We start from the raw sequence: 72,089 nt of genomic DNA on the forward strand, positions 1-72,089 counted from the left end.
AGCCATAAAAAAGGATGAGTTTGTGTCCTTTGTAGGGACATGGATGCAGCTGGAAACCATCATTCTTAGCAAACTATCACAAGAACAGAAAACCAAACACCGCATGTTCTCACTCATAGATGGGAACTGAACAATGAGATCACTTGGACTCGGGAAGGGGAACATCACACACCGGGGCCTATCATGGGGAGGGGGGAGGGGGGAGGGATTGCATTGGGAGTTATACCTGATGTAAATGACGAGTTGATGGGTGCTGACGAGTTGATGGGTGCAGCACAGCAACATGGCACAAGTATACATATGTAAAAAACCTGCATGTTATGCACATGTACCCTAGAACTTAAAGTATAATAATAATAAAAAATAAATAAAAATTAAAAAAAACCACACAGACTCAAAACTCATTACTTTCTAATTATTTTTTATATGTTACCATTAGCTATGTCTTAAGATTCTTTTTGTCTGTTGTATCTGCATGGTGGAAAAAATGGCTGTATAATGCTACTGGGGTGCAACTTCACATTCTGTGACGTCACATTAGTAGCTTGAAATGAGCCAGGTAAGAGTACTTAGCCCATGGAATTGACAAATACTATAAATCAGACCTTGATTTGTTTTTTTGTTTTGTTTTGTTTTTACTATTGCTACTTTTTAATTGTCTAAATGAGGGATTAGCAAACTGTGGTCTAACACAGCTTGCCACTTATTTTTGTAGAATCCACAAGCTGAAATTAATTTTTAGTTTTTAATGGTTAGGGGAGAAAAAGAATGATATTTAATGACATGTGAAAGTTATGTTAATTGTAAATTTTACTGTTTACAGATGAGGTTTTATTGGTACACAGCCATGTTTACTACTATCTATGACTAATCTGTGCTATAATGGCAAAGTTAAGTAATTGCAACAGAGACCACATGGCCTGCAAAGATAAAATATGGTGTGGTTCTTTACAAAAATAGTTTTTCTGATCTGGGCTAGATTGAAGAAAATCAGAAGAAAATGTGAAGTATTCAGATTCTTAAATGTTAAAATTAAGAGTGTTGTGTCTCTTAGTGTTACATTATAATTAGCACAAAAAAATTAAGAAAATATCCTTTTGGAATTTAAAAACTGTTATCCAACTCCACAAAGATATCCCTCCAATCACTGACAAACAAATGAAGTTCTGACATCTTTCTTGATTGCTTCACTTTCTTCTAAATGAAAATATTAACCAACATTCATGAAGTTATTTATTTGCTGAATCAGACAATAATCAAACATTTATTCATAAGTTGATATTGTGACATGATTGCTGGCAATAGTATTAAAAACACTAATAGTAAAGGAATGACATTAGGGAAGACGGCAGAGTAGGCAGTGGCAGGAGTTCATCTCTCCACCAAACAGCAATTGTGTTGGCAGGATTTCTCTGATGTAAGTATTTCGGAAAACTGTAGTCTGTTTGAAAGCTTGCAGCTTCCAAGGGAAGTCTTTTCCTATAAATCATGGTTAATTTCAGTCAATTTCAGCAGTTATCATGGTAGCAGCTACCCAGCCACAGCTGCCAAATCTGAGCCCTGTGCCAGTCAGCTGTGCCAACATTCCTAGAGGAACTTATAGCAACTAGGATAGCTAGAAAACACATTGTCCTTTGAAAAACCCTGGGATCAGTTCTAACGTCTGGTGGCTGCTTCTGATTGTGGAGGTATAGACACAGAGGTCAGCTGCCATTGTTGCAAGTCCCACCCAGCAGCTGAAGTGGCTTCCTGGGAATGTAAAGAAACAAAGTTTGTTTTCACCCTTCATTTCTGCCCCCGTTTTTTTCTTTTGCTGAGCTAGATATTTAAGGATTAGGACATTGTAAAGCAACTGCACATGTGGAGGAATTTAGAAAGTCACTGCCCATGCCCAGGGAAAGACACCAGCTCAGAATACTACCCTAAGTTTACACCTCAAGCTGATCCCAGCATAGAGACACCTTATAACAGTTTAAAAACCAAACCAGACAAAAACAAAAACAGAAAAACAGCAAATCCTGGGGAAGGGGTTGAATCTGATTTCCATAGTTGCCACACGATAAGATTCAAATGTCCAGTTTTAAACACTATAAGATTCAAATGTCCAGTTTTAAACAACCACCAAAAGAACCACAAGTCACATAAAGAAATAGGAAAGTATGGTTTACTCAAAGGAAAAAAATAAATCAGAAGAAAATACGGTGTCTTTACTAGACAAAGACATGAAGACAACTGTCTTAAAGACTCTCAAAGGACTAAAGTAAGATATAGATAAACTCAAGACAATAAGATATGAACAAAATATAAATATCATTAAAAAGATAACATAAAAAACAAAACATAAAATTCTGGAGTTTGGAATTACAATAACTGAAATTTTAAAAATTCACTAGAAACATTTAAAAGCAGATTTGAGCAGGCAGAAGAATCAATCAACTTAAAGACAGATAATTAAAATTTTGAGTCTAAGAAACACACACACAAAAAAAATTGAAGAAAAGTAAATAGAGCCCAAGGACAGTGGAACGTCATCAAGAATACCAACCTATGCATTGCGGGAACCTTAAAAAAATAAATAAATAAAGGATCAGGGCAGAGAGATTATTTGAAGAAATAATGTGCAAAAACTTTCCAAACATGATGGGAGATATGAATCTACAAACCCAAGAAGCTCAACAAATTCCAGATATAATAAAGAGACCACACCAATACACATTATAATAAACTTATCAAAAGACAGAGAGAATCTTGAAAGCAGGAAGAGATAAGTGACTCATCAGGCACACAGGACCTTTAACAAGATTATTGGCAGATTTCTCTTCAGAAACCTTGAAGGTTTCAAAGTGCAAAAAGTGTGGAAAGTTATTCAAAAGTATATCCAAATTGCTGAAAGAAAAAAAACTGTCAAATGGGAATTCTATATCTAGAAAAACTATCCTACAAAAATAAGGTAGAAATTGAAACATTCCTAGATAAACAAAAGCTGAGGGCATTTATTACCACTAGATCTCAAAAGATCTTCAGATTGAAATAAAGGGACATTAAATAGTAAATCAAGGTCATATGAAGAATAAAGCTCTCCAGTAAAGGCAAATACATGGACAATTTAAAAATCTAGTTTTATTGTAACTTTTGTAACATGATTAAAAAGACAAATGTGTTTTAAAAACCAATTATTACTCTATGTTTTGAGGCTCACAATGTATAAAGATATAATTTATGATATTAATAACTGAAACCAGATGGGGACAGAGCTGTATCGAAGCAGAATTTTTGTATGCTATTGAAGTTAAGCTACTGTAAATTCAAATTAGTGTTATAACTTTAGGATGTTAAGTGTAATACCCATAGTAACGATAAACAAAATAACTATAGAATGTACTACACTAAGGAAAATGAGAAAGGAATTAAAACCTTTTCCTACAAAAATCAATGAAACACACAAAAAGAGCAATGCAGGAAATGAGGAACAAAAAAACTATAAGGAATATAGAAAATAAATGCAAAATGTAGGAGTAAACCCTCCTCATTAGTAATTACTTTAACTATAAATGAATTAAAATCTCCAGTCAAAAGACAGAGATTCAAAGAATGAATTTAAAAAAAAAAAAGTGATCCAACCATTTGCTGTCTACAAGATACTCACTTTAGCTCCAACACCACAGATAGATTAAAAGTGAAAGGATGAGAAAATATATTCCACAAAACTAGTAACCAACAGAACTCTGGGGTGGTTATGCCAACATCAGACAAAATATACTTTAAATTTAAGAAAGTTGCAAAAGACAAAGAAGACATTAAGTTTACAAAAGACAAAGAAGACTTTACAAGAGACATTAATATATGATGTTTGCTTTGTCTCTTGTAACCTTTTTAAATGTAAAGTGTATTGATTTTACTATTACATATTAATACAAATTTCAACATAGCAAAAAGACATAATTAGAAACACTTGTACACCTAATAACAGGCTCCCAAAATACATGAAGGAAAAATTGACAAAATTGCTCTTCTTTTGCTTCAGAATACTCTCATGACAAAAATCTTGACTCTAGTTAAATCTAACTCTGTATCTATTTGTCATCTTCACTGGTGCAGTTATTTAGGGGTGAATTTTTTAAAAGCACAACTATGTTCATTGGCTTTAATTCATTATCATGAACTGTGGGAACTTAATGCTCTCTGTTGGTTATATGACATTTTTTTTTTCAATCTCATCACTTTTCCACGCTTCTGGAAAACCGCTTCATGTTTTCTTCCCCATTCTTTCTCTCCTTCCCTCCCAGCTTGTGACCTTGCTTCTTGTTTCACCAAGAAAATGAAAGCAACCAGAAATGTCTTTCACTAGTTCCAACAACCACATCCATCTATAATCTGTCTTTTGTTCCCATATTCTCTACTTTCTCTCCTGTCATAATAATACACCTACCCTTTTTACTAGAGTGTTATATATTACCTTCTCTTGCCTATTAAAAGATATTGTTCCAGTAATTCTTTCCCCTTTGTATTAATTTTCCTCTCTGTTGAATCATTTCTATGTAGCACTTCAATAAGATTTTCATCCTTATACCACTTCACTGAAATTGCTTCTGTCCACACCACTGATGAACTCCTCTTTGCTAAATCCAATGGTCAACTTCATCTTCATTTTACTTGGTTCGTTGGCAAGATTTAACATCAATCATGTCATCCTTCCTGAAGCACTTTCTTCACTGTGCTTCCAGGACAGCCTCTCTCTGGCCACATTTTTCAGTCTGCTTTTCTGGTTCTTTCTCATCTCCCTTATTTCTAAACATTAATGTACCCCAGTTACTTGAGTCTTTTATCCTGTCTATAAACACTCCTTTGGTGATCATAAAATGTCTAATGACTTTAAATATTATCCATGTAATGGTAACTCATTGATCTACTTTGATGGCCCAAACTACTGCCTGAGTTTATCTATACAAGTGCCTACCCAATATCTCCATTTAGAAGTCTTATTAAACTTGGTATGTCCAAAACTGAGTTCCTGATATTTCCATCTAAGCCTGCTCCATCCACAGTCTTCCCTTTCTTAGTTAATAGCAAATTTATCCTACCAAAAACCTAGAACCATCCTTGATTCCTCTATTTCTTTCACATCCTGAATCCAGCTTGTCAGCAAATCACATCAGCTGTTCCTTAAAAATAAGCTAGAATCTGTTTTCTCAACACAACCACAGCTACTACCCTGGTGCAAGCTTCCATCCTCTCTCATCTAGATTACTATAAAGCTTCATAACTTGTCTCCTTGTGTCTTTCCTTGCTTTCAGTCTATTCTCAAAACAGAAGTCAAAGTGATCCTATTAAAATTTAAGTCACATTATGTACCTTCTCTGCACAAATCCTTCCAATGGCTTCCCATCTCACATAAAGTATCATAAAAACCCAAGTCCTCATCTTAACCTACCAGGCTCTGCATGATCTTCCCCGTTCTGCCCATAATCTCTCTGAAATCATTTCCCTAACTCAGTCTTCTCCAATCACTCTGGAAGACACCTTCCTGCCCACCACCTTCTTTAGCTCTTCCCATTATTAAAAACTATATATATATATATATAACTCCACTAGATTGTAAACACCATGACAGCAGGATTTTTTTTTTCAGTCTGTCTTGCTATCCACAGCACTGGAATAGTGTTTGGAGGCAAGGAAAGGGTATATGAGATAGCAAGGACGTGGTATTGAACATTTTCACTGTAGACATGGTGATATGGTTTGTCTATGTCCCCAACAAAATTTCATCTTGAATTGTAGCTCCCATAATTCCCACATGTTGTGGGAGGAACCTGGTGGGAGATAATTGAATCATGGGGGCAGTTTCCCCCCATACTGTTCTCATGGTAGTGAGTAAGTCTCACGAAATTTGATGGTTTTATAAGGGGAAACCCCTTTCACTTGGTTCTCATTCTCTTTTTGCCTGCTGCCATGTAAGACGTGCCTTTTGCCTTCTGTCATGATTGTGAGGTCTCCCCAGCCACAGCCACGTGGAACTGTGAGTCCATTACACTTCTTTTTCTTTATAAATTATCCAGTCTCGGGTATGTCTTTATTAGCAGCATGAGAATCAACTAATACATATGGATTTTGTCATTCAAAGGGATATCATTATGTCTGTGAATAGCCAGTTGATAGGGGGATCCTGAAGTCATTTTGAAAGGAATAATCATTTCCAAACTCATGATTTTTTCCAGAGACTACAAATGAGGACAAAGATGAGGTGACATTGATGGTATTTTAAATTGATATTTTAAAAGATGCATCTGTACCTTATTAGCATTTGAGAAATCAGTGGCAGGCAGTGTGCTGCAGAGAGACAGCCAGTGGACAAGAAATAGGAGATCCTTCCTGCGAGGCAAAAAGATGGGGCAAGGCCAGGAGGGAAGTGAGAGGAAAAGGCCAAGAGTGATACAAGCTTTGGCTCTTATGGTGTAACCGAAATACAACTAGGACCCCCCACCCCCACTCCAGGCCTAGCCTCAGCACATACATTTTAATTCAAAGAACTGCACTCTAAAGGAAAATACACATTAAATCAGTTCCAACTCTTACTTAGGGAGAAAATCGCCAAGAAATGTGGACGGAACTACACTTTTAGTGCACAGTAAATCATGCCGCATCCTCTCTATGGGTCTCCTCCACTCTCAAAACTCACCACAGAAATTGCTACTGACCCCACAAACCTCTTTTTCCCTCCTCTCATCTCCTAATCCAAACCTCTCCATGGCCAAGTCCTGCTACTTCCCATTATCCCTCCATTCATCCTCCCTTTCCTCTCCAGCTTTCTTTCTCATGAATAATCTCGTTCTTTCCAATGTAATCCCTATGTCCCACTTGTCCAGTGGTGTCTCTGGCTCACCATTAACTCAGTTCTGCATTATAAAACCCTGAGCTCTGAGCTGACAAAGCTATAATTATCTCTAGAGAGGCAGAGGGAGGTACGGGAAAGGCTGAGACCACAAAACATTAATAATTTTCTTCCCCGTCACAGTAGAATAAAGTCTCTTTTCCCTCCCTGGATTTCAAGTGTCTGAAAATATCTAATTTCAAAAGGAGGAGGAGGAAGAACCCCTTGGAAAGACAGAAATACTGGTGAAAAGAGAAATCCCTCTCTTTGACTGGGGATTTCAGCCAAGTGAGCTAAAAGGCCAGGATTCTTTCTAACCGTCCATGCCACAAGATGTAAACGAATCTATTTACTCAGCAAAATATTTCCTTATTACATTTTGAGTAATTTCCCATTGAAAACAAACAGTGCATGTCAAAAAGCTCCAGGAGTCCCTCAGGCCCTCGGGACTTAGAATGGGCCCATCTCAGTCATCTTTCCTCTGCTTTCAAGAGAGGAAGCCAGACAAGTTTATTTTTACTTTTGTCTTTCTATTTTGATTTACCAAATGCCACTGCTTAATTGAGTTCTGAAAAAGACAAACAAAAGCAGCAACCATCTCAGTGTAGACTGACTATAGAACATTTGAGCTGATCTTATCAGACAACGAATTCAACCATATTTTATTTACCAATAGAGATACTGGGAGTAGTCAAGATTACCAACCTTGATGTAGGATGCCCAGCTGTCATTAACTCTTCATCAATTAACCATTGAAAAAGAAACAAAATCATTTCACTTTCCTTTTTTTTTTTTTTTAACTGATTATAAACACAATTCATTGGCCAATCCACTCTTTCCCTACTAATGTGAAAGACCACTTTTGTCATTTACTGAAGTATATTTAATTCTATGCTATTATAATAACTTCTGTGTTCTGGCAGTAAAGCCCCAGACGTTCAATTTCTGTGACTGTATGATTAATTTTAACAGCTTGTATGAGATTGGTGCAAAAGTAATTGCAGTTTTTGCTATTAAAAGTCATAAAAGTAGGCCACAGTGGGCGGATCATGAGGTCAGGAGATCGAGACCATCCTGGCTAACAAGGTGAAACCCCATCTCTACTAAAAATACAAAAAATGAGCTGGGCATGGTAGCAGGCGCCTGTAGTTCCAGCTACTCGGGAGGCTGAGGCAGGAGAATGGCATGAACCTGGGAGGCGGAGCTTGCAGTGAGCAGAGATCGTGCCACTGCACTCCAGCCTGGGCGACAGTGTGAGACTCTGTCTCAAAAAAAAAAAAAAAAAGTAATGAAAGTAACACATCTACTTTCATATCTACCAGAATGGGTAAAACTAACGAATAAACATAAAGAATCCATACCAACATAAAGTGGTGGTATGGATTCGGAGCAACTAGAGCTCTCAAATACTGCTGGTGGGAATGTAAATTAGAACAGATGTTTCTAAACTGTTTGGCAGTGTCTATTAAAGCTAAACATATGTACTGTATACTCTTTTTTTTTTTTTTTTTTTAATTTATTTTTTTTAATTATTATTATTATACTTTAAGTTGTAGGGTACATGTGCATAACGTGCAGGTTTGTTACATATGTATACTTGTGCCTTGTTGGTGTGCTGCACCCATCAACTCGTCATTTACATCAGGTATAACTCCCAATGCAATCCCTCCCCCCTCCCCCCTCCCCCCTCCCCCCTCCCCATGATAGGCCCCGGTGTGTGATGTTCCCCTTCCTGAGTCCGAGTGATCTCATTGTTCAGTTCCCACCTATGAGTGAGAACATGCGGTGTTTGGTTTTCTGTTCTTGTGATAGTTTGCTAAGAATGATGGTTTCCAGCTGCATCCATGTCCCTACAAAGGACACAAACTCATCCTTTTTTATGGCTGCATAGTATTCCATGGTGTATATGTGCCACATTTTCTTAATCCAATCTGTCACTGATGGACATTTGGGTTGATTCCAAGTCTTTGCTATTGTGAATAGTGCCGCAATAAACATACGTGTGCATGTGTCTTTATAGCAGCATAATTTATAATCCTTTGGGTATATACCCAGTAATGGGATGGCTGGGTCATATGGTACATCTAGTTCTAGATCCTTGAGGAATCGCCATACTGTTTTCCATAATGGTTGAACTAGTTTACAATCCCACCAACAGTGTAAAAGTGTTCCTATTTCTCCACATCCTCTCCAGCACCTGTTGTTTCCTGACTTTTTAATGATTGCCATTCTAACTGGTGTGAGATGGTATCTCATTGTGGTTTTGATTTGCATTTCTCTGATGGCCAGTGATGATGAGCATTTTTTCATGTGTCTGTTGGCTGTATGAATGTCTTCTTTTGAGAAATGTCTGTTCATATCCTTTGCCCACTTTTTGATGGGGTTGTTTGTTTTTTTCTTGTAAATTTGTTTGAGTTCTTTGTAGGTTGTACTGTATACTCTATGACCCAACATTAACCCTCCTGGCTTTCCCTCTAGTAACAATGAATATTTACTTTCACCAAAAGACATGCGCATGAGTATGATAGCTAAAAATCAGAAAACAACCCGAATGTTTACCACTAGTGAAGAATTTATTTTTTAAAATGTTGGTATATTCATGAAATGGAGCACTGGGAAGCAATGAAAATAATAAACTACTGCTACATGCTGCAATACCAATGAATCTTACAGGCATAATGTTGAATAAAAGCCACACACAAAAGATTAAAAGGTTAATCTTATTAATGTTATCAGTTGTATTAATTGATTACATTAACAAGAAATTCAAAATAAACAAAACCAATCTATGGTAATAGAGGTCAGGAGATAGTTGCCTTTTGTTGGATTTACTGACTGAGAGGGGTGCAAGGAAGCCTTCTGGAATGTTGGAAATGTTCTATAACTGGATCTGGATTGTGGTTGTATAGGTTTATACATATGAAAATACTTATTGAGCTGTACACCCAAGATTTGTGCATTTCACTACATTTAGTTATACCTCAATAGTTTTTAAAAATATTGCCTTTTATTTTTATTATTTGGGGTAAAATTTAACATCATTTGACTGATTTTGATAAAAATCTCTATGAGGATTTACATATAAAATCAGAGTGCATTTAACATCATTGTAATTTTATTGATTTTAAAAATATTCCTCTTTTAAAATGTTGCTGTTTTCTTCATGTAGGTATAACCCAGATGTCAATTGCACTCAGCAAATATTTTGACATTCTAATTAAATTGCCTTGAGCACTCTCCCAAATACAGTGAGAAACCCAGAGGAGGTGAAGCCATGAGGAGAGGTTGAGGTATAGTTTATAAGCTCCCCAGGCAATGTGCAGAATGTCGAGAACCAATAGCCTGGTTGACTTGACTCACTTGGGTCCTGCTGAAAGTCAATAGCTTGAGTGCCAAAAACACAGCACTATTTTGCAGTCAGAAATAAAGAATGAGACCTTTTCATTTGGGCTGGTCAGTTCCCTTAAAAAGAAATCAATGAATCTTCTGCTAGAGAATAACACTGACTGGGTATTCTGAGACCCCAGTGAAGGGAGAGGACTAGAGGTCTCACTATTGAAGATGTTAACTTTCATTTGATCTGCCTATTTTCAATATGGCACTATATTAGGCTATTTTTTCATTACTATACATAAATACCTGAGACTGGGCAACTTCTAAGAAAAGAGGTTTAATTGGCTTGCAGTTGGGCAGGCTATACAGGAAGAATTGTGCCAGCATCTGCTCATCTTCTGGGGAGGCCTCAAGAAGCTTACAAGGAGGGACGAAGGTGAAGCAGGAGAAGACAGGTCACATGGCAAAAGCAGGAGCAAGGGATGGGGAGGTGCCACACTTGATAACAACCAGACCTCATGAGAACTTACTCACCATTGCAGGGACAGCACCAAGCCATGAGGGATCCGCCCCTATGACCCAAACAGCTTCTACCAGGCCCCTCCTAAATCTCATGACCTTCTTATATTGCAAAATGCAATCATACCTTCCCAGTAATCTCCCAAAGTCTTAAATCATTCTAGCATTAACTCAAAAGTTCAAAGTCTCATCTGAGACAAGGCAAGTTCCTTCTATCTATGAGCCTGTAAAATAAATAAAAAACAAGTTACTTACTTCCAAGTTACAATGTGGGTATAGCCTTTGGGTAAACATTCCTGTTCCAAAAGGGAGAAATTGGCCAAAAGAAAGGGGCTGTAGTCTCCACTCAAGTCCAAAACCCAGCAGGGCAGTCATTAAATCTTAAAACTCCAAAATAGTCTCCTTTGACCCCACGTCCCACATTCAGGGCACACTGGTGCAAAAGATGGGCTCCCAAGGGCTTGGGCAGGCACCTCACACTCACTTTTCTGCTTCTGCTGTGTACCAAGTTCAGGCTGCTAAAATTGGGGAGAAGTCGTGACACAGCAGTATGGGGTCAAGGAAGGATTCAGGAGACTAACTGCTTGGTGTAAGGCCTTTCAACCAACCTTTCCAACTCCAGCCACATCTACACTCTTGTCTTCATAACCTGACACCTAGAATCGGTGAGCTTTTCTGGGGCTATGCGTAGAAACTGGCTTACTCCTTATTGGTTTCTTTGCTCATAGGCTTAGATTTTGACTTTCTCTCTAGAGTTAGTCAGCATTTACCTGCTTCCAAAATGTTGGTAATATATCTTGTTTGCTACATCTTCTAGGTGTGTCTTTTTAAAAAGACCATATAGTCATTTAAAATCTCAATTTGAGTCTTTGCCATTTTTTTCTTTTTTCTTCAGTACAATTTACATAAGGTGAACAAATCTTAAATGTATAATTAAATGGAGTTTTACATATTCATACACTTGTGTATCCACCTTTCAAGTCAAATTATAGAACATTTCCAGCACCCAAGCAGGATCCCATCTAACACCATATTTTAGATTGGGTTCTCTTGGAAGCAGACTCTGAGACTGTTTTGTGTCCAGAATATTTGTTATTGAATAATCATGATCAATACCTGTTGATCATGAGGGAAGGAAGCAGTCCTGGGTAGAAAATGTCAAGGTATCATGCAGGACCCTCAGCCTCAGCCAAACCCACAGAAAGCTCTGGAGCTGAAAGCGTCCGATGAATTGTCCTGTCCAATGGACAGGTGACTGTCCAAAATGGCCAGTCCTTTGTCTTTATACCCCCACCTGGATCTGTTGTTAGCTGTAAACTGCCTCTGGAAGAGTGCGTCACCCTGGTCAAGGCATGTCTCTGTTGCTGACGCAATCCCTAGGTCAATGACTGCTGATGGCTGTTGGTTGACAGCACTCCTTGCAGCTGAAGGAAGAATCAGGCCTCTTCATGTGTACCACACCCTCCTTGTCAAAAACCCTCCAAGAAAAACATCATTCTAACTCCTGTTACCTTAGGTTAGTTTTGATTGATTTTACATTTCTTTTAAATTGAATTACACAGTATGGACTAATTTCATTCTAGTTTATTTTTTTCAGCATTACATATGTGAATTTCATCATGTTGTTGCATGTAGCAGAAATCATTCCTTTTCATTGCTATATAATATTTCACAGTAAGAACAAACTGCAGTTTATATATCCTTTCTTCCACTGATCAACATTTGAATTGTTTCCATTTGGGGCTATTAGGAATAATCTTCGCTTTCTCTTTCATGGGTTTCTGCTTTAGCTTTATTTTTCCTTCTTCCTATTTGGTTTTAATTTGCTCTTCACTTTCTAGTTTCTCAGAAAGGAGACTGAAATCATTGATTTTCGACTTTTCTTTTTCTACCCTATTCAATCAAAAGTATAAATTTCCCTTTGGTCAGAAACTGCATTCCATAAGTTTTGAAAATATTTTATAACTGCTGTTATGACTTCTTTTCTAATACATGTATTATTGAAGTTGTGGATTTTCTACTTATTTTTCTATTATTGATTTCAAGTTTAATTCTACTGTAGTCAAAGAACATTTTCTTTATGTTCTGAGTCTTTGAAATTTTGGGAGGCTTACACTCTGATCTAGTATAGGCTCTATTTTGGTGAATGTTCCATGTAGGCCGGGCGCAGTGGCTCACGCCTGCAATCCCAGCACTCTGGGAAGCTGAGGTCGGTGGATCACAAGGTCAAGAGATCAAGACCATCCTGGCTAACATGGTGAAACCTCGTCTCTACTAAAAATAAAAAAAAATTAGCCAGACGTAGTGATGGGTGCCTGTAGCCCCAGCTACTTGGGAGGCTGAGGCAGGAGAATGGCATGAACCCAGGAGGCAGAACTTGCAGTGAGCCGAGACCACACCACTGTACTCCAGCCTGCATGACAGAGCAAGACTCTGTCTCAAAAAAAAAGTTTCATATAAACTTGAAAAAAAAAAATGTTCTGCAGTTATTGAGTGTGATGCTCTATACTTGTGAATCAGATTCAGATCTTCCATGTTTTTATTAATATTTTTTCTTTATTATTATCAATTGCTGAGAATGATGTATTAAAATCTCTGACTATAATTGTGGATTACCAATTTCTACTTCTGGATCTATGAACTTTTGCTGTATATATTTTAACTACGTTAGGTGCATACAAATTTAAAATTATCATGTTTCCTTGATGAATTACCTCTGTTATTATGAAAACTCTGTCTCTATTAAGATTTCTTTCCATAAGTCCCATCATGTGATATTAATAGAGCTGTATCAACTAACTTTTGTTTAGTGTTTGCATGACATATCTTTTCTCATCCTTTTATTTTTCCATTTTCCTGTGTCCTTATCAATAAGTCTCTCATAAACAGTATTGTATTTAAAGTATGTCTCTTGTAAACAGCATATAGTAGTCTCTTTTTTAACCAAATTGGCCCATTCATCTAGCAAAGGAAAGGGCTAGTAATTGCAAGTTCACTTCACAATTTTCACTTCACAATTAGAATTTCAACTCATCTAGTCTCTTTGTTTCCACAATTCTCCTATGTCTTTAAAAATATAATTTTGGAAAATCTTGGGATTCTTCTTTAGTTATTGCAGCCTGAGCATTGGGCTATTATGACCTATTACATCCTTCCATGAAGCGCAAGCCTCTGTCTTGTCATTTAATAGCAAGGGTTTTTGTTTGTTTTGTTTGTTTTTGTTGTTGGTTTTTGTTTTTAGAGACAGGGTCTCATTCTATCATTCAGGCTGGAGTGCAGTGGAGCAATTATAGCTCGGTGTAACCTCAAGCTCCTGGCCAGAACCTATCCTCTGCCTCCCAAGTAGCTAGGATTATAGGAATGTGCCACGATGCCCAGATTTTTATTTATTTATTTATTTGTTTTAGAGACAGGGTCTTGCGATTTTGCCCAGGCTGGTCTGGAACTCCTGGCCTCATGTGACTCTCCCTCTTTGGCCTCCCAAAACACTGAGATTACAGATGTGAGTCATTTTGCCTGACCTAATAGCAAGTTTAACTATATACATTCAATGTGATAACTGCTTTATTTGATCTAAATTCTATTATCTTATTTAATGGTTTGTGGCTATTTTTCATATTACTTTTTGATAGATTTATCTTTTTAACTCTAATAATACAGATATTCTATTGTATACCCCCAGAAGTCACATGGCCCCTCGATACCTAAACACAAAATGAACAAAACTATTGACTCTCTCAACTGTATTCAATAAGAAATTGAACGCCCTCTCCGAGATTGCAGGGGCTTACATTTTCATGGAGAATTTTGCTTCTGAATGTTTGTGTCTTCCATTCTGAACATCTCTAGCATTGATTCCCATAGCATGATCCCTGCAGCTTCATTCTGGCCCAGATGTGTTCCCTATTCCCTTTTCTCATACCGCCCCCCCAACCTCCTAATCACTCTAAGCCTGTTTTTTTATTTGCTTATTATTATTTTTTAAGACAGAGTCTCACTGTCTCCCAGGAGTGCAGTGGCACCATCATAGCTCACTGTAGCCTCTAACTCCTGGGCTCAACTGATCCTCCCACCTCAGCCTCCCTAGTAGCTTGAAATACAGACACACACCACCACCCCTGGCTAATCTTTTTTTCTTTTTTTCAATTTTTTTTTTTTTTTTAGAGATGGGATCTTGCTATGTTGCCCAGGCCAGACTTGAACTCCTGGCTTCAAGCAATCTTCCTGCCTCAACTTCCCAAAGCACTAGGATTATAGGCATGAGCTACCATACCTAACCTCAAACCTTATACTAAGCTTTTTTTTTTTTAACCTCCAAACCTTCTGTAAAGTCTTTTCTGAAGACTTGAGGTAATGAATAATGAATTATAGCCAAGCAATCAATGTATTATCAAATGAGGTGAATCTCCTCCTAAAAGTTCTTTGATCATCCTGGCCTTACAGATCACTCAGAAGTCACCTTTTTCCACAGGGAACTGTTCTCTTAACTTGCTAAGTTGACCTCTTTCTCTCAACAGACCTCAAATTTTGTGTAGGCAGCCTTTTAGCTCTTCACTTCTATTCAATTGTACCCACCTCTGTAGATCCAAAACCTGATTGGCACGTTAAGCTAGAAAAGGGACATGTATCTCTTCACTTCTATTCAATTCTACCCACCCCTGTAGATCCAAAAACTGATTGGCACATTAAGCTAGCAAAGGGACATGTAGCTCTGTGTTGTATGCTTACCAGCCCCAAGGTATTTGCTTGTGATTTTCAGTTTCAGTCTTTCCTCCCAAATTATCTCTGTATTAATAGAAACAATCAATAGAAAGACTGCTTTTTCCCACTGACTTGATTTATGCTGTAATTCTTTTCTCTCTCTCTCTTCCTTTGTTTGTTCTATAAAAAGTTGCCTTTCAATAAAAGTCAAGCCTAAATTCTTGATCATAATTAAGCAAGAAATTATATCTATTCACTGTTCTCCCCTCCCATTATGTAAAACAAGACATTTAACAGTCTTTTATCTCGCATCTCCCAACTCCCAATTACTGTTAACATAATCTAAGCTTTTAGATCCAAATGACAAATGTAAATTATTTTATTTTATTTATGTTACCTTTCAAGTACACTTGTCAGTCTTCCCGGGAATACCAGCCTGAAGCCATCAGGGTCAACTCTGTCTCCACTTTTTGCTCTTTTCTAATTGACATACTTGCTTTTGTAGAAACCAGGTAAATATTGATGCAGACCTCTGTGTTGCATATTTATTCATTTGTTTCAGTGGGAATTAGGAAGGAGAAAGGAAATTACCTGCCAGCTTAAATGCAAGGATCATCTTGACCTAGAAAACTTTTTTTTTTTTTTCCTGAGACAGAGTCTTGCTCTGTTACCCAGGCTGGAATGCAATGGTGTGATCTCAGCTCACTGCAACCTCCACCTCCCAGGTTCAAACAATTCTCCTGCCCCAGCCTCCTGAATAGCTGGGATTACAGACGTCCACCAGGATGCCTGGTAAATTTTTTGTGTTTTCGATAGAGATAGGGTTTCATCATGTTTACTAGGCTGGTCTCAAACTCCTGACCTCAGGTGATCTGCCTGCCTCAGCCTCCCAAAGTGCTGGGATTACAGGCGTGAACCACCGCACCTGGTCTAGAAATCTTTAAACTTACTTTTACTGAAGCAAGGTTTCATATTATAATTCATTCCTTAGATTATATTATATCCAATTTTTAAGTATAAGTTGGTGCTCTTACCCCAATCCTACCTAATTTACTCCTTCAAGTTTCTCCCCTTACACTGACCCTCCCATCACAATTTTAGGCCCTCATCCTTGCACTTGCCTAGGAAGAGTCTATTAACAAAATGCAACTTTACTTGAATATTCACCCCAGTCTGTTTTTATTTTTAAATGCCTGCAATCTTTCCACTGCTTAACACAGACTTTATTCCAAAACTCTGTTTAAAATTGATTTTTTTGGTAAATTAAATGCACCAGCAGAGCTATTATTTAAGAGAAGCTTTCAGTGAATCATTTTGCAAAATAAAGGATTTTTTTTTTTTTTTGCAATATGTATTAACTCCTATCCCAACCATTTCCACCTCCTCTTCCCACTCACAACAATAACAAAAAAAATCTGTTTTGTAAATTTGGATTTTTGAATAGTAAATGGAACTTACCATATTTCATTTTAAAACCAAATATAAACATTTACAGACTCTGCCCTGTAACTCTCTCATATCCATATAAATAATTATGCCTTTTCTGTACTTGAGAACTTACTATTTCTTTTCACTGCTTTCACTTTCTTTCTTCTTTTCTTTTTTTTTTTCCAGATCGTATAGATGCTTAAAGGGAGCTGAAACAAGAGATGAGAAAGATCAAGAGAAATAATTGTTTTTCTTTGTAAATGTTACAAACCTTTTAATTTTTCCTCCTAGGCTCAAAGCTCCTTTAACTTTGTTCTGTCATTATTATTGGCCTCTCAGAGATAAAGCAAACGTGCTAAATAGCATGTCCACACTGGCAGAGTTTTATACTTGCTGCACTTTCAGGCAATGAAATCGGCAGCCTAGAAAATTCAATTCATTGCTAGAGTTCAATTTCTGGCAAAAACCACTGCTCCAACATGAATGTCCATTCCCATTTCAGGTATTTCTTGGCATGGTACTTTTCCCAGCACTGAACCCTTGATGTCGTTAGTAATGATGACTATTATGGGGATAAAGGATCCAAAAATGAGAAAAACTTTCAGTGAAAGATAAGCTTTTGCAGTTATCCAAGAAATACAATGAAGAGGTGTTATTGAGCCAAGGTGCTCACTAATAGGACCTGCTTCTGATGATTAAGGGCGAGTGTTCAGTAGGCTTCATGCTGAAGTAATTAGCGGAATTTTTTATTATATTCTGACAAGTTCAATACAGAGTTGTTTGGTTACTCTCTACACTTGGAACGCACATGGAAAACACATGTGGCATTGACTGGAGTTTGTTCCACTCTAGAAGTGTTGATAAAATACTTTTTAAAATGTAACTCACAAGCCTGTAACATTCCTCAGCGCTACAGGATGCAAACCCACCTCCTAGTCAAAGGGTGAGATCTTTGGGGAGAACGCCATTGCTACCACGCTGTCTCTAACACTCCAAACCAGTACTACCCCGCCCCAGCCATGACCTTGGACTCAACCCGAGCCATTTTCTGGGAGTCTACTCAGCACAGGAAAGCTTTCCAGACAGGGAAGACACCGCACTGGAGCTTGCTCTCATTCCCTTCTTCTTCCAGCTCTTGCAAGGGTTCTGTGTTCCTGGAATCTGAGCACCAGGCTACCAGCAGAATCTAGATCTAAATCTTAGAAGGCAGTAACATATATAAACAGCTAATGAACATAGAGTAAGTGAAATCACCAAGTCTTTGTGATTCCTCTCTCTCAATAGTTATCATTTATCTTGAATCTATCCATTATCACTGTGAGTATTTTAATCCTGACTACCATCATCTCTACCTCAGATGAATACAATAATCTCCTAAAACATCTCTTGCCTCCAGCATTATTTTCTTCCATTGTGGCCAAAATAATCTTCCTAAAATGCAAATGTTGATCATATTTCTTTCCTTCTGGAAACATTTCACTGGCTCCTTGGACCTATCTTCAGGATTAAGTTTAAATACCTTGGCATGGATTAACTGGGGTGACAGATCATTAGTTGTCTAAACCAATCACTTTTTTTTAAGAGATGGGTCTTGTTCTGTCACCCACGTTGGAGTGCAGTGGTGTGATCATAGCTCACTGCAGCCTCAGATTTCTGAGCTCAATCAGTTCTCCTGCCTCAGCCTCCCAAATGCTGAGATTACAGGCGTGAGCCACTGCACCCAGCCAAACCAATCTTTACTGAATGTCAAGGAGGGAAGACGATAATAGTTATGCTGAGACCACGGGTGCAAATAGAGTCTCTCCTAGGGCAAACTGATATGCATAGTCACCCAGAGCACAAATGGACATATCTTCATGATCTAATCCCAGCTAATCTCTCCAACTTCACCTCCCAGTCTTTTCCTCTTTTTGCATATGTTATTCACACTGCCTTGAATTCTATTCTCCTTATCACTGGCCGCTTCACCTAGACAGCTCTGAATTAGAACCTCATCCCTGCTGAGGCTCCTCTCATTTTCGGAAGCAGCCCTAACATCTTTTTCTTTTTCTTTTTCTTTTTTTTTTTTTTTTTTTTATTTTGAGACAGAATCTCTCACTCCATCGCCCAGGCTGGAGTGCAGTGATATGATCTCGGCTCACTGCAACCTCCACCTTCTGGGTTCAAGAAATTCTTGTGCCTCAGCCTCCTGAGTAGGTGGGATTATAGGGGCCCGCCTATAATCCCAGGTGGCTAATTTTCGTGTTTTTAGTAGAGATGGCTTTTCACCGTGTTGGCCAGGCTGGTCTTAAGCCCTAACCTCTTGAGACCGAGAGAAGTGCTCCACTTTGGATGCCCTCTCACTTTCTGTACTTTCCAGTCCTGGCAGTGATGATAGCATGTTATTTGTCTTTTTGCCCAGTGCATCATCACCATTTGTGTATCTCCCCATAGATGGTGCTAAATTCTTTGAGAGTAAACATTCTGGAATTGGTTGACTCTCAATACATATGAGTGAATGAACGAACTCCAAGTGCCACTGGAATTGGGAGGGAAGAGATCTGGAGAGCTTGCAGGGAGATGGTATTTGAGTCTGTCCCTGAAGACTGGGTAACATCTGGGAGCCTTGGGAGGCTGGAGGCACAGTCAGGGAAGTGAAGCCGAGACTGCTGCTGAGGATAGCATGGGCCTGGCACGTCACAGCACTGGGGACTTGAGTTGGCTTTGCCCTGAAGTTCTGGCACAAGATAAATCACCCTCATCTTCAGTAGCTAACAAGAAAAACTACATACCCACCAAAACTAAAAATAAATAAATAAATAAATAAATAAATAAATAAATAAATAAATAATAAAATGTAATGAATAAGAAGGAGAAGGTGATACCTGCAAAAGAAGTTGAGTGAGATTTCCGGGCGCTACTAACATTCTTTTCCATGGCCAAGAGGTTGGTCACACCGATGTGTTCAATTTGAGAAACAAAAAGTTTAAAATTAAAATAAGTCCATTCTCTCTAAATCGCTTTTCCAAACTGGATAACTGGAGACTCATGGGGTGTTAAATATAAAAGGCTGGGCCCAGCATCCTTTGCTGTAGCCGTAGGTAGCATGACTCTGGAAAGCCTGCCTTAGGGCTAAAGGTGTCCCAAAGCCTTTTCGACTTGCACCGCCAGCACCACATCAGGAGGGTGCTACAATGCTCCCCGACAGAACAAATTGAAATAAGCCAGCTTGCCCAGTGCTTAGGTGCAGGTTTAATTCTTCTAAGATATGCCTTCATTTTTGTTAATTGCACATGTGTTTCCAATGAAAATTCCAAATGTGTGTTTGAGCTCCCCACCCTTTCTGGGATAGTCATAAACATGCTACAATATACCCTGTGTATGTGCGTTAGAATTCAATTTGCAATGCGCATCGCCAGACATGCATATTTATGGCTGTGCATCTCTGCTCTGTGGACTCCTGCCCATCTCCTCCCCAGCCCCATGCCCCTCATTTCCATTTTTTGTTTTGCTGGAAGCTGACTTGCCCCAGGAGGCCTGGGATTTTCCCTGGCCCATCCCCATGGTTTTAAAATGACACCAGCTGCTGACATGCAGTGGCAGCTCGGCTTCATTACAGATGTAGATTCTGTCTAGTGATGCTGGCCCCTGTCCCTGTTTGAAGAGAGCCCTGCTCAGACAGAGCTGCATAAGAACAGACAGGGGACAACTGCTGCTCTTTGTTTGAACGTAGATTCTGCGGTGCCTTGATTGTCCCACACTGTCAGACAAGGTGAGCCCAGCCCAGTCAGGAAGGGCTCAGCGTAAGCCAGCCTGGCTCCAGGGCAGAGGAGAGAGAGAGCACAGCGTGTAAAGGGGGCCTTCTCTGCCTTCCTCTGCCCCTCCACCCCCCTCCCTGTCCTCACTGCCTGCCTCACCGCCCCTTCCTCCACCTTGAAGGTCTAATGGGGAATCATTTCCCAACAGAAAAGTCAACTGGAATTGTGAAACAGAAGCCATTTTAAAAGAACCCAGCTCCGCATTTTATTATTTTTCCAGGGAAAACAGGTTTTGCCTTGGCCAGGCCTTGGTGCCACGGTAGGATATGGCTTGTGACAGCTCTGAAAAGCATTCAGAACAGTAAACACGGGCCTGGCCGCAGCACCCTAATTTAAACCGGGGGCATTCTAGGCAGGCAGTGTTTACCACTGCACTCCCAGCACAAGCGGCTTTATTTCAGAGGAAATCATTTCTTTCCAATCAGAGACACAGAGAGAGACCATATAAGAAGGAAAAAAGTTTGGTTTCAATCTGTGAAATTGGTTCCCCTGGGGGAAACTTTAATTCTTGTCAAATGTTTAGGGAGAGTGCAAAAGAGAAATTTTCCACGTTTGCAGACGCGTTCTGTGACTCTGCAGCTCCGGGTCTCTGTGCAAAGCTTCTCACTCCTGTTTTGGGTGTTTCTGGAGTGAACGAGCCCTGGGATGGTCTGAGAAAGAGGAATTCAAGGATGTCTGGCGAGGCGATAGAGTGGCCATCCAGCCACAGTCTGCACGAGTCACCTTGTCTGATTAAGGGGAGGGGTCTGGGGCAGGGACCAGACCCAGAGGAGTGGAAGACTGCACTTAGGATCCGAGCAGCCCCTGCCTAAGCAGATCAAGAGCAAAGACAGACAAATCTGAGAAAAGTCCTCTAGTAAAATTCCTTTTCGCCTTTCTTTCTTCTGTCCTGGGCATCTCCGTGCCAGCGCAGGAGACCTTGACGCCCCCAGTGAGGGGGTTAGAAGCACAGTGCACTCCATTGAGGCTGTCAGGCCATATAAACGAAGCCTTGGTTATGGTCATCAAAAACACATTTCCCAGCTCTCGTTTCTTAAATCCACTGCCCTTGGGATAGAAGTCAGAAAGTCTAATTATAAAAGGTGACTTCAGGGCACTTCTGGGCATCACCGGTGTTTTGAAGAGGAAGGGGAGTTTCGGTGGGGAGATCTGGCAACGGCAGCAAGGAAATGGAAGTGCTACAGACGCTTTCCTCCAAAAAATAAATAAGTCCACAGTTAGGTAAATATTCTGTAGAGAAACAAAAGCTGTGAAGCCCCGGAGTTTAAATTGAGATGGGCTATGAAATGAGACCGTGTTAGATTCCCTCTAAGATGCAGACAAACCCTCAACCCTGGGGGCATTCAGAAGAGTTTGGGGGTCACATCATTCTGGCACCATCCCCAGGGGCAGCTGGCTTCGCTTAGCCTCTGGAACACACTCAGGTGACCACCTTCCTGGGTTACCTTCTGCTCACTGCCCCAGCCTCTCAGCTGAACTATATTCTGCCATCTTTCCCATCACCTCCATCCCACACTGTTGTTTTTAATGTGTGTAATTTCTGTCTTCCTAGCTGGACTGGTAACAACCCGAGGGCAGGGCTTGCCTGCGCTGCTCACCTCTGAATCCTGTGTGCCTACTGTGGACTGGCATATAGTAGGTATATCATGACTCTGCTGAAGGAATGAATGAATGAATGAGCCTTCCTGCTTGCTGCTCATGATGATGGCTCTTGGAAAAGGCAATGAGAAAAAGAAGAGGTGGAGGTTTTGAAAAATCACAACTTTTGGGCATCAGGTATGTCTGTAAACCCAATTACTCAAGAGGCTAAGGTGGAAGGATCACTCAAGCCCAGGAGTTGGAGGTTGCAGTGAGCTGATTGCACCAGTGTACTCCAGCCTTGGCAACAGAATGAGATCCTTAAAACAAAACAAACAAGCAATTAAAAACACCTTAACTGTTCTAACTTAGGTTAGCATCATCTAGAAACTACCTTTGAGGGCAAAAAATCCTTTGAGACTATTTCAATTCTAGCTAAAAGAAGCCTGACCTGGGGAACATTGAAGATTCCCATCGTGCCACAGGCATTCCCATGTTTGCCCACGTTAGAGTGTAGGGTTGGGGAGGTGGTTGTGGGTGGAGAGTAGAGAGGCACAAACAATGTTTAATGTGAAGAGAAGAGTCAACTCTGCAAAATAAGAGCCTCCCAGGCAATGTGATGACACCAAGAACTGGCGTTACTGCAAATTCCCTTTACTCATTCTTTTGGGTTAAGGCACAGAAAGCTACCATTAAATAGAGGTGTCATACTGGAAAGGAATTAGGTAAATTCTTTGATGGCCAATAAAAGGCATCTTGGTACTACTCTGTCATTTAGAAGGAGTTCCAGGCTGGGCACAGTGGCTCACGAACCTGTAATCTCAGTGCTTTGGGAGGCCAAGGGAGGAGGATGACTTGAGCACAGGAGTTCAAGACCAGCCTGGGCAATACAGTGAGACCCCATCTCTACAAAAAACTTAAAACTTAGCCGGGCATGGAGGTGCACACCCGTAGTCACAGCTACTCAGGAGGCTGAGTGGGAGGATGGCTTGAGCCAAGGAGTTTGAGGCTGCAGTGAGCTATGATCATGCCTCAGAACTCCAGCCTGGGTGACAGAGCAAGATCCTGCTTGGAAAAAAAAGCAGGGTGTAGGGGCCAAAGGGAAGCCAAGGAAGATGCCAGCAACAAAGGCAGCTAACCAAATGGGTTTACGAGAAGTTTCTTTTCTACTTAGAAAAGAAAATTTCTATTGGCAGAGCCACCATAGCTTCCTATAGGGAAGTCTCTCTATGCTAGATTTACTCCCGTTTTTGCCAGCATCTCCAGGTTGATGAGAAAACTGTGGTGGGCATGCTATGCAATAATTTCAGCAAAACCTGTGATGAAATATTTAACAATCTTTTTATAGAAAGTATGGTGAAATAGGGGCTGGATTGGAAACTGATGAACAATTGAATCTGAAGACTGATTCTTGGCCTGATACCATCCAGGGAATAGTTTCTAAAACTTCAACTTTTTCATCAGTGACTTTTATGAAGACACAAAATACATTTCATAAAGATAACAAATAACCACAAGGGACTGGTTCCAGGACCTCTCCATACCCAAATCTGAGGATGCGCAAGTCCGTGATAAAAAATAACGTAGTATTTGCACATAACCTACACACACCCTTCCGTATACTTTAAATCATCTGTAGATTACTTATGATACCAAATACAATGGAAATGCTATGTAAATTATTATCATGCTGTATTGTTTTTCTGTTTGTATTACTTTTATTGTTGAATGGTTATTTTTTATTGCTTTTTTTCAAATATTTTCCATCCATGGTTGGTTGAATATAAGAATGTAAAATCTGCAGAGGGGAGGGCCCACTGTGTCAACAATGCAAGTAAAAAAATTCAAGACAGATAGCCAGGACTATAGAATACAGAGTCAAAATTCAAAATGCTGTCAACAATCTCATAACCAGCTAAAACGGATGGAATGAATCTCAACAGAGAAGAGATGTAAAGTCTTCCATTTGTTCTCCAAAAATAAATCACAGAAAAACAGAATGGAGGATACTCAGGTTGGCATAGACTCCTATGAAGAAGATGGAAGGGTTCAGAAGAACTAGAATGAACGCACAGGAAGAAGACTGAACAGAGTATGTTCTGAAAAATATGAGAAATGACTGAAAAAAATGGATGAGCAGCTTGGGATCATCGTTTGATGATATGGGAGCGTTCTCTACAAATATTTAAAGGACTGTCTTATCAAGAGGAAGACATTTTTGCAGAAGAATTCTTCCTTCTTCAGGACAGGCAGGGAGACAGACTCGTTCAATGACAGAATGGCCTTCCTTGCAGTTCCAGCTGTTTAACAGTGAATGATATGGGCTGCCTTGCAAAGCATGAGCTCTCTGTGGTGGCAAAATCAAAGTCATCTGCAGACAGATACTTTGCAGACAGAAATTATAGCACTTAATTATCTATAGAACAAAGAGCTACAATAGACAAGTTTGATGAGAATGCACATTCCTGGGAAATAATGACTAGTGAATAAAACACGAAAGCAAAGACCAAGCGGACAAGATGTTTTGTGCGTGGAATGTTGATGTGGGTGTTTCACTCTGGACAAGGAAAACTGAGTAATGGGTTTGAAGTAACGGGCAGTGGTTGAGGAGGGTCCACTGCTGGGAGTTCTCAAGGGGCACGGTGGCCTGGCATTTTAAGTGACTTCCAAGGTTCGTCTCAGCCTTTTGATTTTGGGTAGTTTTTTTTTTAATCCCTTTCCCTCCTTTGGCTTTGGCAAGAACACACATCATTAGGTCGCTGAGTTTTCTTTGTGAATCACTCATAAGAACAAGAAATTGCTCTGCCATGTCATAAAATATTTTTCCACTGAAAGACACAAAAGAATTTGTTATGAACACAGAGAACCCTGACATGCCCTCCTCTCGTCAGCAGTCCCAGAAATTGTCTGAAAGAAAAAGAGTGGGAGGAGGGAAGACAGAAAGGGGTGTTTCCATACTCTTAAGGCCCAGCGCTCTTCTGGACAGGTCTGATTCAATCTGTCTGGCTGGTCTCATGAAACATTCTATTTTGTACCTTCTGGGGCTGTTGAAGAAGGCAGGAGCGGAGATTTATAACAACAGTTGTTCATTCCAGCCCAACTGGTTTGGCACGGGGAGGAGCTATATTTTTCAGAACAGCTTTTCAACATTCCTGCATGAGTTGAAATGCATGAAAATTTCAGTTTTGAAACAACCAGATGTTTTTGTCAGTGAAGAAAGAGATGACCCAAAGGAGACTGGGACAACAAACTCAGGACTTGGGGGAGGAAAACAGTTCTGCCCAGAGCTCATGTCTTTCTCAGAGCTCCAACCAGCCATTTGCTGTGATTAGCCTACTTGTACCGAAGCCAGACTCCACTTAGCATTTTCCTTCCCAAGGATCCCACTTGGGCTGCAATGCTACGGATGGTTTGGGAGTAAAAGAAGCAGCCTACTGTCTTCACTGGAAACTCAAGGAGAGGGAAGGGTTGATGGCCAGTAACCCCTCATGACAGAACTGGCCCAGATGAAGCAGATAGACAACGGGCTGCAGAATGTAGTGGAAATAATACTACACTTGGCAGTGGGACCCTGGGTTTCCCAGCTACTGATTTTGTCATTTCTTTGAGGTCATTTCTCTGACGAGGGGCTGGGAACAGATGAACCTTAGCATGTGTCCAGGCCCCTGCATCAGTAAACCCCACTCCCTAACTTCTATCTTCCTTACAAATAGGTAATACATTGAAATTGAACATGAGGAAATCACTTTTTTAATGATCAGTTAGCAGATAAAAAATATAATTTTTTTCAATAAAGGTGGCATTTCCTAATTTGAAAATTATAATTACTTCAGTAGATTCAGTGAAGTAAACCTCTATTATTACAGTGACTATAGTCACAGGGGATTTTTCAAAATAGTCCCGATTTTGAATATTCTGACTGGCTCTCAAATGGTGAGTTCTAACATTCAGTTAAGAAAATATGGCTAATTACTTATAAATGCTGGTTGGAAATGGAGAGAGGTAGGAGAGTATAGAGTTTTCATTTCCCATGACTGTTCTTGCTCTTAGTATAAGGTTTTCTTGTCAATTTTTTTGGAGGGGTGACATGGTTTGGATTTGTGTCCCTACCCAAATCTCAGGTTGAATTGTAATCCCCAGTGTTGGAGGCGGGGCCAGGTGGGAGGTGATTGGATCATGGGTGCGGAATTCCTCCTTGCGGTTCTCATGATAATGAGTGAGTTCTCACCAGATCTGTTCGTTTAAACATGTGTAGCATGCCCACCCACCCCCTCTCTCTCTCCTGCTCCAGCCATGTAGGACGTGCCAGCTTCCCCTTCGCCTTCTGCCATGATTGTAAGTTTCCTGAGGCCTCCCCAACCATGCTTCCTATACAGCCCGTGGAACTCTGAACCCATTAAACTTCTCTTCTTTATAAATTGCCCAGTCTCAGAGAGTTCTTTATAGATATGTGACAATGGACTCATACGGGAGGTTCTTAAGCAAGAAGAGCCCAGGAGTCATGCGTCTCCTCTCTCCTGATCTCCAGGCTTCCTGAGTCCCAGTCGGCATGTCCAAGACATTGGGCTGCACTAGGTATCTATCTGCTGTAGCAGGCGAGAGCCAAGAACGCCAGGCATCCTGACTGATGCTTCTTGGTGGTCTGGAACCTGCCACCATTTCCACGCTTGCTACTTCTTTCTTCTGTTTTTCAAAATCCTGCTTTGTTATAAGAAGTAAAAGGACCGGAAAGCAGATGCAACTGAGACTAATTTGGATGGGGGAGCTTTGAAGCTGCCTGTCTTCATTTGTCCCCGCCATAGGCCACATGGGTTTGACTTCCAGAGCCACACGTCAGACTCTGGTGCTGCGTTTTGCCTGACAATCTGTAGTTTCCCAGGCAGCTCCCCCATTGCTTTCCAAGGGCGACCAGCACGGGGTGATTCGTTTAACATTACTCTTGTAAAGTTGCTGCCTCTCCGAGAGCCGCGTCAGCATGCCTCCCTCTTCTTCAGAGGGAGCCAAGAGAAACTATTAAAAATGTGTTTGAAATTACACATTCCCCACTCTCCTTGACAGAGGAACTTTGCAAAGCTCGTTAAGAGAGCTGGAGAAAATTCCACAGCACATTTCTGGGTTTATGGTTATTATTTTGCATGTGCTGCTGAGCTAATAGAATATGACTTTGGACATCCATGATCCAAGGGAAAATGGCCGCCTAAGTCTAGAGGCTTTAAAACCAGAACAGCAGAGATGGCTACCATTTTGGCCATTCACCCCTCTTGCTCTACTTGCAGATTTAGTGAAAGAGATGAGAGCCAAGGGAACAAAGACAAAGAGGAAAGGAATAAATTAAGCAGATTTTGGAACCACTCCTCCTTCTCCCCACTCCTCTTTTCTCCCTGCCTGCCATCTTTTCTTTTTTGCCCTTTCAAATGTTGGATGGGCTGATTTAAGCTTATTTTACAGCTTTTCTCCAACTCCGTAACACTGAGCTCAACCAGAGCTGGACTGAGACTTGTAAATCATCTCCTAGAGGAGCCTCGCTAAGTGGAAGCAACCTGTTCAATTCCATTTTCTCCTCCGGTTACCATCGATGACCTCTAGACATCTCAATTTCTTACATAATCCTCCAGCAAGCAACGCCACTGCTCCATTGCCTCTTTTGGAAAGAATGCTACTCCTGACCTTCTCCCTTGCTGGTGTGCTAGCATGACAATGTGAGAACCAGCCTGGCTCTGATCAGGAACCACCACATCGGACCCCCAGACCACAGAGCTCATGGTTTTATAGTTTCTCCAGGAGATTTGCATGTCTGGTGAATGTATTGCTGAACAGACACATTAGAAGTGAAGTTCACTACCACCTCATTGAAACTGATCCTTTCCTATAAAAACAATGGAGTCGCGTGACATTTCCGTTGAGCGAAATGTGAAACAATACCATTTGACCTTAAAGCCATGTAAATAACTTTAACAAGCAAAAGTTAAAACATACTGGGTACATCTAACAAGAAACATGTATTGAGAAATCTAGCATGTGGGGGAACTTCAGTGGAATTTTAAAAATCCATTAGAAATGGAAACTGAACAGCTCAGAAATACCTGATTTCTAGGGTGTTATAAATTTCTGAAACAAAGATTGGAGGATTTATCCCTGGTGCTATGACTATAACTTCATCTTGATTTGAGATGCCATTGCTAACCAAGCTGGCTGCCCCTTGAAGGATGAACATCATAGTTTGCTTTTCATATTGAATTGAGATTCTCTCAGTTCGAAGAAACATAAAAAGAAAGATAATGTTTCTATTCTATTAGATCAAATATCACATCTTTTGATAAGATAATTGCTGAATTCTTAATAGGACACTATGCAGCCAACACCAAAAAGATTCTTTATTCTGCAAAATTTTAAGCACAAGTTCAGATCAAAGAGTTAAAAGACAATTTCCAAAAAACAATTCCAAAACTGCATTAGTCTAAAAAGACCTTTTTCCAAAACTCTGTTGTAAGCTTTTTGTCTCCCTGAATATGTTTTTCTTTCCATTTCAATTTTTACGTAAAGCAAGGACCAATCTTTACTTGCAAGAATATCTCAGAAAACATTTTCATCCAGAATATGTTTTCTTCTTAGCTTCTAAGCACACTTACCCCCAAAAGTGGGATCTTTTTCTTTGTTATAATTTCTTCCTCTCGGATCCGATCCTTTGACCTGAAACTTTGTGTTTTTCAAATCCACATCAACGTTTTATTTAGGTAATTGTTCAAGATGCACAGGCTGTACACATCTCTGCCTTGGCAGAGTTAGCACTTAGCATGCATCCCCACGGCTCCAAAGAGGGATATAAGAGGGACGTTTGCTCTTTTTGTTTAAGAATCCCTGCCAGGCGCTGTGGCTCACACCTGTAATCCCAGCACTTTGGGAGGCCGAGGCTGGCAGATCACTAGGTCAGGAGATCGAGACCATCCTGGCTAACACGGTGAAACCCCGTCTCTACCAAAAATATAAAACTTAGCCGGGCGAGGTGGCGGGCGCCTGTAGTCCCAGCTACTCGGGAGGCTGAGGCAGGAGAATGGCGTGAACCCGGGAGGCGGAGCTTGCAGTGAGCTGAGATTGCGCCACTGCACTCCAGCTTGGGCTACCAAGCCAGACTCCGTCTCAAAAAAAAAAAAAAAAAAAAAAAAAAAAAGCCCATGGGACACTCGATGACTTGAGAGCTTGGAACGCCTGGCCTATGGCACACAGAGGTTGCCTCATGTGCAGGGCTCCAGTGCTCACACCTCTGCTCAACTATAGGGTGGCAGTTGGTAATTCAGACCTGTGAGAAACAAATAACTTATGCATCTAGTGTGGCAGCTGGACCTTGAGCTATTGGTCCAGAGAACTGGCATTTTCTAACGGGCCATACGGAAGTCTGTCTACGATTCTGGACAAGAAATCCTTTCCTTGAAATGTACAGGTAATCCAGGCATGGAGGGCAGGAATAGTCACCTGGGTGCTTCATTCATTTTAATGTAAAGACAGCTGCACAGAAACCCTCCCCTGCAGTCCCTGAGCCCTACGAGTCAGGTAACAATGGATTTTCCCAGGTGAGAGCATGGGAAACCTGAAGCAGCTCTTAAATTTCCAGGCTCCACTTAATGTTACTGCTTTCCACCAGCTCTGCTTTAAGAAAGGTAAAAAGGTACCTAGGAATTTACGAAGCTTCAAATGGCTCTTGCAGCCACCGTTCTCAGCGGCTGATTTAAATAAAGAGATTTCCTTTGTAGTGCACACAGAATTTAAGGAAAAACAAAAATGTACCTGGCAGAGCCTGGCTCGGCTCTGATTATCGCTGTTTGACAAATAGAAAAGATTAATACGTGTAGGAAAAGATAATGTTTAAAGTATCAATGTTGGAAACAAACCAACTCAGGAGGAAAGAAAAGCAAATGTAGGTCAAAAAAACAGTTTGATGAGGAGAATTCCTTAATGCTTTGCAGACAAACAAAAAGGAGAGAAACGAGGAAATAAAAGGGGGAAAGCGGAAATTCAGTGAATTTAGGTTTTTTTTTTTTTTTTTGAGACAGAGTTTCACTGTGCCTCATGTGCCGCCACACCTGGCTAATTTTTATGTATTTAGTACAAACGGAGTTTCACCATGTTGGCCAGGCTGGTCTCAAACGCCTGACCTCAGGTGATCTGCCCGCCTCAGTCTCCCAAAGTGCTGGGATTACAGGCGTGAGCCACCCCGCCCCGCAAGTCAGTGCATTTAAGTGTAAAAAGATGTGAAACTGAAATCTACCGTGCTGGAACTGAAATCTACCGTGCTGGAACTGAAATCTACCGCGCTGGAACTGAAATCTACCGCGCTGGGAGAGACTAAGCAGGTTTTCTAAGGTGTTGCTAACTCCCATTTGATTTCCTTCTCTCAGTGTGTTATCTTCTTCAAGCTGAGCTAATAACCAAATTAATACCAAACTGCCATCTGGAAAAATTCTCCCTCATATGCCTCAGATATCTGCAAACTTCACTTCCCCGAGGAGCAGCCTGGATACTTCCAACTAGACCAGAGTCTCCTGTTAGAAGCTCTCTTGCTCGACCTGAGATTTTCCTCCGCAGCAGTCACTGTGGACCACCGTGGAGCGTGGACGTTAGATCTTCTGCTTTCTCCACTGGCTTGCAAGTCACAGTAAGGTGGGTGTGTGACAGTTTCTGCTCACTGCTGCTTCTCAGTCACCAGCTCAGTCTGGCTTATGCATTCATTCGCTCATTTGTTCATTCAGCCAGTGCTCACTGTGCTCCTGTATAACAGGAGTTATCCCCGGCATTACAGAGATTGTACAGGATGAGGCAGAAATGGCTTTCTTTGCTCCGATGATGTTTAAATTCTGGGGTTAGAAAAGGAGAAGAGGAAGGGCAATATATAAGTACATACTAAATGAACAAAACTTCAGATACTGTTAAGTTCCATGAAGAAAGCAAAAGAGAGTGATCTGCTTCTGAATGCAGCCCTGGGGGATGGGGTGGGGATAGGTGCGAGCCCTCACCCCATGGAGTTGTCAGAGAAGCATAATTGAGGGGAGGGCATTTGCATAGAGACAGAGGTGACAGGAACAGACCAGCTATGCAGAGAGGGAGGCCACAGAACATTCCACACAATGCACATTCCTTAAGCTAAAGTGAGCGCATTTAGGTTAGAGAAAGAAGCACTGTGACTGTCTTTTAGTGGGATATGGGAGAGAGATAGGAGATGGGATTGGAACGAAGAGTGGAGCAGGTCGTGCCGGTTATGCAGGCCATGGCAAGGAATCCGGGTTTTGTTTCCAGCTCATGGGACATCATCAGAGAGGTGCAAGGAAGCAGGACAGTGGCGTGATTTAATTGGCATTTGAAAGACTTATGGGGACAGGGACTTATGGGACCATGTAATGAAAACTAGGGACATTCTAGTTTATGGTTTGAAAAGTCACCACAGCAAGCTTTCTGGTGTGGTTAGCAGGAGTCTTCAAAAGGGCTCTTCATGGCAACTATTTCATTTGGGGGATTTAGGAACAAGTTATGCAAAATTCTTGGTTAGAGAAATCCTTCAGGAACCTGGAGACCAGGCTTAGGGGCCCTGGCCCAGGCATTTGAGGGTGTCCCCACTGCAGCTTGAGCATCACTTAGGACAGCAAATGTCAGGGGTGAAGGAGGAAGAAGGTGACTTCTTTAGTTGGAGTTGTTTGACTTGCTGTCCTCTCACAAGGATGAATTTACCAAAGAAATTGTGTCATTTTCTCCAGCAAGGAAATTTATTTTAACCCTGTTCAGCTAGCAGGTAGGGGTTGGGGGAACAGCCATAGAAAGTGCTATAGACCATTGCTTCGCAAAGTTATCCACCAAAGTATTCTGACACCTGGAGGTGAGTGACAGTGACCTCTGGGAAGGCAGTCTGTTCACTGCAGGCTTAGACTCTCTGATAAATGTTATGTCTTTTTGTTGTTGTTGTTGTTGTTTTTAGAGACAGAGTCTTGCTCTGTTGCCTAGGCTAGAGTGTATGGCACAATCATAGCTCACTGAAGCCTCGAACTCCTGGGGTCAAGGGATCCTCCCACCTCAGCCTTCTGAGTAGCTGGAACTACAGGCACACATCACTATGACCAATTAACTTCTTTATTTTTTGTAGAGATGGGGTCTTGCTATGTTGCACAGGCTGGTCTTGACCTCCTGATCCAAGTAATTCTCCTGTCTTGGCCTCCCAAAGTGCTGGAATTACAGGCATGAGCCACCACACCTTGCCCTTAAACATTATGTCTATTTAATCTCCTATTCCATAATATACATCGGTTTGGTTTAAAATTTAGAATTATGTTTAATTCTTAATTTAATAATTAAATTTATAATTATGTTTGATTCTAAATTTTATAATTAAATTTACACTTAAATTATTTATTTTCTCTTACAATTTTTCTGTCAAAAAAAAATATTAAAAATATTCCACCTGCTCTCCAGTGAAAAAGGCCAGGTTCTAGGTCCATCACTACCACCACCATCCTGAACCCCAAGAATCTGGTCCACACACCAAAAATGCAGTAAATGGAGATTGGCCTGAGAAAGGGAGGCAGAAATGGAGGAGTCAATAATCCGGCCCATGTTCCAGTATATGCCTGGATTTCTAGATGATGCTCAAGTTCCTCATGTCACCCCTCTCTGCAGGGCAAACTCCTATGCTACCTGCAGGACACTCAGGGCTTAGGCCAATGCCAAGTTCTACCATTACTCTTCCCATCAGACTGACTTCTCTCCTTGCCTAATTTTGAAGACATGGTCAAGTGCAGGGTCTATCTCATCATAACCACATGTGGGAAAATAGGTCTGTTCTCATGCTATTAGTCTGTTCTCATGCTGCTGATAAAGACATACCCAAGACTGAGTAATTTACACAGAAAAAGAAATTTATTGGACTCACAGTTCCACGTGGCTGGGGAGGCCTCACAATCACGGTGGAGGGCAAGCGGGAGCAAGTCATGTCTCACATGGTTGGCGGCAGGCAAAGAGAGAGAGCTTGTGCAGGGCAACTCCAGCTTATAAAACCATCAGATCCTGTGAGACTTATTCACTATCACGACAACAGCACAGGAAAGATCTGCCACCATGATTCAATTACCTCCTACTGGGTCCCTCCCATGACAAGTGGAAATTCAAGATGAGATTTGGGTGGGGACACAGCCAAACCATGTCAGACGGGTAAGGAAGAGGCGTGGCCAAGAAGCAGCAGTAGTGTGTTAGCAGAAGAATACACAAGGGTCTCATATCTTCCCATGTCTGTTTGGATGAGTTGTTCGTGAAAGTCACGTCAGTTTTTCTGTTTTGCAAAATCAATGCAATTTCACACTTGCTGAGCCAATACCACGATCCCAGCCAGATCAGCCATCAAGTGTTATCTTTTTAAACTCCAAATAATGAAGTGCTCTTGTTTTCCTGAAATGTCTTGAAAAGGTTATTTCCAGGCTGACACTCTGCTTGCCAGCTTTTATTTAGAAACACATTTTTATATATTCACTTGAATTCTCTGGATAGGCCCAAAAAAGAGTAAATAAAGCCGTGGCCAAGGTTACTATCCATCCATCAATCCCCAGGCCCTGCAGAAGCCCGAGCCTTGCAAACACAGCCTTTGTAGGCGGTGGCTCTGGCCAGACCCTCTGTAAAAAGGGACTCTTGTTGCCCTTGAGGGTTTCAAGTTGAAAAGGAAAGCTTTTCAAAGCCATCAGAAAGTGAAAAACCAATCTAAGTGCATCCATGTAGCCCAAGAGTGTCAGAATTCATAATTAAGGGTCATAAATCTTTTTGCAATGGACCAAAAATAAATAAGCTCGTTCGAGTACAAACATAAAGGCTGCTGCATACACATACTCCAAGTGTCAGCTTTAATTTATTTCTTCACTTGGAAAGAGGAGACTGAAAGCTGGCTGCCAGGCTGGAGGGAGCCTCCTCGACTCTTCTTCTGGCCTAGACAAAGGTTTGAATGTTGTAGGGAGAAATCCAAAGAATAACACAGGAAGCTTGTTGACTTCTTACATTGAAAAGAGTTATTTGGAAGAGAAGGGAAAACAGCAGAGAGAACAAACCCCTTCTATAGTAATCTCCTTTGTATAATCCAAAATGCTTGGCACGTTAAAACCAAATACCAGCAGACCAAAGGAAAAAGAAAAAAATGGAAAGAAAAGTCTGATTTACAGTATGCTGTTTGACACATCTGGAGGGGATTTAGAAAAGACATTCAAAAACCATTTCAAGTGCATTGAGAACTCCGCTAGGACAACAAAGATACGTATATAAATATGTACACAGTTATTCACACAATTCAAAGTATAGCAGTCACAGCACATAATCATTTCTCTTGTGTGTGGGAACAACATCATTACAGCATTAAAATTGGAGGGGATCAATAGCAATGGAATTTTCTGAGAGCTCCATATGGAAAAAGGTCACTGAATACAGTACCTGTGGAACCAATTACTTGTCATTAAATTCAGCAGCATTCAAATAAACTTTTCCCCTCTCTTCTCTTGTCACTTACTCTAAGGCATCCAAACAAAAATCCTCAAATTAGCAAAGTAAAAGAGCGCTCTAGGAAAATTCCGGTGCTCTGAGAAAATGTGTTCTGCAGCAGTCTTTCAACATTAGAGCAATGTTATGACGTTTATGAGCTGAGTCAACACTGCACATGCAATGTTGGTCTTTGGGTCACAAAAGCATCAGGCTACGGGTTAGTCACAAGGCTCTTGCAGTCACCTTTGAGTGTTTGTGTCTCCATTGCCATTGTCGATAAAATAACCTTTCTTTCCTACCAAATTATTTTTATATTTAAGACAAGATATTGAAAGCACTTTTAGGACAGGCATGGTGGCTCATGCCTATAATTCTGACACTTTGGGAGGCTGAGACAGGAGGACTGTTTGAACCCAGGAGTTTGAAACCAGCCTGGGCAACACAGCAATACCCCCAAAAATGTTTTTTTAAATTAGCCAGGCATGGTGGCATGTGCCTGTGGTCCCACCTACTTAGCTGGCTGAGGTGGGAGGATTGCTTGAGCCTGGGAGGTCGAAGCTGCAGTGAGCTATGATCATACCCCTGCACTCCAGCCTGGGTGACAGAGTAGCACCCTTATCTCTTTTTATTTATTTATTTATTTATTTATTTATTTATTTATTTATTGAAACAGAGTCTTACTCTGTCACCCAGGCTGGAGTGCAGTGGCATGATCTTGGCTCACTGCAACTTCTGTTGCCCAGGTTCAAGCAATTCTCTTGCCTTAGCCTCCCAAGTGGCTGGGACTACAGGTGCCCACCACTATCCCCAGCTAATTTTTATATGTTTAGTGGAGACAGGGTTTCACCATGTTGGTCAGGCTTGAGACCCTTATCTCTTAAAACTAAAGAAGAAGAAGAAGAGGAGGAGGAAGAGGAGAAGGAAGGAGGAGGAGGAGGAGAAGGAGAAAAAAGAAAAGATAAAATAAGAAAAGAACAGAAAGAACCTTTAAGGCATGAAGTGCCTTAAATTATAAGGAATGTGTTGTTGCCAAATTACTCTAGGCAACTCATGCAGTGGGTAGAGGACACAGAGCAGGTAACTAATCTGTAGTAAGATACAGCAGCTTTTCTAGTGTCTCTTGAAGGCCAGTATGGGATGGAAGGTGGTATGTGGAGAAAGGAATAGGGGACTCTGTTCTGGATTTGCATGAAGCCAGCTGGACTGAAAGGACTGGAGCTTGGGGACATCTGGAGCCTTGCCTAATAGTTCCCTGCCATGTAGTTTTCCATGTGGGAAATTCAGAGGAAGCCTGACTTGTGAGAATTGCAATCCCACATTTCATACCTATCTGTCTTCCACTGTTGAGAAGAGCTAGAGAAGTTGACTGGCTTTTGGAATGATTCTTCATGGAAGAAGCTAGATGAACCATTTAGTAGACTTCCCCTCATTTCAGAAGACAAATTCCTCAACTTATCTAAGGCCTACCTAGAATGCCAGTGCCTTTAAAGAATCGGGCACTCATCACACACCCTGATCACACTGAGTTGTGGCCTCCATGAAAGAGTCTCCCAAGAACCAAGAGTCAGTTGGAAGAACTCTTTTGAACTCTCTGAACACATCTCTGGGAGGTGGAACAGGGCATTTATAATACATGCAACAACTATCTACCCCAGCAGACCAGCAGATACATGATCCAGAATAAAAGTTTATTTTTTTATGCCACTGAGTTTTGGGGTGGCATGTTATGCACCATTTTGTGGCAATAGTTGACTGACACAAATCTCTAGAGAATAGAACAGGTTGTAAACTATAAGTGGAAGCTGATGTTGGGTGTGTCATACAGGATTTTTTTACAGCCTCAAAATCTGGAAATTACGTCTTATCCACGTGACTTGATTGGTCCTCTTTGATATTCAAATGTTTGGCATAGGTTCAGTGGGTTTTAGCCAATCCGCCCTGTGGTTCCCACACCTCCACATTCAGTCTGCCCTTCCATTCAGCGCTTTAGCACCCAGAATAAGGGGAAGAAAGAACTCTTCAACCCATCAGTTTAAGAGTTTAATATCATCTAAAAATCCCGACACATTATAATATTTGTAAAATACTGTGGAACAAATGATCTGCTGTTACAATAACATATCATTATTAACCATCCAGGGGCACCTTAAAGTTAGCTAATTCATTTTCTTTGTATTGATGTCCTCCCCCTTAAGCTGGTCCCCACTGTCACTTAATCCCACCAGGAAGATGAGATCATTCTCTCTGTTCAGCAGGTTCGTCTTGTTAAATTGAGTTCCCTTACTCCTCCCATGTTCCTTGTTTATTACCACAAAATTGCAGTAGCATAGAACAATAAATCTTTGTTTTTGCTCACCCACAAGTTCTACAGGTCAACTGGACAACTGTGCTGATCTGGGCAGGCTTGGCTCATTTCAGCTAGGCCCACGTGCTCAGCTGGGGCCTGGCTGGGACAAACCATCTCTGCTCCACGTGGTCCCTCATCCTCCAGTAGACTGACCTGGGCTTGATTGCATGGCTGCAGGGAAAGTTTCTAAACAAGAGTAGAAGTGCGCAAAGCTTATTCAAATTTAGACTCAGAACGTTCTTTTAGAGCATTCATTCTGTTGGACCAAACAAGTCACAAAGTTGGCCCAGATTCAAGAGATGGGGAAACAGACTCTACCTCTTGGTGGGAGGAAGTTGCTTCCAAGTCACACTGCAAAGGGTGAGGATCCAGGAAGAGGTAGAGAAGTGGGGCCGTTTTTATAATCCAGTCACCAAACCTTCCCTAAATGGATGGCACAAATAAGCCTTATGTTTCCTCATTAAAAGAAAACAGTAACTATTTCTATACTTTACCCTAAATCTTTGTCCTATCTACACTCAAAGGTAATACATTTTCAGCAATGGATGCCTGTAACAGTAAGTCCCAAAAGGAAAATTATTACAAGTATTTTTCTAAGGGGGATTTGGAATATGCCTCCTAGTGACCAAAAAAAGAAAAAATATATATATATATATATGTGTGTGTGTGTGTGTGTGTGTGTGTGTGTGTGTGTGTATTCTCATTAACCGGGGCAGGTTGTAGAAGAAAAAGAAAAGATACTAACCTTTCACCTGAATGTCAGGTTTAAAGAGTTGGATGTTTTCCCATCTGGCCTTAAAGAAAAGCAGTTTTATCAGAGGGAAGAATGGACCTGCCACAATCTGCATTCACAACAGGAAGTAAGCTTGCCAACTTTTGGTGGTGTGGGCTGGTACATTCAGACTTCTTACAGCTTCCTGAAAACACAGACCTGGTGGGTTTTAATATCTATTATATACTCATCCTATTTGTGTGCCTATTTATCTCTAACATGTCTGCATCCAATTTGACAGCCTTTTAGATTTTATATGTTATAACCACCTAATCACTGACATAATACTTTTAGGAGATTTGAGAAACAGGATTGGAAACGATCCTGCCAAACTCCAAAGAAACCAAAGGCAGGGGAAATCTGGATTGGGGAAAGAGGTCCGCCATGGGTTCCTCTACCTGAAACTGAGGCCTGGAGAGCTTCCAATACCCATGGGAGGTCACTATGTTTTATTGGAAATGAAAAACCAATGCACTAGCCCTATAGTTAACAGATTATTGGTTGTTTTGTATCCAGTCTCTTTGCCACATGACTTTATAGTTCTCCCTTCTAGAGGTCGAATGTTCTTCTCCTCCCCTTGACTTTGGGCTTTGTCATGGAACTTGCTTTGTTCGACAGTGTGTCCGCAACATAATGCAAGCAGAAGCTTGCTCTCTGGAGCCTCTGTCATGAGAAGACCTGCCGTGGGTAGTTCAACAATTCCAAGAAAATGAGAAATGCCTAGAACACACTTGACCTGCTGAAATCATCAGAGCTGTCCCAATTTGCCTGAAGTTTGAAGACAACCTATCCCAGCTGACGAGCAGATACATGATCCCGAATACAAGTTTATTTTTGTATGCCACTGAGTGTGGGGATGGCATAGTAAGCAGAATTTTGGGGCAACAATTGACTGATATAAATCCCTGGAAAATAAAACAGGTTGTAAATTACAAGTGGAATCTAACGTTTGGTGTGCAATACAGGATTTTTTTACAGCTGCAAAATTTGCATATTGCATCTTGTCCACATGACCTGATCAGTCTTCTTTGGCATTCAATTGGCATCCCAGATTCCCTCAATAACTAAGATACAAAATGTAAATTGGGTAGAAGAAAAGAAGATTTAAAAAAAATATTTGTTATTGTTCTACTTCAATACCCCAAAGAAAGTAGATTAATGATCCCTCATACAAACATCACCCAGTTTCAACATTTATCAATATTTTACATTTGTTGCTGTCTACCCTACCCACTGTTTTCTTGAAAACTAGATAATTTTAATTTCAGTTCCATTAGAATATACCTTCCATGAATGCCTAGCACCAAAGTTAAAAAAAAAAAAAAAAAAAGGTTATTTCTCTAGGAAGGGACCTTAAATTTGAGTTCAGGAAGGTCTATGAATCTTTAGAAATTTATGCAAAAGTGTGTGTATGGAAATGTGTCTTTGGAAGAGGTCCACAGTTTCCATCAGATTCAGAAGATAAAATCCTCCTCTCTGCAAAAACATCAGCCATTCTTGCCTGTTCTCACCCAGCCTTGCCAGATGCCCGCATCTTGCACCCTCTGCAGGTGGAAGAAAGCCCATGAGTACAGAGAACCAACCCTCCTCAGCCAAAGGAGAACCCGTGACTCTGGATGGCCAGAATCACCAATTTGCTTATGTAGACACTGAAATAAGACAAAGTGTCGACTTTAATTTTAGCCATATGGGAAGTCGCAGTCCTTCAAATAATCAGGAAGAACGGCTTTGCCTTTCAGTGAAAATGTCTTGGATGGCTTAGAAGCTCAAGGTCCAAATCTCAGCTGTCTAACAATTTTGGATGTGCCTGCCTGCCTGCCTGTCTCATTGGCACTGAGAAGACATATCTGGGGTAGATTGAGTGTAGTGGTTCCTACATTTGAGAGAATGTACACATCACCTGGAAGCCTTTAAAACCCAGATTTCTGGATCCCATTCCAGACCTACTGAATTGGAGACTTTGCAAAGTCTGCATTTTTAACATCTTCTGATTGCAACGTGGTGCAACTCGTCCACAGACCACACTCTGAGAAGCACTGGCTGATGGGCAGCCAGTCCTATAGCAACTGTCAGAAGCTTAAAGTAAGTCTTTCTTGAATTCATATTTCCTTTCAGTCTATAGGTTGGGGGGGCGGGTGGAACTTTTCTAAAAAAAAAAAAAAAAACGAAAAGAAAAAAAAAATCCTTTCTAAAGTCTTAACAAGCCTAGAAATTTGCTATTTCTAAGATTTCTGATTTCCTTTGGGCTCTGTGCACTTCCACCCATTTATAGGACTGCTGTTCCATTGGGCTGGTTTTAACAGTTCAGGCTCAGCAGGGAATTCTCACCAACCCAAACCAGGGAGAGCGAGGCCAGATCCAGCGCCACCCGAAGTTATTCAGGCTACCCAGGTGACAGTGGCAGGCATGGGACATAAAGTCAGACATTCTTTGAATTTCTCATCCAATTCTTCCCAAGAGAAATGTCACATAAGCAATGGGGGCTTCAGAAGGTATCTTCAAATACAAAAAGGAACAAGCACTTAATGAGGAGCACAGAGGCAAGGGACAGTAAATACAGCTGCCCCCGCCCCTACACCTCCCCTTCCCTGCCCTGCACACTCAACATCAAGGCCACTGGTGCAATGTGGGTTTCATTAATGGCTCAAAGACAGTATTTCACTGAGTTATAAGTTCAAGATGTTATTGAAAAACCCACACTGTGTTTGTTTTTATCCCCACCTACTTCACTCCAAGTGTTTTCTTAAATCATAAAAAACAAAACAAAACAAAACAAAAAAACCTCTTTAACGTGGCTCCACCCAAGTGGTCATATTTCTAAGGGTCTGGAGCAATGCACACAGGGGCTGGTGAAACCCAAAACGGTTTGGGGAAGGATGATGCTATTTCCTCTGCCTCTCAGGGGAAGAGGAGAAAAAGCTGTGAATCCGTTAAGTACATAAGCAGGATCATGTGGGTGGCCCCAGAGAGGGACACCTGTTTTGCTACTAAATGCAAGATCACAAACACAGTTTTTTCCATCATAACTATCCTATCTGAAGCTCAGCCAGCAGAAGTTCAGAGCAAGCTCTCACAAGGTCTTAAGAGCATAATCTTGGAAAAAAGCCACTGCACTAAAAGATAAAGTCTACAGACATTCTTTTTCATAGATGCGGACTATTCCGTGGTATGACTGTACTGTATATTGGTGGACATTAAGGTTGTTTCCATCTTTTCCTATTACAAACAGTGCAGTAACATGAATAAATTTAAACACATATGTATGTATGTATATCTGGAGGATGGATTCCTACAATTATTGTTGATGGGTTAAGAGTATTTACAAATATGCATATTTTAAATTTTAATAAATATTGTCATATTATTTTAAAAATATATTCACAAAGCTTATTTCCACCAGAAGTAGATGCAAGTGCCTGTTTTCTTATGCTTCTTTCTTTCTTTCTTTCTTTCTTTTTTTTCTTTTTGAGACAGAGTCTCGCTCTGTCTTCCAGACTGGAGTGCAGTGGTGTGATCTTGGCTCACTGTAACCTCCAACTCCCAGGTTCTCTGCCTCAGCCTCCCGAGTAGCTGGGATTACAGGTGAATGCCACCATGCCAGGCTAATTTTTGTATTTTTAGTAGAGGCGTAGTTTCACCATCTTGGCCAGGCTGGTCTTGAACTCCTGATTTTGTGATTCACCTGCCTCAGCCTCCCAAAGTGCTGGGATTGCAGGCCTCCCATGCTTCTGTAAGCACTGGTTGCTGCTGCTTCTTTTCTTTCTTTCTTTTGTTGTTGTTGTTTTACTACTCAGGTGTGCATAAAGTGATCTTATTGTCATTTTTATTTGCATTTCTGTGCTTAGGTTGAGCATACTTGTATAATTATTGGTCATTTCATATGCATTTTCTCTTCTGTGAATTTCTATTCACATCCTTTGTCATAGCAGGTTGTGTTCTTATGAATTTGTAGAAGCTGAATAACATTAGCACTTGTTCTTACACACATGTTAAAAAGTATTTTTTCCCAGACTTGTCTTTTGACATTTTCCATTATCTCATCCTTTGATGTACAGAGGTTTTTAACTATTAGATAATCAACTCTTTGTGGATTCTGGGTTTCCTAAAGGCTTATACCACCTCAGGTCACAAAATGTATCTCAAATTCTCTTTTAAAATGTTTAGTTAAAAATATCAAGAACTTTAACCCATTTGTCTTAAATTCACTTTCATGTATGTTGTGTGAGGTTCAGGAAAATGTCATATATAAAACAGATACTCCTATCCTCTGGTGAATTGAAAGGTCATTGTGATAGTATGTCTCCATGGATCTGTTTCTAAACTCTCTATTTTTTAATTCCTGTGCCTGTGCCACACTGTTTTATTTACAATACTTTTATAATACGTTTTAATATTCTCTTTTTCTTTTCTAAAAATCTTGAGCAATTACAGTGTATCTATTTTATATAAGAACTTTAAAATGATTTGTCTATTAAAAAATTACCCATTGAAATTTTTATTGACATTGCATCTTATGTTGTCTTCTTGTTCCAGAAACATAGTAGGTTTCTGCTTATTCACATCTTTTTAAATGCCTTTAAAAAATATCTTATAAAGTGCCTTCATTTGGGTTCTTGTCCCACAATTAGGGTTATGTTAATAATATAAACAAATTGTGCCCTTGTGAGTTAAAAATCCAAAGAAATTAAAGTTTGATATTTATCCCCATCCCTAATATCTGACTCTGTTCAGTATCACTAGAGTGTCCTCGGTGCTTGGGTAATGGGAGGGTTGCTCAGCAGCTGTGGACCAGACTGTCCTCTGGAAGGCTGTAGTTCATTCTGGGCCATAGGAATTGAATTAGTTTCTCATATGCCCTGCCTTTAAAAAGTCCAATATGTTCCTAGAAAAGTAAGAATATCACAAAATTGGCTCTCCTCGCTCTGCCTTTATCAGTAAGCCAATTTGCAGATCCTAAGTGCAATTATCCCAGATAAAATTATGTTCCCAGAACCCAGTGTTTACTGTTGCCAAAGTCCAAAGCAAAAACTCATTGGTGTCTGAAGGAAGGACAGAATGGAAGGACGGTTCACCAGGACACTGGTTAGTTATGTCAGCTGTCCTGAATCCACTTCCCAGGTATTTAAACTCCCTTGGAAGAAATCATCCATCAGGAAGTTAACTTTGGCCCCATACATGAACATACGTAGGGGATAAAGCTACTTATACATACTGTACTCACTATCAGAAAGTGGCATTTTGAAAATGCTATGTTCTTACTAATATTTCTGCAATGGTGCAGCCTCAGGCACTGAGTCTTATTTGAGGAATCTTCATTTCCCATCCAGAATAGTCAGTCATCTTAATTTCTCATCTTCCTTTTGGCCTTGTGTTTCTGGCAACCAATGTCTCACTGAATGTGGCTCCATCCAGAACCCACTTAGCATTCTCGTGTGAACAAACATTCCAGTGCTGTGCTACAGTGGCTTTCCTATGGAAGCCTGTGAGACTTGCCAAGGATGGTTTCTCTTTCAATCCCCATGTTTATTTCAGCTGGAAGATCAAAGCTGCTCTTGATGATTATGAAGTTTGGGCTCCTAGAGTCATTGCAAAGGCCAATTATTCTACCACGGGCTGCTCCTCAATCCAATATGCTATGCAATTTGGGTCCTGGGTATCTAAAAGTTATGTTACATTGATTGTGTATGTAAAATGATCAGCCTAGTATAGAGCAGCCAGATAAGACTCAGCCCACTCAGTTAAATCTAAGTTTCAGATAAACAACCAATACTTTTTAGCATATTCCAAATATTGCATGAGATAGACTTGCCCTAAAATCTTGTCGTTTTGTTTATCTGAAATTCAAATTTAACTGGACATCTTGCATTTTTATTTGCTCAGTATGGCAACCCTAATCTAGAGCTAACTGGACACTACATGGTGGGAGTGACTCTTCAGCCTGAGAGCGAGCACTTAAGTTCAAAGCTGAGCCCTCTACGCTTCCCTCCTTGGCCCTGGAAGGAAATGACATTTGGAGTAGCCGCTCTGGTCCTGCCTATCCAAGGCCTGGCAGCTGCATTAACCTAGAAACTCCCTAGTGCTCTGTAGAGTAGGCAGAGCTCAACTTCCTTGCAGCTTAAGCACAATCAATGTTGTTCCACTTACCAATGCCTGAGAAGGTCTAATCCCACCATTAAGTCTTTCCTGATGGCTCCTGTTCTAGTGAGAATCAAAGTCATGCTCCAACAGCCTTTATCATTGCCCTTCCTCTTGCTTGCTGTACAGCTCAGGCACATCTGACCTACACACCCAATTTTACTAGGTAATCTCAGCCCGGAAAGACATTGTACAACTGCTGGTCCGGGTAAAAGTTGTTCCATCTATGGATGAAACAGTTTAATCACAGTAACCTGCCACAGGGTAATGTTGGCTCTTGAAAACCTGAGCTTTAAACATCCCACCCTGTCTGTATTAACACTGACCTAATGGGACTTCCAGAGACTGCACTGAAAGGTGGGAGAGGAAAAAGTATCAATTCATGATAAAGAAAATAAAAGCAAAAAAGTTCAATACAAATATGTAAAAGTGCTCAATTTCACTTATGTATTTTTCTCAAACTAAAAGAAAGAGATGCAGTTTGGGCCCTGTATATTTTGTAAAAATTAAAAAGATTAAAAGATTTTCTAGCATTTGGTATTATCAAGAGCATAAAAAAATGGGTATTGTCATATAGTCTTGGTGAGTGTAAATTGGCCTGGCCTTGTTGAACAGTAAAAATTGCACAAAAGTCTTATGCTTATGATAAAGGAAAATGGAAACAACCTAGATGTCAATTAATAGAGATAAATAGGCAGGGCATGGTGGCTCACACCTGTAATCCCAGGCGAGGCCAGGAGGATCACCTGAGGTCAAGAGTTCAAAACCAGCCTGACCAACATGATGAAACCCCATCTCTACTAAAAATACAAAAATTAGCTGGGCATGGTCGTGGGCATCTGTAATCCCAGCTACTCAGGAGGCTGAGGCATGAGAATCGCTTGAACCTGGAAGGCAGAGGTTGCAGTGAGCCAAGATCATGCCACTGCACTCCAGCCTGAGTGATAGAGTGAGAATCTGTCAAAAAAGAAAAAAAAGAGAGAGAGACAAATAGAGGAGTGATGGCAGCAAGACGGCAGGATAGGTGGTCCCACCTTTAGGAACCCCCCACAGTAACAATATTTTGGCTGCTATCCATGGACAAAAGTGCCTTTGGGGCAGGCTTTTGGATCCAGGTAGGAGGTTACAAAAGCTTAGTGAAGCCTGAGACTGAGGAGAGCCATTCTGAGAAGGCGGACCAGCACCCAGGTGGCAGGATCACTGACTGTGGTCCTAGCATCTCTGTCCTTCTGTAGACACAGGTACACCTTCAATTGGTCCTGCCACTGGCACCATCTGCCAAAGGACCCAGGATGGGCCATGCCTGCTCATGCCTGGAGTAATAGGCCCACTGACCTCAGTCCCAATTATAAGCCTTGAAGAGGCCCAAGACCAGTCTTCAGACCCATTCAGCCATAGTTTGAAAGTGATCCAGCCTGCCTACTAGGAAACACACCTGTGCATACCCTAGGAGGTGGGCCCACACACCTTGGCCCAACTACGGAAACTGGAGTAGTCTTGTGACTTGACTTCAGCCCCTCTCAGCTATAGTCCAGGAGTAGTCTTGCCCACCAAAAGACCCAGTGGGAGATCTGTGTCCCTAGAGGCAGGCCTGAAGAGCTCAGTCTTAGCTGTGGTCCCTCCAACCTGTGGTCCAAGGCCAGTTCTGCCCACCCAGAGACCTACACAATGATCTAGGAGGAGCCACACTCACCTATGCACTTAGTAACAAGCCTACTATCAACAGACCCAACTACAGATCCTGAAGCAGACCCTTGTCCCAGTGCCAGCCCTACTGACCAAGGTCTTGGAAGTAGATCTATTCACCCAGAGACCAAGCAGGATCCATATCTGCTTGAGCCACTGTTAACAAGCTTGCCAACTGCAGACCCCAGTAGTAGCTACATGACCTGGTTGCAACCCCACTTGACTTCTTTTGTCAGATCCCAGGGGTGATGGCATCACTTGACTGTGCTTCTAGAGGAAATGCCATCAGCCCCGGGAGCTGACAAAAGAAGGTCTTTACCTGCCAAAACCAGTCTGTAAAGACTGAAAAATGTGCTTGCTTCTTAAATGCACAGACACTAATGCAGAGCTACACAGATCATGAAGGATCAGGCTACCAAACTATAATACTACCATAACACTACCAAAGGAAACTAATAAAGCTCCATTATCTCACTCCAAAGCAAGGAGATCTACAAATTATCTGACAAAGAATTCAAAGTAATCATCTTAGAGAAGCCCAATAATGCAAGAGAACACAGAGAGACAACTAAACAAAATCAGGGAAACAAGGTATAAACAAAATGAGAAGTTCACTAGAGAAATAGAAATCACTAAACAATGAACCAAATAGAAGTCCTGGAGCTGAAGAATTCAATGACAGGGCTGAAAATTTCAATAAATTTCAATAGCTTCAACAGGAAGCTTGATCATGCAGAAGAAAGAATCTAAGAACTCAAAGACACGTCAGTTGAAATTAGAAAGTTGAAGGAACAAAAGAAAAGATGAGAAAAAGAGTGAGAAAAGCATATGGGACCTATGAGACATTACCAAATTGGTGAATATGTGCATAATTAGAGTCCAAGAAGAGAGAGACAGAAATGGGCAAAAAGTTTATTTAAAGAAATAATGTCTGAAAATTTCCCGAATCTTGAGAGGGATATAGACATCCAGATTCCTGAAGTGCAAAAGTCCCAAAGCAAGATCAACTTGAGTAAGATTATATTCCACACATTGTAAACAAATTGTCAGAAGTCAAAGGTGAAGAAAAAATGTTGAAAGCAGCAAGAGAAAAGTGATTTGTCACATAGAAGGGAATGTCTATAAGGCTATAAGAAGGTTTCTTAGCAGAAACCTTGCAAGCCAGGGTGATATATTCAGAGTGCTGAAAGCACTGTGTGTTTATTATTATTCCAACCAAAAATAATACACCTGGCAAAGCTATTCTTCAGAAATGGAGAGATAAAGTCATTCCCAGACAAACAAAAGCTGAGAGAGTTCATTGTCCAAGAAATGCCTTACAAGAAGTGCTAAAAAGAGCTATTTAAGTTGAAAGAAAAGGACATTAAGTAACAATATGAAAACATACGAAAATGTAAAACTAACTGACAAAAGTAAATATATAGTCAAATTCAGAATACTCTAAAACTGTAATGGTGGTGCATAAATCAGATTTAATTAAAAGTTAAAAGACAAAAGTACTAAAAATAGCTACAATGATTTGTTAATGGATACACAATACTTAAAAATAAAAAGTTTGACATCAATAGCTTATAATGTAGGAAGAGAGAGTTATTAAAATGTAAAGCTTTTGTATGTGATTGAAGTTGTTACATGCTTAAAATAGAATTTATAACTATAAGATTTTATGTATGCCTTATAGTAACCACAAAGAAAAAAAACCTCTAGTAGCTAAAAGAAAAAGAGAAAGGAATCAAAGTATATCACTACAAAAAAGTCAATAAATCACAAAGAAATACAGCAAAAAAGTAAGAAAGAAACAAGAGAACTACAAAACAGTAAAAAAAAAAACAAAACTAGCAAAATAGTAACAGTGTCTTTAGTTATTAATAATTAGTTTAAACATAAATGTATGAAATTCTCCAATCAAAGAATGGCTAAATAAATTGTTTTCAATCCAACAATATGCTGTCTGCAAGATATTCACTTTAGCTTTAACGACATACGTAGCCTGAAAGTAAAGGGATGATAAAAAAAAAAAATTCCATGCACATGCTAATGAAAAGGAAGCAAAATGACTGTACTTACATCAGACAAAATAGAATTTCAGTCAAAATTTGTCACAGGAGTCTAAGGTGACTATGTAATCACAAAGGGATCAATTCATCAAGAGGATATAATAATTATAAATATATATGGACCCAACATTAGAGCATCTAAATATAAAAAGCAAATATTTACAGAACTGAAGGGAGAAATAGACAGCAATACAAGGAGACTTTGACACATCATTTTCAAAGGGAAATTCAATACATCACTTTCAACAATGAATAGATCCAGACAGGAAATCAATAAGTGGGCTTGAATAACACTATAGACCAAATGGACCAAACAGAAAAGTCTATCCAATAGCACCACAATACACACTCTCCTCGAGAACATTCTCAGGGCAGATCATATGTTAGGCTACGAAACCAGTCCTAATAAATTTAAGAAGATTGAAATCACATGAAATATCTTTTCCAACCACAGTGGTATGAAACAGAAGGAAAATTGGAAAATTAACAAGTATGTGGAAATTATACAACATACTCCTGAACAAAAATGGGTCAAAGAAGAAATTCAAAGGGATATCAAAAAAGTATCTTGAGACCAATGAAAATGGAAGCACAACATGCCAAAACTTATGGGATGCAGCAAAAACAGTTGTAAGAGGAAATTTTATTGTGATAAATGTCTGTATTAAGAAAAATGAAAGATCTCAAATAAAGCTAATCGAAGAAAAAAGAGAGAGAGGAAACTTAGAAATGAAAGGGAGTCATGAAATACAGAAATACGATCATAAGAGATTACGATGAACAATCGTATACCAATGAGCTGAATAACATAAATGAAATAGATGAATTCCTAGAAACATACAACCTACCAAGACTGAATGACAAAGAAAGAAAATTTAAACTGACTAATAATGAGTGAGGAGATTGAAGCAATAATCCAAAGCCTCCCAAAAAGTAAAGCCCCGAACTTGATAGCTTCACAGCTGAATTCCACCAAACATTTAAAGAAAAATCAGTGTCAGTGCTTCTCAAATTTTTCCAAAAAATTGAAAAGGACAGAATATTTCCAAATTTATTTTACAAAGCCAGCATTACCCTCATACCAAATCTAGATAAAGACACAACAAGAAAGCAAAATCACAGGCCAATATCCCCGATGAATATAGATGCAAAAATCCTCAACAAAATAAAGATTGAGTATTCCTAATTTAAAATCTGAAATGCTCCAAAATCTGAAGTGCTCCAAAATCTGAAACTTTTTGAGCACTGATGTCATGCTCAAAGGAAATGTTCACTAGAGAATTTCAAATTTGGAATATTTGGGTGAGGGATGCTCAACTGGTAAATATAATGTAAATATTCCAAAATCCTAAATCCAAAACACTTCTGGTCACAAGCATTTTGAATAACGGATTATCACCTTGTACTAGGAAACCAAATTCAACATTACACTAATAGAATTATTCACTATAATCAAGTGGAATTTATCCCTGATATGGAAGCATGGCTCAACATAGAGAAATCAATAAACATTATACATCAAATTAACATACATCAGACTTACATCAGACAAAATAGATCTTATGATCATCAATATAGATGCAGATAAAGTATTTGACAAAATTCAACTTTTCATAATAAAAATTCTCAATAAATTATCTATAAGAAGGAATGTACCTGAACATAATGTAAGCTATATAGGACAAGCCTATAGCTAACACCATATGGTTCAACAGTGAAACTTTGAAAGCTCTTTCTCTACAATCAGGGGAAAGACTTCTAGATAGAAATCACTTCTATCAACATAGTGTTGGAAGTCCTAGCCAGAGGAATTAGGCAAGAAAAAGAAATAAAAGGCATCCAAATTGGAAAGGAAGAAGTTAAATTGTCTCTGTTTGCAAATAACATAATCAAATATGTTAAAAGCTCTTTAAATCTTTAACTGATTAAGTTGCTTATAGTCTTTAAGATTTCACCAAAGAACTGTTAGAACCAATAAACAAATTCTATAAAGTTGCAGGATACAAAATCAACATTAAAAAATCAATTGTTTTCCTATATGCTAATAATGAGCTATCCTAAAAAAGAAATTAAGAATCCCATATATAAAAGCATCCAAAAGAAAATACTTAGGAATAAATTTAACCAATTTATTGTGTTAGAAAGATCTGTAAACACTATGAAACATTAATGAAAGAAATTGAAGAAGACACAAATAAATGGAAAGATGTCCTATTTTCTGCATTGAAATAATTAATATTGCTGAAATACCCATGCAGCCTAAAGAAATCAACAGATTCAATGCAATCCCTATGAAAATTCCACTGTCATTTTTCATACAAATAGAAAAAACATTCCTAAAATTCTTATGGGACAACAAAAGGTCCAAACTCAACTTCCATGCTTCTCTATAGGGAGAGGTTACTCCCCAACCCCAAGTCAGGTGAGGGTAGCTCTATGATGAAACACTGAAAGAGATTGGGGTGTCTGTTTCCCAGCTAAAAAAATTCGGAAGGCAGGAGGTGTCCTGGAGCTGTGTCCGTGGTATGTTGGGAACAGAGGCTGAAAGGTAGCAGCAATCTGGTAGACTGCATTTATCGTTTGGGAAAGAAAGTATGAGTTCCATGAGCCAATGGATGCTATGGCAGGCAACTGAGCATTACACTACTTTTTTTTTTTTTTTTTTTATACAGGGTCTTGCTCTGTTGCCCAGGCTGGAGTTGAGTGACACAATCAAGGCTCACTGCCCCCTCAAATTCCCAGAACCTAGCAATCCTCCCACCTCAGTCTCTCAAGTAGTTTGAGACTACAGGTGCACACCTCTGTGCCCAGCTAATTTTTATTTTTATTTTGTAAGAGACAAGGTCTCACTGTGTTTCCCTGGCTGGTCTTGCACTCTTGGCCTCAAGTGATAATTCCACCTCAGCCTCCCAAAAAGCTAGGATAACAGGTGTGAGCCACCATGCCCAGACTGCTATGTTGAAAGGACTCCACCAAAGGGGCTTCCCATCGGGGTGAGGAGTATACCCCAACAAATGTCCCCAAGAGAGCCCACACTTGGAGGTCTACGGGACAGAGTCATTTGATGCTGTGGCAAGAACTATCAACAGTACCCTGTAGGTGAAGAAATCTTTCCTGTTGTCCTTCCTCCCTCCTCCTTGCCCCATCTCCACTTGATAGAACATTGTGTGAGGTCAAAGTGGAACATTAGTTAAAGCAGAGACCACACTTCATTGACCCCACTACAGATTCCAGAACTATGTCTTAGGCACTGAAAAGGAAGGAGGACAGAAGCCGTGAACTGGAGATGAGGCTGAAGTTTGCCTTATATTGAACTGGACTTTTATAACCTATTATTATTATTACTTCAGTCCGAAGATATAATTTTATATTGTTTTATTTATTTTATTTTTTAATAATTTCAACTTTTATTTTAAATTCAGGGAGTGCATGTGCAGGTTTGTTATAGGGAGAGATGGTGTGATGCTGAGATTTGGGGTACAAATGTTCCCATCACCCAGGTAGTAAGCATATAAGTAACTCTCAACCCTTGAGTCCATTTTTCCTCCCCACTTTTGGAGTTCCCACTGTCTATTGTTGCCATCTTTACATCTGTTAGTACCCAGTGTTTAGCTCCCATTTATAAGTGAGAATGTGCAGTACTTGGTTTTCTGTTCCTGCATTAGTTCGCTTAGGATAATGACCTCCAACTGCATACATGTTGCTGCAAAGAACATGATTTTATTCTTTTATTCTTTTTATGGTTGCATAGTATTCCATAGTATATATGTACCACATTTCATATATATATTCCATATATACATAAAGTATATATATATACACACACACACTTTAAGTTGTTGGATACATATGCAAAACGTGCAGGTTTGTTACATAGGTATACACATGCCATGGTAGTTTGCTGCACCCATCAACCCGTCATCTACATTAGGTATTTCTCCTAATGCTATCCCTCCCCTAGCCTCCCACCTGGCCACAACAGCCCCTGGTGTGTGATGTTCCCCTCCCTGTGTCCATGTGTTCTCATTGTTCAACTCCCACTTGTAAATGAGAACATGTGGTGTTTGGTTTTTTATTCCTGTGTTAGTTTGCTGAGCATGATGGTTTCCAGCTTCATCCATGTCCCTGCAAACAACACGAACTCATCCTTTCTTATGGCTGCATGGTATTCCATGGTATACATGTGCCACATTTTCTTTATTCAGTCTATCATTGATGGGCATTTGTGTTGTTTCCAAGTCTTTGCTATCGTGAATAGTACCACAATAAATATACATGTGGATGTGTCTTTATAGTAGAATGATTTATAATACTTTGGGTATATACCCAGTAATGGGATTGCTGGATCAAATGGTATTTCTGGTTCTAGATCCCTGAAGAATTGATACATTGTCTTCCACAATGGTTGAACTACTTTACACTCCCACCAACAGGGTAAAAGCATTCCTATTTCTCCACATCCTTTCCAGCATCTGTTGTTTCCTGACTTTTTAATCATCGCCATTCTAACTGGTGTGAAATGGCATCTCATTGTGGTTTTGATTTGCATATCTCTAATGACCAGTGATTATGAGCTTTTTTTCATATGTTTGTTGGTCACATAAATGTCTTCTTTTGAGAAGTGTCTGTTCATATCCTTAGCCCACTTTTTGTTGGGGTTGTTTTTTCATGTAAATTTGTTTAAGTCCCTTACAGATTCTGGATATTAGCCCTTTGTCAGATGGATAGATTGCAAAAATTTTCTCTCATTCTGTACGTTGCCTGTTCAGTCTGATGATAGTTTCTTCCACTGTGCAGAAGCTCTTTAGTTTAATTAGATCTTATTGGTCAATTTTGGCTTTTGTTGCCACTGCTTTTGGTGTTTTAGTTATGAAGTCTTTGCCCATGCCTATGTCCTGAATGGTATTGCCTAGGTTTTCTTTTAGGGTTTTTATGGTTTTAGCTCTGACATTAAGTCTTTAATCAACCTTGAGTTAATTTTTGTATAAGGTGTAATGAAGGGATACAGTTTCAGTTTTCTGCCTATGACTAGCCAGTTTTCCCAACATCATTTATTAAGTAGGGAATCCTTTCCCCATTGCTTGTTTTTGTCAGGTTAGTCAAAGATCAGATGGTTGTAGATGTGTGGCATTATTTCTGAGGCCTCTGATCTATTCCATTGGTCTATATATCTGTTTTGATACCAGTACCATGCTGTTTTGGTTACTGCAGCCTTGTAGCATGGTTTGAAGTCAGGTAGTGTGATGCCTCCAGCTTTGTTCTTTTTGCTTAGGATTGTCTTGGCTATACAGGCTCTTTTTCGGTTCCATATGAAATTTAAAGTAGTTTTTTCTAATTCTGTGAAGAAAATCAATGCTAGCTTGATTGGGATAGCATTGAATCTATAAATTACTTTGGACAGTATGGCCATTTTTATGATATTGATTCTTCCTATCCATGAGTATGGAATGTTTTTCCATTTGTGTGTGTTCTCTCTTGTTTCCTTGAGCAGTGGTTCATAGTTCTCCTTGAAGAGGCACTTTACATCCCTTGTAAGTTGTATTCCTAGGTATTTTATTCTCTTTGTAGCATTTATGAATGGGAGTTCACTCATGATTTGGCTCTCTGTTTGTCTGTTATTGGTGTATATGAATGCCTGTGATTTTTGTACATTGATTCTGTATCCTGAGACTTTGCTGAAGTTGCTTATCAGCTTAAGGAGATTTTGGGCTGAGATGATGGGGTTTTCTAAATATGCAATCATGTCATCTGCAAACAGAGACAATTTAACTTCCTCTCTTCCTGTTTGAATACCCTTTATTTCTTTCTCTTGCCTGATTTCCCTGGCCAGAACTTCCAATACTCTGTTGAATAGGAGTGGTGAGAGAGGGCATTCTTGTCTTGTGCCAGTTTTCAAAGGGAATGCTTCCATCTTTTGCCCATACATATTGGCTGTGGATTTGTCATAAATAGTTCTTATTATTTTGAGATATATTCCATCAATACCTAGTTTATTGAGAGTTTTTAGCATGAAGGGGTGTCACATTTTATAGAAGAATTTTTCTGCATCTATTGAGATAATCATGTGGTTTTTGTCATTGGTTCTGTTTATGTGATGGATTACGTTTACAGATTTGTTTATGTTGAACCAGCCTTGCATCCCAGGTATGAAGCCAACTTGATCGTGGTGGATAAGCTTTTTGATGTGCTTGTGGATTCGATTTGACAGTATTTTATTGAAGATTTTTGCATTGATGTTCATCAGGGATATTGGCCTGAAATTTTCTTTTTTTGTTATGTCTCTGCCAGATTTTGGTATCAGGATGATGCTGGCCTCATAAAATGAGTTAGGAAGGAGTCCCTCTTTTTCTATTGTTTGGAATAATTTCATAAGGAATGGTACCAGCTCTTCTTCTTACCTCTGGTAAAATTCAGCTGTGAATCAATCTGGTCCTGGGCTTTGTTTGAGTTGGTAGGCTATTAATTACTGCTTCAGTTTCAGAACTTGTTAGGCATCTATTCACGGATGCAACTTCTTCCTGGTTTAGTCTTGGGAGCGTGTCTGTGACCAGGAATTTATCCATTTCTTCTAAATTTTCTAGTTTATTTGCAAAGAGGTGTTTATAGTATTCTCTAATGGTAGCTTGTATCTCTGTGGGATCAGTGGTGATATCCCCTTATCATTTTTTATTATGTCTATTTGATTCTTCTCTCTTTTCTTCTTTATTAGTCTGGCAGTCTATCTATTTTGTTAATCTTTTCAAAAAACCAGCTCCTGGATTCATTGATTTATTGAAGGGTTTTTCGTGTCTCTCTCTCCTTCAGTTCTGCTCTGATCTTAGTTATTTCTTGTCTCCTGCTAGCCTTGGAATTTGTTTGCTCTTTCTTCTCTGGTTCTTTTAATTGTGATGTTAAGGTGTCAATTTTAGATCTTTTCCACTTTCACCTCTGGGCATTTAGTGCTATAAATTTCCCTCTAAACACTGTTTAGCTGCATCCCAGAGATTCTGGTACATTGTGTCTTTGATCTTATTGGTTTCAAAGAACTTATTTCTTTCTACCTAAATTTTGTTATTTAACCAGTAGTCATTCAGGAGCAGGCTGTTCAGTTACCATGTAGTTGTGTGGTTTTGAGTGAGGTTCTTAATCCTGAGTTCTAATTTGATTGCACTATGGTCTGAGAGACTGTTTGTTATAATTCCCATTCTTTTACATTTGCTGAGGAGTGTTTTACTTCCAATTATGTGGTAAATTTTACAATACGTGTGATGTGGTGCTGAGAAGAATGTATATTCTGTTGATTTGGGGTGAGAGTTCTGTAGATATCTATTAGGCCCACTTGGTCCAGGGCTGAGTTCAAGTCCTGAATATCCTTATTAATTTTCTGTCTCATTGATCTGTCTAATATTGACAGTGGGGTGTTAAAGTCTCCAACTATTATTGTGTGGGAGTCTAAGTCTCTTTGTAGGTCTCTAAGAACTTGCTTTATGAAACTGGGTGCATATATATTTAGGATAGTTAGTTCTTCTTGTTGCATTGATCCCTTTACCATTATGTAATGCCCTTCTTTGTCTCTTTTGTCTTTGTTGGTTTAAAGGCTGTTTTATCAGAGACTAGGATTGCAAACCATGCTTTTTTGTGCTTGTTTTGGTTTTTTTTTTTTTTTTTTTTTTTGCTTTCCATTTACTTGGTAAATATTCCTCCATCACTTTATTTTGAGCCTATGTGTGTCTTTGCACATGAGATGGGTCTCCTGAATACAGCACACCCATGGGTCTTGACTCTTTATCCAATTTGCCAGTCTGTGTCTTTTAATTGGGGCTTTTAGCCCATTTACATTTAAGGTTAATATTGTTATGTGTGAATTTGATCCTGTCATTGTGATGCTAGCTGGTTATTTTTCCCATTAGATGATGCAGTTTCTTCATAGTGTTGATGGTCTTTACAATTTGGTATGTTTCTACAGAGGCTGGTACCGGTTTTTCCTTTCCATATTTAGTGCTTCCTTCAGGAGCTCTTGTAAGTCAGGCCTTTTGGTGACAAAATCTCTCAGGATTTGCTTGTCTGTAAAGGATTTTATTTCTCCTTCGCTTATGAAGCTTAGTTTGGCTGGATATGAAATTCTGGGTTGAAAATTCTTTTCTTAAAGAATGTTGAATATTGACCCCCACTCTCTTTTGTCTTATAGGGTTTCTGCAGAGAGATCTGCTGTTAGTCTGATGGGCTTCCCTTTGTGGGTAACCTGACCTTTCTCTCTGGCTCCTCTTAACAATTTTTCCTTAATTTCAACCTTGGTGAATCTGACAATTATGTGTCTTGGGATTTCTCTTCTTGAACAGTACCTTTGTCATGTTCTCTGTATTTCCTGAATTTGAATGTTGGCCTGTCTTGCCAGGTTGGGGAAGTTCTCCTGGATAATATCCTGAAGAGTGTTTTCCAACTTGGTTCCATTCTCCCCATCACTTTCAGGTACACTAATCAAATGTAGGTTTGGTGTTTTTACATAGTCCCACATTTCTTGGAGGCTTTGTTCATTCCTTTTCTTTTTTTTCTCTAATCTCATCTTCATGTTTTATTTCATTAAGTTGATTTTCAATCTCTGATCTCCTTTCTTCCACTTGATAGATTTGGCTATTGATACTAGTGTATGCTTCAAGAAGTTCTCATGCTATATTTTTCAGCTCCATCAGGTCATTCGTGCTCTTCTCTAAACTGGTTACTCTAGTTAGCAATTCCTCTAACCTGTTTTTCAAGGTTCTTAGCTTCCTTGCATTGGGTTAGAACATGCTCCTTTAGCTCAGAGGAGTTTGTTATTACTCACCTTCTGAAGCATACTTCTGTCAATTCATCAAACTCATTCTCCATCCAGTTTTGTTCCCTTGCTGGTGAGGAGGTGTGATCCTTTGGAGGAGAAGAGGCATTCTAGTTTTTGGAATTTTCATTATTTTTGTGCTGGTTTTTCCTCATCTCCTTGGATTTATCTACCTTTGTTCTTTCATGCTGGTGATCTTCAGATGGGGTTGTTATGTGGACGTCCTTTTTGTTGATGTTGATGCTATTCCTTTCTGTTTGTTAGTTTTCCTTGTAACAGTCAGGCCCCTCTGCTGCAGGTCTGCTGGAGTTTGCTGGAGGTCCACTCCAGACCCTGTTTGCCTGGGTATCACCAGCAGAGGCTGCAGAACAGCAAAGACTGCTGCCTGTTCCCTCCTCTGCAAGCTTTGTCCCAGAGGGGCACCTGCCAGATGCCAGCTGGAGCTTTCCTGTATGAGATGTCTGTCAACCCCTGCTGGGAGGTATCACCCTGTCAGGAGGCACGGGGGTCAGGGACCCACTTGAGGGGGCAGTCTGTCCTTTAGCAGTGGTTGAGCACAGTGCTAGGAAATTCACTGCTGTCATCAGAGCTAGAAGGCAGGAATGTTTAAGTCTGCTGAAGCTGCACCCACAGCCCTTCCTTCCCCCAGGTGCTCTGTCCCAAGGAGATGGGAGTTTTATCTATAAGCCCCTGACTAGGGCTGCTGCCTTTCTTTCAGAGATGCCCTGCCCGGAGAGGAGGAATCTATAGAGGCAATCTTGCTACAGTGGCTTTGCAGACCTTCAGTGGGCTCTGCCCATTTCTAACTTCCTGGTGGCTTTGTTTATACTGTGAGGTGAAAACCACCTTCTCAAGCCTCAGTAATGGTGGACGCTCTTCCCCCCATCAAGCTCAAGCATCCCAGGTCAACTTCAGACTGCTGTGCTGGCACTGAGAATTTCAAGCCAGTGGATCTTAGCTTGCTGGGCTCTGTCGGGGTGGTATCCACTGAGCTAGACCACTTGGCTCCCTGGCTTCAGCCCTCTTTCCAGGGGAGTGAACAGTTCTGTCTCACTGGCATTCCATGTCACTGGGGTATTAAAAAAAACTCCTGTGGCTAGCTCAGTGCCTGCCCAAATGGCCACCCAGTTTTGTGCTTTAAACCCAGGGCCCTGGTGGTGTAGGCACCCGAGGGAATCTCCTGGTCTGTGGGCTGCAAAGACCATGGGAAAAGTGTAGTATCTGGGCTGGAATGCACTGTTGCTCACAGCACAGTCCCTCACGGCTTCCCTTGCCTAGGGGAGGGAGTTCCCTGACCCCTTGTGCTTCCCAGGTGAGGTGATGCCCCACCCTGCTTTGGCTCGCCCTCCATGGACTGCCCCCACTGTCTAACCAATCCCAATGAGATGAGCCAGGTACCTCAGTTGGAAATGCAGAAATCACCTGCCTTCTGCATTGATCTTGCTGGTAGCTGCAGACTGGAGCTGTTCCTATTTGGCCATCTTTGTGCCACATTTTCTTTATCCGATCCACCACTGATGGGCACCTAGGTTGATTGTGACTAGTGCTGCAATGAACATTTGAGTGCCAGTGTCTTTTTGGTAGATTTCTTTTCCTTTGGGTGTATATCCAGTAACGGCATTGTAAGATCAAATGGTAGTTGTGTTTTAAGTTCTTTGAGAAATCTCCAAACTGCTCTTCACAGTGGCTGGACTAATTTACATTCCCACCAACATATATATATATATGCTGTTTCCTGATTTACCCCACTCTGTCTAACCCATTAAATAAGTCAGTTACACGGAATATATTTCACATTAGTTTTTTGTTTTGTTTTACTTTGTAAGACTGCTTACAATATAGAACCCACCTATTTATCATAGTAACACTATGAACTAAGATGTGGTGATTTACAATAAAACTTGCAGCTCACAAACATGACACATGATACCCTTGCTCACATTCATAGCCCCAGCAACTATTCATCCATGTTAAAAGTTTGCTTTCATTCTGTTCCTTAATTTCTATACCTTTCATTTTCCTGATAGAGGCATCCAGAATTTGTAACCACAATTGACACTGATTTATTTATGGCTTGCTTTGAGCTGGATGATTTGGGCCTGAAGATCTCTAGGGCAACAGAAATGCATGATTGCAAACTTCAGTGCTAGCCAAAGCTTTAAGAGTCTCATAATTTTTTATCAACATATGTCATTGTCAAATATATATAAACAGTATTTAAAACTCATGAATAGATCATCTGAGTTTACATTAACTTCCCCTTCTAGCATAGAGTTATACCTCAGCTCTCTTAAAATTTTTCTTCAAGTTTACTTTTTATGTTCAATACATGATATTATTTCACCATTCACCCAAGTAGATGCCATTTGCTCAAGGTGACATATTTGTCCCCTTTGGTGCCACACTCATATCATCTAAAAGCATCACTGCTCCCCCAGAGAGATGCTTTCATTCACCAAGTAATTCTTTGCATGGTTATTAAAAACAATTCTGGACATTGGGAATACATAGCAGACAAGACAGTCTCTACCTTTAAGGAACATTCATTATAGTGGGGATAGTCAGTATTGACAAATAAATTGGGACATTTATTAATAAAGGTTCTCCAGAGAAAAGAGAACCAATTGTGTGGGGAAGGGCAGTGGGGGAGTTAAAGATATTTATTATAAGGAATTGGTTCAAGCAATTATGGAGGCTGACAAAGTCCAAAATCTGCAGAATTGACATCCCAGTTTGAGTCCAAAGGCCAGCAGGCTGTTGCAGAACCAGTCAGAAGGCTACCAGGCAGAAGAATTATCTCTTGCCCAGGGAGGTCAGCTTTTTGTTGTATTCAGGCCTTCTACTGATTGAATAAGGCCCACTCACATTATGGAGTGCCATGTGCTTTACTCAGTCTACCAACTTAAGTGTTCATCTCGGCCAGGCACTGTGGCTCACACCTGTAATCCCAGCACTTTGGGAGGCCAAGGCAGGTAGATCACTTGAGGCCAAGAGGTTGAGACCAGCCTGGCCATCATGGTGAAAATCTGCCTCTACTAAAAATACAAAAAAATTAGCTGGGCAAGGTGGCACACATCTGTAGTCACAGCTACTCAGGAGGCTGAAGCAGGAGAATTGCTTGAACCCAGGAGGCGGGGGTTGCAGTGAGCCGAGATCATGTCAGCCTGGGTGACAGAGCAAGAGCCTGTCTTGAAAATAATAATAATAATAATAATAATAACAAATAAATGTTAATTTCATCTAAAAACACCCTCACAGCAGCACCCAAAATAGTGTTTGACCAAATATCTGGGTACCCCAGGGCCCAATCAAGTTAAAACACAAGATTAGCCATAATAGGAGATCAAAAACAAGCAAGTTGAAAATAAAGAAGATGTTTTATGACTGTTAGGCTCAGAGGAAATAAACTCAGCAATTTTAATCTTAAGGTGGTATGAGAGAAAATGGATGGGGAAGGGAAGTGACCAATTTTAGGCATGTATTTAAGTTACAGTAGTGTCCCAAACTTTAAATACTTCAGTATTCAAATGCCATCTTGTGGCTGATTACTTACATCAGGTCTTATTTATTTGGTGCCATGCACATAACATCTGTTAAAATGTTTTTTTGGAGTCAGTGGAGTTTCCTTCTTAAGGCCCCAGGGTTTTATGTCCTTATTTCACTCATATTAGTCGTAGCAATTCTGTGCCTGATGGATTCAGGATGCTAGCAGCCATGCCAGCCTCACTCAAGGTTCAGATGCCTTCTTTGATTGTAATGGATTTAATTCAAGCCCGCCATAAAATAAAATATTGATAGTCAGTGTACATAAGGATACCATAAGAGAAATATTTACACATTTAAACTAACATACAGAATCACTTTACAACCCCTATGTTTAGTACAAAAATAACATCATTATATAGAATAAACAGGACTGAATCATTTTCCAAATTCTGGGCCTCCATAAATAGTAGTATGCATTCTTGGCTCAATGTTATAATCTTTGTTGGTAACTTTATGCCATCTAATAAAAGACATATTATTAAAAGGCTTTGGGCATGACCCATAACTCATAATATATCTTGAATACATATCATCATTATTGAGTGTGGCAAATCTTTACATTCTTTTCACAGTCCCTCCCTTCCCCCTTTTTACACCTGCACTGTTCAGAAGGCCCACTGACATCATGAGACTTATTTTCTGGCTTTCTCTTTTTTTAAGAAAAAGTTTATTTGATAATAAAATCACACTAAAGAATATTTACGACATATGTAAAAGATACAGCTACAATAATATAAATAACGATTTATGTTAGTTTTCTAGTGCACATGTAGCACATTACCACAAACTTAGCTGCTTAAAACAACATCCATTTATTAGCTCACAGTTTTGTAGATCAAAAGTTCAGCATGCTGGGGGGCAGGGATTCTTCTCAAGGTATCACAAGGTGGACATCAAGGTGTCACAAGGTGGACATCAAGGTGTCAGCTGGGCTGAATTCTCATCAGAGGCTCTGGGGAAGAATCAGCTTTCAGATTCACTCTTGTTGACAGAATGCGGTTCTTTGCAGTTTAGGATTTAAGTCCTCATTTCCTTGATGTGTGGTCCCCTCCAACTTCAAGCCAGCAACCGCACATTAAGTCCATCTTATGCTTTACATCTCTGACTTCCTAGTCTGCAACTAGCTGGAGAAAATGCTCTGCTTTTAAAGACTTCATGTAATTGGGTTTGGCCCACCCAGATAATCTCATTTTTATTAACTCAAACACAACTGATTAGTAGCCTTAATTACATTTGCAAAATCCCTTCTGCAATATTCCATGATATAATCACAGACATAACACTAGGGGGCAGAAATCACTGGGGCAATCTTAGAATTCTTCTTACCACACTTTGAATCCAACACCCAGGGAAAAAGATGGAAACATAATTAAAATTATAAAACCTTTAGAAGAAAGCATAGAAGAAAATGTATGTGGCGTTAGGTTAGACAAAGATTTCTTCAATAAGATATCAAAAAGCACAATCCATATTAGTGTAGACTGAGCTTCATCAAAATTTAAAACTTCTGCTCTTCAAAATACACTATTGAGAGCATAAAGATGGGTGTTAACAGGTGACACGAAATAAGAAAAAAAGAGTATAAAAAGTCTACAGACTTGCAAATCATATCTGATAAAGGACTTGTACCTAAAATACATAAAGAACTGTCAAACTTCAAAAATAAAATATCTCAATGAAAAAAACTAATAAGATTTCAACAGACATTTCACCAAAGAAGATAAGCTGATGGCAAATAGCCACGTGAAAAGATGTTTACTATCATTGGTTATTAGGGAAATGCAAACTAAAACTACAATGGGATACCATCACTCACCTACTAAAATGGCTGAATTTAAAAGGTGAATGGGTAAAGAAACTTTGCTATGTTCACACAATGGAATACCACTCACCAATAAAAAGGAATTGCCTACTGACACATACAACAATAATTATTTTGTTAAAGCTCAAAATAACTATTCTGAGTGCAAGAAGCCAGACCAAAGAAGTATATATTATTTCATTTATATAAAATTCCGGACAATGCAAACTAATCTGTAGGAACAAGAAGCATGGCAGTGGTTGCCTGGGGTGATAGAGAGGATCAGAAGGGAGGGATTAGAATGGAGCAGGAAAAACCTTTTGGGGATTGTGGCTATGTTCATTATCTCAATAGTAATGATGGTTTCATGAGTGTATACATATGTTAAAACTGATGAAATTGTTCACTTTACGTATGTGCACAATTATACCTGAATAAATCCATTGAAAATACAATAAAAAACAATTTACTCTGAATTTTATGAATTAAAAAATAAATGGAGCAAATTATTCACCACTTTCTTGAGCACATGCAAATAGATACACATCACAGAGGACATCTGTGTTTGTTTTTCTAATGAATCTCAGGTGAACACAACTGAATAAATTGAAAGCTTTGGTTTATGGTACACTGTCTTCATTGGTTCATGCATAATTCTGTTTAATTTATGTTATTTGCTTGCATATATATTTATTATAATACTGTAAACAGTCATGAGTGCCTAGCCAATTGGAGAGCCATAACTCTGATCATCACATCACTTCATTTCATTTCCCAGCCTTCAAGCCCTGCTCCCAAATGACCAATCACCCTGAATTTTCTATTTAGCATTCTGTTAACTTCTTAGGATATTTTTATCCAATGACTAAGATAGTTTTGTATGTCCTATGAACTTAAAAAGTATTTCATTCTCATAACAATATTGTTCACGATAACCAAGAGGTGAAGGCAACACAAATGTCCATCAACAGAAGAATGGATTTTTAAACTGTGGTACCTACATGCAATATAATACTATACAGCCTTTCAAAAGAATGGGGCCAGGCGCAGTGGCTCACACCTGTAATCCTAGCACTTTGGGAGGCTCATCACTTGAGCTCAGGAGTTCAAGACCAACCTGGGCAACATGGCGAAACCCCATCTCTACTAAAAATAAAAATAAAAGAAGGGTATTCTAACACATGTTACAGCATGAATAAACCTTGAGAACACTATGCTAAGTGAAATAAGCCACTCCAAAAAGACAAATACTATATGATTCTATTTATGTAAGGTATCTAAACTCAAATTCAATGAAACAGAATAAAACAGTTACCAGGGACTAAAGGGTAAAGGAAAAGTGGAGGCTGTTGTTTAACAGGTACAGAGTTTCAGACTGGCAACGTGAGGACGTTCTCAAGAGCTGTTTCACAACAATGGACTATATTTACTACTGAATTGGATACTTAATAATAGTTGAGATAGAATACAAAGCAGAACATGCATGAAGAAAAAAAATAATTAAGATAGTACATTTTTTGTTACATGATTTTTACCATAATAAAAAACAAATAAGCAAGCAAAGCAAAAAAAGTATCATATTAAATGTAGTCTTTTTTCACTGAACATTTCTAAATTATTATTCACATTATTGTATGTGGCTATAGTTAATTTATTTTCACAGCTGTAAAATACGAATTTTCCCTTTTCCACTTTCTTTGATTTATTTTGATGGTTTATTTTACCTGACTCATTAACTTTCAGCATTTTTTTTTAAATGTATGCATTCAGCCTGGCACAATGGCTCACACTTGTAATCCTGTAATCAGTACTTAGGGAAACAAAGTCTGTCAAACACGTTTTTCCTTTTGTCTCTTGTTTGGTACATTAGGAGTCTTTGCGATCTGAAGTCTTTCCTATTTCTTTAATTCTGGAGGAAGTTCTGCATTGTATCTTTAAATATTTTCTTTTCTCCATCATCATTTTTCTCTCCTTCTGGTATCATTTTTCTGTAAAAGTCAGCACCTCTACTTCTATTCTCCATCTCTCTTAACTTTTCTTTTGTATTTTCTATTTCTTTGTCTTCTCTTATTTTCTTCTTGGGATTGTTTTTCCATCTGTTCTAGCTCATCAGCTGGGTCTTCACCTGTATCCATTCTGCTATTTATACCATCTTCTATGTTTCTTATTTTAATTATCTAATTTTTCATACCTAATATTTGTCCTAGGTTCCTTTTATGTTTTTGTGTTTCTGTTCCACATTGAAAATTTCCCTTTCTCCTCTGATGTAGTTTAGATATTTGTCCTCTCCAAATCTTAAGTTGAAATGTGATTCCAAATATTGTCCAGTATGTCCATGTTTTGTCCATTATGTCTTTTAATATATATAGTACGTTTATTTAAATATTTTCATCCATGTATTCTAATACTTCCAGGGATCTTTGGTTTGTTGTTTTTCTTTCAAGATAATTAAGTTCCATAAATATTTCATTATTTTGGCTAATGAAATCATTCTCTCCCAGGGATATCATATAGGGTATACTGAGAAAGGGCTCACACGCCTGCAGAAGCCCACACTTAGATCTATCATTCCAAATGACTGCAAGGAGTGAACAGGCATGAGCCTTAGGGTAGAAAGTCTCAGGCATCATAAAACCAAAATTAATCATCCTCCTGTGTCACTAAGCAACACCTTCAGATCAAGACTTGCATGTTAGAATCACTTGGCAAGCTCTGAAAACGATGATGCTGAGGTCAACAGCCCAGGTCAGTTACATCGGAATCTCTGGGGGTGGGAGCCGGTAAGAATGATGGCAGTGTAACAGTGGGAAGTGGGAGAGTGTGGCTTCCAGGGCTACACAGTCTCCAGATTTTTCCCCAACTCCTCACCTGATAGGTGTGTGTACCACCTTTGGGTCTTTGTCACTGGTTTCTGCAGGAAGCAGTTATCAATAATAATTACACGGCAAAGAATGATTGGCAAGAGCTGAATTTTTCAAACTTTTCTTTAAATCTCTTTATAGCAGCACCAGACACCCTCTGCCTCAGACCCCAGCCACTACGCACCCATCCACAAACCATAACCACCACCTCATTTCAAAACTTTCTTCCATTTCCACAGGAATTTCTCTTTTATGGATGTTGTTTGTATTCTCTAGCATTTATGTTTTTCTCTATATGATTTTTCCAGTGAATTTTTGAGAAAGGAGCCTACCCAAATCAGGAGGAACTATCTCTCATCTATTTTAAAGTCACAAGTTTACATTCCCAATAAACAAATATTTTTGAAACCTCCAAGCATTTATATTAAATAATTAGCTCCCGATGAGTCCACATCTATGCACATGTAATTAACAATTTCCCTTTCAGAAGGCGTGCTTCCATTTTGGAAAAGGAAAAGGTTTGCTTCATAGTCAAAATACCTGTAATTAAAACAAAATTTAAACTGACCAATATCTCTCATTCTTGACATCTGTAAGAAATTTTTTACTCTCATCAAGTATATTTCTATCCTACTCTGGGTCCCAGTATCTCTCATCATCATCCTTTTTGATAGAAGTGAAAAGAGGATGTCTTTGCCATTGATATGCTGCATTCTTCACCATTGTCCCAAATCCCACGAGGTTTTAAAAATAGCATAGGTCTTAGAAATTTACTCTATATAGTCCTTATCTTTCTCTAGTCAACTTAGAATGTTTAGCATGTGGGAAAATTTCCCTTTTCTCTCTAATAGAATTCAGATATTAACAATATTACTGTTTTTCCCCCCCAAATCTTATGTTGAAATGTGATCCCAAATATTGGAGGTGGGGCTTAGTGGGAGGTCATGAGGGCAGATCCCTCATGAATGACTTGGTGCCCTCCCCACAGTCGTAAGTTCACGTGAGATATGGTTGTTAAAGGTTCTGGAACCTCTTGCACCCTCTGTCTTGCCTCCTCTCGCATGGTGTGCCACACCTGGCTCCTCTTGCCTTCCATCATGACTGTAAGCGTCCTGAGGCCCGCATTAGAAATTGATACAGGGACCACGCTTCTTTCGCAGCCTGCAGAACCATGAGCCAAATAAGCCTATTTTCCTTATAAAATTACCCAGTCTCTGCTATCTCTTTATAGCAGTGCAAAGTGGACTCATATGTCCTTTATAAAACTAATTGCCTCTAAAATCTCCTGTTCCTTTGAAATCATGCATGGGTTGACTAAAAAGCCATATGCTATTCTCTTCCAGACATTTGTAGTCTATGCTTCTATGCTGCAGAAGAAATTACTACAAACCTGGGAGCTTGAATCAGCACACAATTATTACCTCAGAGTTTCTGCAGGTCACACATCTGGCCACGGCATAGCTCGATCCTCCTCAGAAGGTCTTCCAAGGCTACATTCAAGGTGTTGGCCAGGACTGGCTCTCAACTGAGGCTCAGCTAGGGAAGGATTTGCTTCCCAGTTCCTTTTGGCAGCAATGAGTTCCATGTGGCTTTAGGAGTTCTGGCAGCTTGCTCCTTCACAACCAGCAAGGGAGAGAGAACGTCAGTGGAGCCAGTCAGCTAGCAATACACAGTCATATAACATCACATAATCATGGAAATGACGTGCCATTCCATTTGCCATATTCTGTTGTTTAGGAGCAAGTCATGGGTCTGGTATACACCTAAGAAGAAACAATTACACAAAGGCCTGAATACCAAGAGGAAGGGGTCGTGCGACCACCTTAAAGTTTATCTGCCACACCACTACTACGTCAATCTCATAAAATTTCATCTCCCCCAAGCCAATGGACCTGCCTCCCGGACCTCCTGATGTTTGGTAGAAGATGGCTCTCAGCAGGCTAGAAACATCTGCGGATTTTCATTCAATAACTGACAAGGAGCGACTGCTTTCTACTTTAATTATAATTCGCCACAAATTAAATGTCCAGGGATTATTAGGATTTAAGTTCGGATGCATGCAATGGAGACATGAAATAAACTGACTTACACCAAACCGAGTTTAATTCCTTTCTTGCAGAAGAGTCCAGAGTTAAGCCGTTCAAGGGGCTCTATTTCTCAGAGTTACCAAGGACCATGGCTGTTTCTATCTTGTTCTGCTATCCATACAGCATTGTCCTCATGACGTGGTCCAAGACGGCTTGCTGTCAGGTTCATCTTTTAGTAAGATACAGGAAGGGAGGAAGGCACATACTGGAAATTGTGTGCACTACTTCCCCTTGAATCTTTTTTGACAAAAATCACTTATGCAGAAGTACCTACCAAGGGAGACTAAACCACTAAACCATGTAGACTTTATTCTGAGTAGTCATGTCTTTGGCCAAAAGATCAGAGATTCTCTCACCAAGGGAAAATAAATCAGGAGAAATAGAAACCAGAAGACAACCAGGATTAGTGAACTCCACGAAAGTGATTATTTTTTATTTTATTTATTTATTTATTTATTTATTTTGTACAGATGGGGTCTCACTGTTGCCAGGTTGGTCTTGAATTCCTGGCCTCAAGTAATCTTCCTGCCTTGGCCTCCCAAAGTGCTGGGATTCCAGGCAGCAGCCACCACATTCTGCTTGATGTGAATCTTTTTTTTTTTTTTGAGACAGAGTTTTGCTCTTATTGCCCAGGCTGGCGCGCAATGGCACAATCTCGCCTCACTGCAACCTCTACCTCCCAGGTTCAAGCGATTCTCTTACTTCAAACTCCCAAGTAGCTGGGATTACAGGCATGTGCCACCATGCCCAGCTAATTTTGTATTTTCAGTAGAGACAGAGTTTCACCATGTTGGCCAGGCTGGTCTCAAACTCCTGACGTCACATAATCTGCAGGCCTCTCCTCCCATAGTGCTGGGATTATAGAAGTGAGCCACCGTGCCTGGCCCTAATGTGAATCTTAACTCCACTTAGGAATCATTTTTCTCCCAGTTTTCCCCTCAGTTAGCTAAAAGAAATCCTTTTATTGAAATATCCCCAGACCTACTACATGGTCCAATCAAATTGTGCTCCCTAAAATGAAGTATTTTAATAACAAAATAAAATATTTTATTTTAAAATAAAAATTTTAAAGGCATTCATTTATTGGACAAGAGGGTCAAAGGAAAAAGCAAACTGTGTGCCACGGTGCTGATCGCAGTTTAATATTTCGGGTTTTCCCACACCCTTTTGGCTTCAGAATTAGGACCTGCCCTTCCCACGTCTCTCCCCTCCATTGCGCTTTAATTGGAAATAGGGATTTACTTCTCTTTGGTTATTCTGTGACCTACAGAGAATAGGACTGGGACCTGTTTTGAGAAGCAAAATAAAATAATATTATGAATTGAAATGCTTTTGTGGTCCACTTAGCAGTGATTGGGCAAGAATTTCATCTTAATTTTTTTGTAGTGCTTATCATTTGAGTGCATTTTGGACACACGTTACATTTGCCTGGTTCTCCAGGTGACATAATGACAAATTCCTGAACGCTTGATTCTTGGTTTCTCTATGCACCTGCAGAGGAGCCCTAAAGTCATATGGGAATATAGATGTGTAACATAACAAAGGTATTGAGATATAACCCTAAAAGTTGATAGTGGTTTGCTCTGAGTAGAAGGATGGGGCAGAACTGGAATAAGTGGAGAAGGTCTCATGTGGAAGGCTAAATAATGCCCCCCACAAGAATGTCCACATTCCAATTCCCAGAGCCTGTGAATATATTATCTTATATGGCAAAAGTGACTTTATAGGTATGATTAAGCTAAGGATCTTGAGCGGGGGAGACTCTTGGAGTGGGCCCTAAATGTAATCACAAGGATCCTCATAAGAGGTAGGCAGAGGGAGATTTTACATGGAAGATAAAGTGAGGTGGTGACACTGAGATCAGAGGTAGGAGAGGTGATGTGATGTGGTGTGACTACAAGCCAAGGAATGATGATATCCCCCAAAAGATGAAAAAGATAAGGAAATGGATTCTCCCCAAAGCCCCCAGTGAGTGCTGCCCGACTGACTTTGATTTTGGCCCAGGGACATCCATTAAAGACTAATGGTCTTCAGACTTGTAAAAGAATGAATCCAAGTTGCTTTAAGCCACCAAGTTTATGGTAATTTATACAGTGACTAAAGAAGCCACCAGATAATAAAAAAATGGTAGAAAAGAAGCATTTTTTTCCTTCTATCACTGCCTCTTATAGACTTTAGCTTCTCCATGATCTCCATCAACAGGGAACTAATATAGTTTAACTTTTTACCTTGATCCCTCCTAAATGTTTGAGTTTTTTAATAATAAGTATATATGATTTTTATAATTAAAAAGTAATAAAGAGGAAAAATGATAATTTCTCATCATTAAAATGAATTTTTTACCTTGTGAATTTTTTAAACATGTGTATTACATGTCCAAAAATAATTTTAAAATGACCTGAAAGATGCATATTTACATTGTTGTCTCTTGATCATTCCATAGTCTGAATTGTACAGGGGGATGTGAGTATCATGGGGGCCAACCAGCCCTGGAATTTTGCCTTTGGCAACTTTATGTCTGTTTTTGATGTTATTGTATGTTTTTCACTTGTTTGGTTTCCTGTAGTGATGTTCCTGGTGCCATTACAGCATGCTAGTGGTGTATGATGGTCTACTAAGAAGAGAGGACTATGATTTCAGTTGTTTCTCTGTATTAACCAGCCACCAAGAATTTCAATGACTTTTTAAAACCAGGGCCAGGCATGGTGGCTCATGCCTATAATTCCAGCACTTTGGGAGGCTGAGGCAGGAGGATCAGTTGAGGCCAGGAGTTTAAGACCAGCCTGGGTAACGTAGCAAGACCTTGTCTCTTTAAAAATGTTTTAAATTAGCTGGGCCTGGGGGTGCATGCCTGTAGTCCTAGATACTCAGGAGGCCGAGGTGGGACGATTGCTTGAGCCCAGGAGTTCCAGGCTGCATGAGCTATGATTGTGCCACTACACTCCGGCGTAAGCAATAAAGCAAGACCTTGTTCATAAAAAATAAAAATAATGAAAAGTTTCAGAGTAAAAAAGATAAAGAAGATTGTAGTGAACGTAGGCTTTCATTTGATAAGGGTATTCACGGCTTTCCTCCTAGTTTTCCCCTTTGCTGCTGCTAGTTCAAAGGTCTAGAAACAGCCCCAAGTAAATCTCATCTAGTTTCTTTCCTGGTCTATTTCTTATCTTATACAACTCAGCCCCTGAAGACTGGGGACATGCCCTAGTACTAAAGAGCCCATGCTTCGAAGAAGTCACCAGCTCATAGAAAAATGGTAGAAAAGAAGCATTTGGTTTTTCCTTCTACTGCTGCCTCTTACACACTTTAGCTTCTCCATGATCTCCAGCAGGAAGACAGGACCGCAGTATGTGAGACTCCCCAGTGATCCATGGATGCTTCCAGATGCATCCTTTGCAGTGTTGCTCCCCTCCCTCATCGCCAGAATGTCTTTTTCTTACTTCCAAAAATACTGCCCTGCTTTCTTAGAAAAGGAAAAGACCCATGACTCTCCCATCTTCCTTCACTTCTTCCAGACTGTAACGTATGCAGCAGGAATTCTGTCACATTTGTACAGTACAGTTGGCATTGTTCCCAATTTCAAGACTTATCTAATTTTGTCCCCCAGATAGTATTTATTTGATCTTTCTTTTGAGGGCATTTTGGGGTGACAAACCAGGAATCAGTAATATATAAGCTTACTCTTATACTTTCATATTCCTTAGTTATCTAAACTCTCTAACTTTTCTTAAATGAATCTATATTATTTGTGTACTTTTAAAATAAATTTTACTTAAATGTACTTAAAAATAAATATTATTAAATTTCATTTAATAGTACTTTCCAATCAATGAATTCCTACAGTAAATATTTGAACTTATAAAATAATCCAGATGATTTTAGCTAAGCTCTAATTATCAGTTTAAATAGAGCCTCCTTTGTTCCTTTTACTGTTAATTATGATGACTATATCAGCTAAGCAGAATGCACCTCTGCTCAGGAAAATTTAGGTGAAAACGATAAAATTAATACGTTTTTAATTCTACCCTGAGGTATTCTCCTTGAGTCTTTTCAATCCAGACTATTATAAACAGGAAAAACATCAGCATTTAGATTAACAGCTGGATTTTGTTTAAAATATTTTCTTAATTATAATCTATTTAATTTTTTGCAGTCTAAGGGATTTTTGATGTTATTGTTATTGGAAAAAATCTCTTACTTGTGTTTCTTATATGACAATCTTGTGTTTCTGGAATACAGAGATGAAAAATATGGTGGCAATTGCTCTGAAAAGTTTGTCTTCTTACTTGGCTCTTTCAAATTTTGCACCCAAGCAATAATTCGCTTTAGGGGTCAGACCTGAAAAACATATCAAATCTCACCAAATCATGTAGAAATAGAAGTTCCCAAAACTGGAAGAAACCTAATGAACCTTGGGGAAATGTCACAAAAAGCACGTAAATATGCTTGGGTGTTTACTTCCTCCTGAAACTTAGAAAGACTTTTAGCAGCATAAAAGTTACATGAACTCAGGATTCTGGTTTTTCTCACTTTTCTCCATTTTGGGAGACTGGAGACAAAGTGCAGTTAGACCCAGCAGAGCAATAACTCTCGGGGAGCCAAGGTGGAGCTTCAGCATTTCAACAGAGACCGATTTTGGTTTTAGCACAATGCCACACATTTAGCACCGGATTGCTCCTGAAGGACCCAAGAGACCCCCCAAATACTGTGAGTGCCCAAACTGCAGAAGAGGGAAGGGGAGACCCGCCTCTCCCAAACACACATCCCCACATGGAAAAGGGTCTAGTCTGTGGGAGAAGTTCCCAACCTACTTGGAGCTGAGTCAATTTAGAGAGCCGAGCAAAATACAGGTACAGAGGAAGCAGCAGGAAAGGCCCTGGGAGCTCACTGAGTCCTCAAGCAGGCCATTCCTGCCTGGCACCACAGGGACCCTTCGGGAGGGTGGTCAGAGGTGCAGGGGAAAATGCCACAGTGAAAAGGAAGTCTCCAGCTGAACTTTGTAACAATTTGAACCGGACAAGAAGCCTCCTGGCCAGAACTCGAGGGAGGGTACGAATCCAGTGTGCAGACTCCACAGGTGCAAGAAGAACCAAAGCCCTGTTCTTTTGCAGCTTGGAGGTGGGTAGCTGGGGGCAAGTTCTCAAGCCTGGCTCACCCACTGCCTGGAAACGGACTCCGGGCTGTTGGGGGTGCACAGTGGGAGTGAGACTGGCCCTTCAGATTGCACGGGAGCTGGGTGAGGCCTGTGACTGCTGGCTTTCCCCACTTCCCTGACAACCTCCATGACTCAGCA

General features: G+C 40.0%; 1 long non-coding RNA gene across 1 annotated transcript; it reads right to left on the minus strand.

The window, feature by feature from the left end:
• Nucleotides 1–1,076: 1,076 nt before the first annotated feature.
• Nucleotides 1,077–15,991, minus strand: LOC105479986 (uncharacterized). Its single transcript, XR_986215.2, has 4 exons — nt 15,819–15,991; nt 15,449–15,505; nt 6,291–6,369; nt 1,077–1,749 (listed from the first exon to the last, which is right to left on the minus strand). It is a non-coding gene; the product is annotated as an uncharacterized lncRNA (long non-coding RNA).
• Nucleotides 15,992–72,089: the final 56,098 nt, after the last annotated feature.

This window comes from Macaca nemestrina, chromosome 9, assembly GCF_043159975.1.
Source record: "Macaca nemestrina isolate mMacNem1 chromosome 9, mMacNem.hap1, whole genome shotgun sequence".
Classification (NCBI taxonomy): domain Eukaryota; kingdom Metazoa; phylum Chordata; class Mammalia; order Primates; family Cercopithecidae; genus Macaca; species Macaca nemestrina.